This window comes from Lytechinus pictus, chromosome 8, assembly GCF_037042905.1.
Source record: "Lytechinus pictus isolate F3 Inbred chromosome 8, Lp3.0, whole genome shotgun sequence".
NCBI classification, from domain to species: domain Eukaryota; kingdom Metazoa; phylum Echinodermata; class Echinoidea; order Temnopleuroida; family Toxopneustidae; genus Lytechinus; species Lytechinus pictus.
Window position 1 is genome coordinate 29,183,449 of NC_087252.1, and position 72,089 is coordinate 29,255,537.

The 72,089-nt window shown below is 36.6% G+C and overlaps 3 protein-coding genes across 4 annotated transcripts in view; all 3 read left to right on the top strand.

Moving 5' to 3' along the window:
- The first annotated feature begins 31,438 nt into the window (after window positions 1-31,438).
- Window positions 31,439-41,968, top strand: LOC129266149 (pterin-4-alpha-carbinolamine dehydratase-like). The gene is made up of 3 exons (XM_054903992.2): window positions 31,439-31,546; window positions 33,462-33,599; window positions 37,812-41,968. The coding sequence occupies exons 1-3, from the start codon at window positions 31,517-31,519 to the stop codon at window positions 37,992-37,994; spliced, it is 351 nt and encodes a 116-aa protein (XP_054759967.1). The 5' UTR covers window positions 31,439-31,516; the 3' UTR covers window positions 37,995-41,968.
- Window positions 41,969-44,842: 2,874 nt separating this feature from the next.
- LOC129266147 (histone-lysine N-methyltransferase PRDM9-like) lies at window positions 44,843-59,036 on the top strand. Of its 2 annotated transcripts, none has more exons than XM_064103904.1 (5): window positions 44,843-44,910; window positions 50,523-50,808; window positions 52,681-53,336; window positions 54,733-54,979; window positions 55,823-59,036. In XM_064103904.1, the coding sequence occupies exons 2-5, from the start codon at window positions 50,571-50,573 to the stop codon at window positions 57,967-57,969; spliced, it is 3,288 nt and encodes a 1,095-aa protein (XP_063959974.1). In that variant the 5' UTR covers window positions 44,843-44,910; window positions 50,523-50,570; the 3' UTR covers window positions 57,970-59,036. The 2 variants fall into 2 exon arrangements, with proteins under 2 accessions (XP_063959974.1, XP_063959975.1); XM_064103905.1 differs by lacking the exon at window positions 44,843-44,910 and adding an exon at window positions 45,196-45,218 and having other exon boundaries at window positions 55,823-58,052.
- Window positions 59,037-67,638: 8,602 nt separating this feature from the next.
- The window catches only part of LOC129266146 (histone-lysine N-methyltransferase PRDM9-like), a 20,643-nt gene continuing 16,192 nt past the window's right edge, over window positions 67,639-72,089 (top strand). Inside the window, 1 exon segment of the mRNA XM_054903989.2 lies at window positions 67,639-67,777. The gene's annotated coding sequence lies outside the window, so the exon portion shown is untranslated.

Genomic DNA, 72,089 nt, shown 5'->3' on the forward strand with positions numbered 1-72,089 from the left:
ACAAAATACGAAAATATACGTTACCGTCTGAAATAATGTGTGGTATTTTGGTATATGCCTATAGAGAATTGATGAAGAAAAGAGCATGAATATTGGGCCGTTCACTTCGTCGCCATCATTATGATAATTATATTAATGTTGGTTTTTGCATAAATTTGACCCAGTTTTATTTCCGATGTGATTCATTTAGCATGGGTCCCCTTTTTTGTAGTTTTCGATTTTTTTTCATGGCATTTGCTTTGTAGTGGATCCTTCCATTTTCTCAGATCTTTATCATGTTTATGATAATTTTCTTATATATAATTTGTTTTACTTATGGAAAAATACTATATATTGTACCTGTCTCAATTCAAATCAGACTTTGTATCCGTTGGTGATATTAATCGTATTAAAAGAAATGTATGTAGTTATATATCTGTGCATGTATCTCTCTATCTATTCATTACATAGACCTAAACTGTAGTATCATAATGTTGACGCGCCAGTACTTTTATAAATACAGAATGCGTGCCTTGCCCGTACCCTCCAAGGCAAATCATTCAGTGAACGAGATATCATTATTCAGGGAGGCGTAAGGAATGGTATTGGACGCAAATTCATCAGCGATATGCTGAAAGCTTCCATTTGTAAATACAGGCCTCAATTGAGGGGAGTTTACTTTGCTCAATAAAGTTTAAAACGTGCATCTCGCTTTAATAGTAGACAAAAGACAATTCTGTGCAACAAGCGTTATTGATAGCACTAATAATAACGTAAAAGAAGAAGAAGATGATGATGATAATGATGATGGTGAATACAAAGTACTTAACTACGTATTAAGAAACACCGTAAATAGGCCTAACTAAATAAAGAATTACCATATGATATATATATATATACATATTTATATGTAAAAAAAATATATATATATATAACATATGTATATATATATATATATATATATATATATATATATATGTGTGTGTGTGTGTGTGTGTTTGTGTGTGTGTGTGTGAGGGTGTGTGTGTGTGTATATATGTACATATACATATTAATAATAATAATGTATATATATATATATATATGTAATAATGTATTGCATTTATAATACAAGTACATAGTACAATGCTGATAAGCATGTATGGAGGTTGTGCCACGTCACACACGACCACCCCCTTCACTGTGCAAAAATAAAATAACATATTAATACGCTGAAAATTTCTAGGAAAACAACGAAAGCAATTTGATAAATGAATAGGCCTATAATAAAATAGGCTGATATTACTATCTCTCTCTCTGTGTCATGTCTGTATTCTATTGTGTATGGGATGATGGGAGTGTTTTGGAGTGGGTGAATATGTGGTGATGACGTGTGGGGGTGTGTGTGTTTGTCATGGTGTGCGTGCATGTGAGAAAGTGTGTGTGTGTATTAGTGTAGGTGTGTATATCAAGTGCACTCAGTTGTTTGCTGTTGTTTTTTCTATGTAAATATCAACTTTATTCGAGATGATAATGAAAATCACATTTCAACATCTTAATCAATAAATGGAAAATGTAGAGACCTATATACTTATGAGGAGAAAAAAGGAAGAAAGCCCCTTACAAAAAGTCTCTAGGATGTGTGTGTGTGTGTGTGTTGGATGCTGGGTGGGTTTTGCTGTGGGTGTGGGAGTCAATGGTTGAGTGGGTTATGCATGACGCAGTAGCAAACCCAGTCATCTCCATTATTTATGTCATTACTGCTTTCTGTTCTATTATAAATGTGTGCGTATATATAATATATGTATATACATATATATATATATATGTGTAAAGTTATACATGTACAACTCTTTACAATCCATCTCTTTACAATACATATATATATATATATATATATATATGTATTGTAAAGATATGGATTTTACAATTTCTTTACAATTTCTTTTACAATTTCTTTACAATATTTAAATAAAAGAGTTGCCAAAGCTGTTGTACATGTATAACTTTACACATTTATATATATATATGTATATATATGTATACATAGATATATATATACATGTATATGTAAGTGTGACTTTGAAAAAAAGAGAGAGGCTGCAGGACGTAGCAATATTGTCCAACTCTTTTATTAGGCCAAGCTTTTGACCGTGTAAATGGTCTTCCTCAGGGCTTGAAAGGAGGATGGGAAGGGTTTGGTAGGTGTTGTGTAATGTGAAGTGTCTAATGCGTCCAAATATATATATATATATATTTGGACGCATTAGACAATATATAGTTTAGAAAATATATGTATATATATATATTTTCTAAACTACAGGGATTCATGATTTACGATGGGGATCAATCGAATTCCGGATTCAGTTTTAATTCTAAATATTCATTTTTAAATTTCAAAGGACTTAATATCAAAGACGATATTAGAATTCAAAAGTTCGATTGGCCCTAACTACAATCCACTTGGATTTATTTTAAATATTTCTTTCCTCCCACCCCACCTCTTCACCTTTTTTATTATTTTTTTAAAAAACATAATTCTCTCCTATTGTTATACCTCAAAAACAAATTGGCGTCCAATCCCATAAGAGCTACATGATTTAACTTGACCGGCAGACTAACAAGCTTGTTTATGAATGGGACTGATCTCATCGACTCAATAAAGATCTATGCTTAAGGGAAAATAACATGAAACATACATGAAGGTCATGACTCCAATTCCCACCTGAGAAATTGAATCATGCATTAATTCACGAAAAACTCGATTATGGCACCATCTCCATCTTCCGTGTGCCTTCGGGCGATATCGCCTATGCATCTATCAGCTTATATACCTGGTATAGGAGTATAAATATTTTACGTAAAATCTTGCGATTTGTGTAACAACGTGCACAAAGGACAACAAAACATTATTGGGAGAAAAATGTAGATTTTTTTGTAATCGATACACATATGAGCGAACATTGATGATTCGTCTTGCTTTTACCTTTGTTGTGTTTTAGTATTTATAAAGCTCACTTGGCTTCGTCTTCTTGATAAGCCATGTTTTAGAGCAACTTTTCTCAAGCAGGAAACTTTCCTTTTGTAATTTGATATAAAAATTATAGGTATTCGAATAATTGAAAGGAAGATGTTGAGAAAGCTGGAATACTAATGTACAAAATTCAACCCAACTCTGAAAAGGAACAAATCCATGCGACATGCAGGTAACGTTAGTTAAATTTGAAAGATTTTATTTAATGATTTGTTCGTTTTAAACTAATTGGCTACCATTTGACCCATGGTAGAATACCAAACATGTTGTTGTTTTTACATCCGTAATATTAAAAGAAAATCATGTAATGTTACCAATAGAATGCACAGTATATACAAATAAGGTAAAGTTATGGCTGGTAACCCATGCATATTTAACTTCAACATGACGGAACACTTTTTTGATATTCTTTAAAGTGGATAACAAACATATTTTTAATAATCAACATAATGCGGAAACATGATCACTGATTTAGAAAGCACTATTCTGGTTTACGACCAGTGAGCATTATCTGTTCATGCGTCCCCACCTGACTATAAAGACGGGTTGCCGCCTATGTTAAAGCATAACTCCACACCTAAAATTTTGAGCAACATACTGTCCACTGTGTTTGGTAATTTATGTTGGTAAAAAATATATATATATATATATATTCCGGGCAATTATTATCCAATTGAGCAAATTTATTACGCAATCATAAGGTTTTTATTACAAAATTTGGGTTGTGTGAACAGTTTGTTGCCCAGTGTTGGTAAAAAAATGGGCATTTTTTGCCCAACTATTTAAGAGTGTACAATTGCTGATCGGAGTCTTACTGGTGTTTTGTAAAAAAAAACATATAAAACAATTATCTTTGATATATCTATAAGGAATATTTATTGGGAACGAAATAACAACTTTCTTTTGCCATTTCTCTGTTGATTCTAAAATCATTAACGTATCTTTTACATAATAACGACAAACACACTGTATCCCTTTCATTGGCGATGATTATAACTAAAACAAAATAAATTTTAACAAATGGGGACATTATGTTAAGAACAGCGACAAAATCAATACCGTCCCTCAAGACTCTAATAAATCCTATCTGAAATTGAGTCTCCATGTCTGATTTACGGCCCCAGAGGTAATTACCGCGTTCGGTTTCATGGATGGTAAATCATCGAACGTTATGCTCTAAACGTGACTTGGAACAAATGACATGCATTAAAAGGGAGGTCGAAATCCGTTGAATTTAATAAGCTCCTTCTTTTATGTTAGTTTGAATAAATATGCTAGCATCTACATTACTCATTACAGGACTTGGTTGCACGAAGTCATGATTAGATTTTTAAAGGGGATTAGATTTTTAAAGAGCTGACCAACAATTTGTGTGGTCTCTCATTGGCTATGTGTTATAACTTACTAGTCTTAAAATCATGAATTTGGAGATACATGTAATAATGAATAATAATAATAACAATAGTAACATTTATATAGCGCTTCATCCGTTGGTTTCTAAGCGCTTTACACTGTAATTATTATTACCCCGGTCATAGGATCCATCACTGTTCCACACATATAGTGCACCATCTCCACTCCCTGGGGAGTATCCTGCCCAGGCAAGAGTTTATCGGTGCACACGTGCCAATCTAATCACATTGACATTCACATCCTACCGGGTACCCATTTAACACATGGGTGGAGAGTGACAAACGTGGACAAGTGCCTTGCCAAAGGACATTAGCGCCGGGTGGGATTCGAACCATCGACTCGTGGTTTAAGAGTCAAGTAACTCAATTAATACACCGCGACACCTTCATATCAATAATAAAGCGAATGAATTAGTCAATGATATTATTTATACAGTACAGAGAAAGTATAATATTTTTAGAGGAGAGTATACACTGTTAAAAATAATTTAAACAACATTGTTTACTATGTGAACCGTACAGTAGTTATTCAAACATTTTAAACAAGTGTGTAAAATCTTAAACAACAAAGTTTAAATTCAAATATTTATTTTGGCATTGAATTTTCAGACTCTTCTGACTCATCTATGCGTAAAATTTTCATGTCATATTTAGTAATAAAATGAAGAAGAAAAGATGGATTTTACGGTGGTGTTAATGAAGGGAATTCGTTAGGGTATGTTGGAAAATATAACTGCATGGGACTCCCGGGCCGGTTTCCCTTTTTTTTCCTTTCTTTTTTGTTGAACGCGCTGTACTTTACCATAATATAAATAATGATACTTTACACCAACGACTGAACACTTTTTACAGTGCAAAAACTCCGATGTTGATTTAACACCAGCCCGGAATCTATATATGTCCGCACCAGAGAAGTATTTAAACAACACCAGTTTGGAATCAAACCAATGATGTTTTAATACTAATTGGTGTTGTATAAACACCTATCTGGTGTTAGACCAAAACGAAACTGGTGTTGTTTAACACTTCCCTGGTGTGGACATATATAGATTCCGGGCTGGTGTTAAATCAACAACAGAGTTTTGCAGTGTATTACCAATACATTACGAATATATTGATATACTCTCATTACATAATAATGTTTAATTTATTTATTTCAGTTTTATTTACGCAGGGTAGCCTTTACAAAGAGGCCCTGCAAAGAGGCCCTGATATATTAATGCAGTATTGATCAACGAGTATCGCTCTACTATTTTTTTATTTAATAAATCTGTTTTATTCTAATTATGAATATTGAAACAAAGATTATGTATATTTCAACAATCATTTTACCTGCGATTTTATTTATAAATGGAATATTTCTAATGACGTTTATTATGTTTTTTAATCTATATTCATAATGCGATTGGTGTTATGTTCATTGTTTGAAAAATGAAAAAAAATTGAAACTTAATACTGGAAATGAGCTTTATATTTACAAATCACCATTAGGGTGATATATTATATTCTAATTACATTTTGTATTTATTGACGCCAGAATTCATCACTTGTTATTTAATTATAGGAATTTGTTTGTTCATATCATATATATTTTTTCCATAAATAATCAATTTAGCAATAAATACAAATATCAATTTAGGGAAAAGTTCAAAGATCTCCTTAGACCGCAGAGTGCTAATAATAAATGCATGTAAGATTCAATTCACTTAAAATCGTGGTTGCTAATATTTATGAATTTCAATCTAAATTTTTTAACAACATTTACAGTTGGATTTCAGACTTTTCTACATCTGAAAATACTGTTTTACAAGAAGTCCCTGTTCTACAAATAATACATGGTAAATCGATGCATGATTTCAAACAGAATTTACACAAAAACTAGGTAAAAGTGAAGCAATCACAAATTAATTGGATTTTGGATTAGTATCTTTTTTCAAATTGAAATGAGTATGTTTAATTATCCTCTTCAGACTCAAAGGTACGATTAAAATCATTGGTCTATACTCGGTTATTACAATTCCTTCTTGAATCAAGATCTAACATCTTTCGTGACAGGTGACACTTACTTGTAAAGAATCTTTATTTTTTCTAAGGATTAGGCGAGTGAAGTGTCAGTAAATCAATAGACTATGAGCACGTGATCTTAGGAACACGTGGATTATATCATAAGTCTTTAAAGGAGAATGAAACCCTTGAAACCAGCTGAATCCATATCAAAGAGAAAAATCAAAGAAACATATATTGTTGAAAGTTTGAGGAAGATTGAATGAATAATAAGAAAGTTATGAGCATTTGAATATTGAGATCACTAATGCCATGTAGATCCTCCTATTGGCAATGCGACCAAGATCTGTGATGTCACACACGTACAACTCCCTCATTACTTTAGTACTTAATTCACTTATATTCTCACTTTTATATAGTCTATCATAAGGTGAGGTGTTCTCTTTATGAGAGAACAAGTACAGAGGTTTCACAACATTATATCATTGATGAATCGTTTGTCATATGATTAGAATGAGCAAAAAGAGATGTTTTGGGGTATATTTTCAGTGTCCAAAAGGGGAGAGTTGTTCATCTGTGACATCATAGATCTTGGTCGCATTGCCAATGGGAGGATCTCCATAGCATTAGTGATCTCGACATTCAAATGCTCATAACTCTTCTATTGCTAGTCCTATTTTACTCAAACTTTTGTTGATCTTATTCTTTGATTTTCCTGCTTTCACAAAAGCTAACTTGCTCCAAGAGTTTCATTCTCCTTTAACTAGTGGTGGTCAGCAAAGGAACTCCAACATTTGCGCTGAGAATTCCCTTCCAACCCACGATAAAAAGCGATACATATCGAGTTATAAGTCGCTCTTTCTTACTTTTCTTCGAGAAATCATGACGACCTCTCTCCGCTTGTGATTGAAGAGAATAAAGAAAAAAAAAACGTCGTAGCTCGTTATCTATAGATAATGACAACGTCTCAGATCACAGGTTTTCGAAAGATGAGGAGCTCGTGTAAGCTTTTGACTTATAGGGGTGCTCCAGGCTGAAAATCATTTGATTTGAACAGATAAAGGGGGGAAAACAGATAAACAAAACACTGAAAATCTTATCAAAGTCGGACAAGGAATACCATTATGACATTTTGAATTATTTCTGTGAAAGAGTTCTAAGCATGTCTTCATGAATATTCAATGTACAAACTGATGATGTCATATCCCCACTTGTTCTTTTATACTTTATTATATGAAATTATGTTTATTCAATTGTTTCCCACCAAGAACTAAAATGTTGGATAACAATTGATTTAATGCAGCATTAGATATTCATTGCTCCATTGCAACCTGTTTTAACATAACACAGAATGTATGAACAAATGAAAAAAATAATGAGTTCATGTAAGTAACATGAGAAAAAGAAAAATGGGGATGTGACATCATTGGCCCGCATAATGAATATTCATGACGATGTGCATATAACTATTTTCACAAAATGTTGCTAAATTTGAAAATTCAATATCTTTGTTATTTGTTATCAGACTTTGATTGAATTTTCAGCATTTAGCTCAGTGAATTTCACCCAATTTATTAAGATGTAAATACTTTCAGCCTTTAACCCTTGAAATTTTCAGCATTTAGCTCAGTGAATTTTACTACATTTATTTAGATATAAATACTTTCAGCCTGGAGTACCCCGTTATCATGTATATTAGGGAGTTTTCGCATTCCAACGGGGACAGATTCTGCAACGCGGTTAATTCTGAGCTGACACAAATTCCAGGACGAAACTGCTGTTTTAATTCCACAATTTTTGAAAATAAAACTGCTTTGTCATGGAAGGCTTTCCACAATATATTTTCTATGTTGTAGAATCCGACCCCCCTCCCCGTCAGAGGCTTTCATAAGAATGAGAAGTTCGTGCAAGCGTTGGCTTTATAAGGAGCTTTCGCAATTGCAACGGGGACAGATTCTGCAACGTGGTAGATTTGTTGAAAATGCAAGTCAAGTCACAACGGACAGCTTAGAGGTCTTTGTCGAAAACTGGACAGCTGATCCTCATGATATTCGGACCGGACTATAAATTGCAAATATGCCGTTTGTCCAGAGTCTACGACGACACTGTTGTCTTGAGTCACCGATTTTCGAAAAAAAGACTGCTTTGTCAGGGAGGGCTTTAGACAATAGATTTCCTGTGTTGTAGAATCCGTCCCCTTCGCAATTGCGAGCTTTGGCTTATTATTCGGTCACACAAATGGACTGCATTCCAAACCGACCGATGATTTGTAATTAAAAAATAACGTAATAAATTTGATCGGTCTAGAGTCGGGTTGATTGATGCGACCTCCATGTGTAACACTAACGTAGCGTTTAGATCAGGCAACGGAAAGTGTTGTATTATATGAAATAATACGTAAAGTTATGTATAACTGTCCGCCGGTACTCTAACTATGACTTGAATAAATTGTCGAAATATTAGCCCAGCCGGCAGCGATTTCTTGACTTTGTTTTCCGCTTGCAATGTGACGAATTGTGTACTTATGGTTTGCAGTTAAATCTAGCTAAGATTATAAGATCTTTGTTTTTTTCCGGAAAACAGTTCATGCAAATAAACGCATTGATTAATGTAGTTCAAAATTTTTTCATCGTTTTTAATGTCTGTCTAGCTCAGAGGTAAACTACATTGGTGTCTTGTTAAAGTCCAATACAGTGGAGTAATAAGCCAACATTTTTTATAACAATTTAACAATAATGATAACAATAAAAATAATGATAATAATGAAAATAATGATAATAGAAAATTTACCCGGGCTTACCACTTCAGTTCAGAAAACTTTCTCACAGCAGACCATGCTATTATTATTACTCCAGCACAATAAAGGTAGATTTCTTGCTGAAGGAAGATACGCCATGGCTAGGAACTGAACCCACGCTTTTCAGATTGAAAGTCGAGAGTCGTAACTACAGAAAATAGGGTAAAGAGACTGAACACTGCTGACTTTAAGAGGCAAGTAACATGAAGGGGAAATTTTGTGCAAAAGACAAAATACATCTATCATTAATTGCGCATTCAAATTTTCCCTACGGCGGCCGTACGACAAGTCGAAAACAGCCGTGTAATTCATTTTTATTCAAACCACCTATATCTTGCTGATACAAAAAAAAATGTTAAAACGGCTGTTTTCGACTCGCCTTACGGCCGCCGGAGGGGAAATGTGACTGCCCTATTACACTAATAGCAATGAAACTCCGTGATAGATTGCCTTAAATATCATTTAGAAAGACGAGTACATTTTCATCCAGAACATTTGCTGCAAAAGTCGACAATACAAATGAAATGCAGAAGTCCAATTTCATATGAAAAATCTAATTTAGTTACCAATATTTTAACTGCCTTTTTTATTACTTTTTAGAATTATTTTTGCCTTACCTTTTTAATTTTATGCTAGGAAGATAATATGCCTTTTTTATCAACTTAACTTTTTTATTTTATTCCTTCATTTACGATAATGGCATTTAACCGTACAAAGAGTATTACCCGAAAAAAACACGTAACAAAGCTGCCTCAAGAAATCAAGCATGTAATAGCTACTGACACGACGTTTGCTCCTGCGACAGTTGCTCCGAGCTTATTTTTTTCTAAAATGTATCACAGCAAAAACTGTGGTGTTAACTGGTGTACAGAGACGACCACACCAGTTGTTCTACACCGGTGTTAAATTGGTGGTGTTAGTTTTACACCCATAGGTGTTATTGCAACACCTTTGGTTGTTACATTTACACTCTTTGGTGTTATGTTCAATCTCTAGGGTGTAATTTTAACACCTCAGGGTGTGGTCCTCTATTAACACCAACTGGTGTCAGTTTTAACACCACAGTTTTTACAGTGTATAGGGTTGGGGTTAGGGTTAAGGTTTCAATAGGGTTTATTATGTTACGTTTAGGGTCAGGTTTAAGGTAGGGTATAATGTTAAACCCAGGGCTGAAGTTGGTCATAATAATGACGTCACGGAACCGTAATAACCATCACGGCATTCTTTTATGTTTAAACTAATTTTCCATCCCATCCAAGTGCGTTCACTTCCGGTTTGGTTTTCAATATTATTTTCTTTAGATATGACGTTGAGTGGTCTCTTTTCTCATATGATATTTCAGTGAATGAGTGATTTTTTTTTATCTGCTTGATATGGAAATAATTTCAAAAAAGGTGTGGGATCAAACACCAACTCCCCTTCCCTGTTTACCGGAATCGCGCAAGCAGAACAGGGGCGGATTTACGGGGGGGGGGGGGGGCGCATTACGTGGCGGCTCATCGCTATAGGGTCAAACGGTAAATTGACAATTCGTCTACTGCCAACTCGTCCACCCACCACGTGGTCTACTTTCATTTTGTCTAATGCCATTCCGTTCATCAACATTTCGTCTAACAACCATTTGGTCCAATAAACTTTTGGTCCACTCATCACTTCGTCTAACCACCATTTCGTCTCAGTGACTTTTTCGTCTCATAACCAGTTGGGCTAGTGTCCATTTTATTTTCATTCATTTTGCACAATTAACACTTAGTCCAATTAGACCAAATGGTATATGGACTAAATGGCTATTGGACCAACTGGTTATTAGACGAAATGGTGAGTGGACGAATTGTCACTTAGACCATGTGGATAGCGGACGGAACTGATGGTATACCAAATGATAGTAGACGAGTTGGCAATTGGACGAATTGGCATTAGACGAATTGGAAATAAACCCGATCAAAGTAACTTGTCATCCCCCCTTAGCAAAAAGCTCAACCCTCCACTAACCAATGCAAGGAAGCGTTACATAACCTGACGGGCGGAGATCATGGTTTTCACGTATTTTAATTAAAATTGCCAAAGAAATTAATCTGATAAATTTGAAAACGTAAAAGACGCTGTCACCGTGTCAATTTTCGCTTCCATCATGTCCAAACTTTTATCTGCTTTTCATACACACGTTACCTTCCGGCTAGCAGTCATATATCACTTTCTTCATTATCAAGCCCCGCAGGCCGTGACGCAATGAATATTTCATTGTCGAAGACGTTTATTATTCATTTCAAGCGAGGCTGTGAATTACCCATTCCTTAACACAGGAAGCCGCCCGAAGCTCTCTAGCACCGCAGATCAATTTATTGACAACCGTCGTTAAAGGCAAGCCACAGATTTAGAAATAGATTTCCTCAACATGAACTGAAAAAAAAAAAAGATAAATAATCTGACACCAGTCCCAGGTTGTGTAATGAGTCAATATACAATTGAGGGGCCCATTGGGGAAAGAGTTTAAACAAAAGTTGCGAGCGAGCAACAATTTAGACCCTTTAATACGAAAATCTGATTTAAGTAAAAATTAAAAATAAATGTCTTTTAAGTGTAGTGATAGGGGTTTTTATCATATTCTCGCTAATAAAAGACAACTGAGGCTGGATAATAACAAGATAATAACAAGACACTGTTGGCACAGAGCGATAATTCTATATTGGGTTCGTTGCAGAAAGACTTGTGTTCAAAGCGCAACTCAAAACAACCAATCCCAGGTCAACCATGTGTGATTTTGATTGGCTAACCATGAAGTTCCGAATGATTTTAAGAACTGCGTCTAATTGCACCTTTTTCTACAAACGGGTACCACAATAATAATGATTTTGATAATAACAAAATAATCAAAACGATGATAATGATAATAATAACAACAACAATAATGATGATAATGATGAAAATAGTAATAATAATAACAATAATAATAATAACAATAATAATAATAACAATAATAATAATGATAATAGGAGTAGTAATGATAAATAATATACTAGTAATCAATAAAGCGGGGACAGTCGTTAACCATATAGGCAGCACTTCCGGGAAATCAGGTAGCTATATGAATGTGGAAATTTGACAAGATCACCATCATTTTGGAGCGATAACCTTCTCTCTCTAGCTATCTTTTTTTTTTGGGGGGGGGGGGTGGATAGTCTTATTTTTGCTGAACAAAATCACTTTCATTTTGGCGATTAAAACCCAATTTTGGGTTGTTTTTTTAAACCAGAACGCCCACTTCAAATATCGTTCCCAGGACCCTGACATGCATCGTGTTCTTTAAAGAAGTATAACTCTTTATTATGATGTAAAAGGGTAATTAATGTTGATGGAAAAAAACTGTCATTTCAAAAAATTAATGACTACAGGAAATTAATTATTAACCAAATGACAGATGCCTCTTCGATATCATTGAAATATTTAATTGCATACCATGTCATCTTGACTACGTGCAAAGGTTAGCTGTATCAATCTCTTTCTTTCAAGATTCTATCCAGGTTATTTTGTTTGTTTATCATCCTTTACCTTCGGGAATCATTGGCCTGCCCATTTCTTCTGATTTTTTCTTTCTTTCTTTCTTTCTTTCTTCTTTCTTATCAAGTTCTTCTCCTGTTCCTCCTCCTTCTTTTTCTTTCTTTCATTGTTTCTCTTTTTTCTTTACTTCTTTCTTTCTTCTTTCTTCTTTCTTCTTCTTCTTCTTCTCCTCCTTCTTTTTCTTTTTTCTTTCTTTCTTTCTCTTCTTCTTTTACTTCTTCTTCTTCTTCATTTTTTGTTCATTCTCTTCTCCTTCTTCCTATCTCATCATTTCATTCTTATTCTATTTCTTTTTTCCCACTTCTTTCTTTTTTTCTTTCTTTCATTGTTTGTTTCTTTCTTTACTTCTTTCTTTCGTCTTCTTTCTTCTTCTTCTTCTTCTCCTCCTCCTTCTTTTTCTTTTTTCTTTATTTCTTTCTTTCTCTTTTTCTTTTACTTCTTCATCTTCATCTTTTCCTTCTTCTTCTTCTTTTTCTTCTTCTTTATCTTGTCCATTTTCTTCTTCTCCTTCTTCCTTTCTCGTCATTTCATTCTTATTCTACTTCTTTTTCCCCACTTCTTTCTTTTTTTTTCATCTATATTTGTTCACAATCACAGACTTCTTAGTCATGTTAATTTTCTTTTCTCTTTTTCCCCTCCTTCGTCTTTACCCTCTTCCTTCATCACCCTCTACCTCCCACCCCCCCCCCACCAACAGCTTCAAGTTTCAAGTTTATTTTATTGATTTTATTTCATTGATTTCAAATCCAAACATAAAGGATTGAAATCATGCTTCTCATTCTTTCCCTTCCTGTTCCTTTCTTCCTTATTCTTCATCGCCTTGACCGTTATATTCCTTCTCTTTTTTTAGTTATTGATTAATGCAGGGGCGGATCCTGGATTTTCCATAAGGCGGAGGCACATTTTCCGAGAAAAATTTGACAAGCAGAAAAAAAAGAAAAAGGGTTTTAACCAGAAATTTATAAGGATATTGCGTCCCCGAAAGAAAATTAACAAGCAGAAAAAGATCTTCACTTTCAAAAGGGCGGTGGGGCAAACTTCTGTTTTAACGGCATTTTTACATTTACAGATTTTAATTTTGCTTCTCGAGGGGGGGGGGCACGGGCCGGCTGTGCCCCCCCCCCCCCCTGGATTCACCAGTGCATTAATGAGATGGTTCTGCCTTCCTCTGTTCCCGGTAGTTCGCCTAGCAATCACAGTTTGTGAAGCTCATTATTTTACTCTGCTTGTACTATAACTCAAGGCTTTGCAGTTCTCCGAAGAAAGGAGGACATCAACACAGACGAAAAGGAAGATTGCTTCACATGATTGGTTCACCTAAAATAATCACCGCTCCTCTTTCAATTTTTTTTTTTATCTAAGCTTTGGTCTTACTCTGAGTCAAAAATAAAGAAATCCAAAGTAAGAAAGTTGATTACTTTTATATGTTTACTTGATTATTTTTCATTATTTAATGGTTTATGGTTTTGCTGTGAACTTGGCCAGATTATGAAAATACTGTATATACTGTTGATACGTTGATTTAGACAACAGAAATTGGAGGAAATTTAAAGAATCACCCGATTCAGTCAAAGTTTTGAAAAAAGATCAACCACAAATCAATCAATATGAATATACCAATAGCATATCGTTCCGACGTTTTTATTACCTACCATTTTGGATAGACAGATACTCATTGCACACATTGTTGTTATTCAACAATTTCAATTTAATTTTCCTTCTTAGGAATACCTAATGTCTCGAATCTTTGAAGCTTTTTCAGGGGTTTCTGCATTTTATTCATGAATCAATAAAAAAATTTACATGCTCACATAATAACAAGGACATAAATGAATACATTTTAAATGTGACAATTGAAGAGATGAATAATACCGACAAAGACTGATCATTCAATTATACATAAAGCTTGTGATAAAGTAAGTTCAGTAAAATACAGAGGCCAGCAATAAGTAATATAAAAAGAGTTTAATAGTGCTCTAGATGGGTTAAAAAATTCAAAGACATGACGCATGCGTTCTTGAAGATCATTGTTTTCATGCATCATATCACTTTCCCATGCAATCGTTTTGAAAATCGACTTGATAAAGATAGAGATGAAAAAGAGTCACAACTGTCTTCTTATCCCATTTTTTGCTCATTTTCCCACCCTTCCATTCAGACTCATTAACGAACAAAACTTCCATAAAATGGCAGATTATTAAGTTTATCCAGGGGGGTACAGCTGGCACGTGCGCCCCCCCCCCCTTGATAAGCGTATGCGGGGGCATCGTGGTCTCGTGGTTATGACTCTCATCTTTCAATCTGAGGGACATGGGTTCGATTTCCAGCCATGGAGTATTTTCCTTCAGCAAGAAATTTACCGCACTCAACTTAGGTGAGGTGAATCAGTGAATGAGTACCTGGCAGGAACTATTTCTGTCCTTGCTGCGTTTTGTTCTGAATAATTCAAATGTGGCCGTAATTTCGGATTAAAAGGGAGGTGTATAATAATACTCGCATTCTCAAATCATGTACCATGAAGTCATCTAAAAGCTCACTTCTTTACATGTCATAAATTGTGTAAATGACACAAAATATAGCAAGTGAGGGTTGTGTATATATCTGTTTTACGGAACAATATACCACAGGGGAAGCGTCGTGGTGTAGCGGTTCGGATTTTCACCTTACAATCAGAGGGTCATGTGTTCGAATCCCACAGCGGCCTAGCACCCCTTGGCAAGGCGATCGACAATCCACAATTTGTCATGCTCCACCTAGGTGTAAAATGGGTATCCGGTATGCAAAAGCCTATATGTAAAATGCCTAGCAATGCCTAGCAATTGGTGGAATGCTCCACAGGAAGTGGAGAAAGTGCATACATTGTGTGTGGACATGCCAGGATCCGATGACCAGGGTAAAATTACATTGTAAAGCGCTTAGAAACCAACTGTAATAACTATAAGCGCTCTGTTAATATAACTATTATAATTATTATTATCATTATTATTATTATTATCATCATCATCATCATCACTATTATTATCATTATAGGGGAGATATTAATTATAGTAATGAGAGACAACTAAATAATCAAAATGGCGTGAACCAATCAACTTTTCATTACAATATTTCATATGAGATTTTAAGGTTTTACCCATTATCATTTCTATACTCATTGTGTTTTTAATAAAAGGGAATGCAATACTATCAATTGATGCTATATCCAATCATCGTAATTGATATATTATTCCATGCATATCATATAAGGAAATAAAGATAGAATATTTGAAATAGGGATAGGGCGGGCAATTACTTTTCTAAGCTGATTCAGAAACTTTGCGGGGTCGTATTAATCTAAGCAATCGATATTATTTACAATTTTATTCTGTTGTAGGTTTTATAAGGATATCCGATGCCCGCCTTTTATTGAACAACCTTTGTCAATACGCATGGCAACATAGTCTTACCACAGATGCGATAGTGATTTTAGAGAAATTTTTATAATGGATGGTAGTCGCTGAAAATGTGAACGCTAGCAAGATGGTTCGTTATTAATGATTGATTGTTATCTACATTTTACCGATTTGTTTCATCAAAACCTACGGAATTGTAACAGTTATCAATTCTTCCCGATGGTATCATCGAGATAACTCTTTATTTATTAAAGGACAAGTCCACTCCAACTAAAAGTTGATTAGAAAAAACGAGAAAAATCCAACAAGCATAACACTGAAAATTTCATCTTAATCGGATGTAAAATATAAAAAAAAGTTATAACATTTTACAGTTTCGCTTAATTTCAGAAAATTGTTAAACGTAAATCTTGGTCATAATGCAAATGAGGATACTAATGTCGTCATCCACTATTTCTTTTGCATTTCATTTTATGAAATATGAAATATTCTAATTTTTTCCTCATTGTAAAGTGAATCAACGATTAATTTTCCCCTGAACATGATTGTGGGATTAGCATTGCTTAAAGGTTCTGTCAGGTTCATCCTTATTGTCAAATCTGTACAAAAAAGAAATATTGTATAATTAAAACAATAAACAAAATATATATTGAGCGAGGGGCATCATCGACTGTCTCATTTGTATACTACTGATTTATGCATATAACTGTTTTGTGAAAAATGAGCGAAAGTTTAAAATGTCATAACTTTTCTATTTTACATCCGATTTTGATGAAATTTTCAGCGTTATGCTAGTTTGATTTTCTCTATTTGAATCAACATTTTTCTTGGGTGGACTTGACCTTTAAAAGGAAAAAAAAAACTATTCTGGAGGTGTTTCAGATTTTTAGAAAGCTACTTATAAAGTGACGCAAGACTTTACGAACGACTAGAACCTGTTCTTAGGTCCTAACTCAATGACATAAGATATATCATTCCGCACAAGACAGGGTCGCCTGTCATGCATAAAGTCATTCCTAAACATCAATATAAAAAATGAAAATAAAGAATGGTACACTCTTAAGATTTTGGGCAACATACTGACGTCCACACAACAATCGATTAAACAAAATTAATGCATCAAACTCTGGGTACTTCTCAACCAATACTGTGTAGTTTTCACCCAAAGCACACATTATTAGTTTAAAACTACACAGAATTGGATAAAGTTTTAAGCAATTGTTGTGTGGACAGTATGTTGCCCAACATTTTTAAGAGTGTAGAGCAATAACGCGCTCTTTTCTTAAGGCCACTGGAAACACTATAAGAACTCCAAAATATAAATCACTGACAAGGTTTCACCCTTTTTATTTATTATCTTGCATGTGCTTGTTGTTTCTTATGCGTTGGTATGGACCCATATATTTTTAATTGCGTCATGAACTATTTTTCCTAGAGCTTCAAGCTCGTATGTGCGATAACATACAACCAGTATACTCAGTTTTTTTTTCTATCGCTGTTCGTAACCTACAAACAGTTTTCCGAAACACCCACCAGGTATTTGACCACTCATTATCTTTCCAATTAGGACTAAAACAGCGATTGATATATATCATTCAGCACAAGACAGGGTCGCCTGTCATGCATAAAGTCATTCCTAAACATCAATATAAAAAATGAAAATAAAGAATGGTACACTCTTAAGATTTGGGGCAACATACTGACGTCCACACAACAATTGGTTAAACAAAATTAATGCATCAAACTCTGGGTAGTTTTCAACCAATACTGTGTAGTTTTCACCGAAAGCACACATTATTAGTTTAAAACTACACAGAATTGGATAAAGTTTTAAGCAATTGTTGTGTGGACAGTATGTTGCCCAACATTTTTAAGAGTGTAGAGCAATAACGCGCTCTTTTTTAAAGGCCACTGGAAACACTATAAGAACTCCAAAATATAAATCGCTGACAAGGTTTCACCCTTTTTATTTATTATCTTGCGTGTGCTTCTTGTTTCTTACGCGTTGGTATGGACCCATATATTTTTAATTGCGTCATGAACTATTTTTCCTAGAGCTTCAAGCTCGTATGTGCGATAACATACAACCAGTATACTCAGTTTTTTTCTATCGCTGTTCGTAACCTACAAACAGTTTTCCGAAACACCCACCAGGTATTTGACCACTCACTATCTTTCCAATGATATAGGACTAAAACGTGACCATCGTTCTAGTGGACCTGTTTACTGGAAATAAATATATAGTTTTCTCCATGATGACGCAGATTTCTATCAAATCTTTTAAACAGCTATTAATGAGTTTAAGAGTGATCGTCGAAGCTGTTGAGATATACGACCATTAGGGGAATTGCTTTATTGATTGGTAACCCTCGATTTGGAGGGGTTCTTTGAATTAAGAGCTTCACCATAAGAACAATAAAACTTGATTTAGTAGAAAGATATAACCGTGACAACCAGCTAGTAGGTTAGCAACACGTTTCATTAAATCAAGATTCATCTTGATTTTCTGGGCAATTTTATCATTTAATTATCCTTGTATGGTATAGACAGTACATTGTATACCTATAGACGATAAATGGTATTAATGTATTTATGATCTTGTAATAATGTCTTGCACATGATGAGCGAGGAATATACGGTAGCACGATATTAAAAAAAGTGCCGTCAAGGGAGTTTGGGATGGTTAAAAAACAATTACAGGTGTGTCAAAATCTTCATTCATATTGCCTGAACAGTTTGTTGCAAAACTATTGTAGTAATGGCACTAATAATGATAATAATAAAGATAGTAATAATGTTATTTGTAATAATAATAATGATAATGAAAATAATAATAATAGTAAGACACAATAATGATTATAATAAAATGATAAAAATAATATTAGTAGAAATAATAATAATAACAATAACACATATAATGATAAAATATTACGGCCAAATCGACATCAAAATATGTGGCATTACATCTAAAGCCCGATCAAATTGATATCGTAATTACATGTTTTATACGGTTAGTGGTGTGAATCTTTTTATTTGATGAACAATGCTCATCTCAAAACTATGGCTAGTCAATAGGATTAGTCGTTACTATCAATCGGTAGATTTTAGCAAAATATCATTTAATCTTCAGCATCAATATTATAATAAACATAGAATCAAACTCATCGTTATTATTACATTAATTTTAACATAATTCTTAGGGTTGGCACCATTATCATCATCACCGCCATCATCGTCATCATAATCACGATCTTACCTTACCTTTCTCCGGCGTACTGCTACTATTACTACTACTACAACTACTACTACTACTACTTCTACTACTAATAGTGATAATAATAATAATAATAGTAATGATAATAATATTACAAAACTAAGCGTAGGATATATATACATATATAAATAAATAAATATATATATATATATATATATATATGGGCGAAGAAGCTAGAGACGTAGCCTGGATTTCTTCAACTTTTGTTAGTACAAGCTTTCGGCCAGCTTGTACTTATAAAAGTTGAAGAAATCCAGGCTACGTCTCTAGCTTCAATGCTTTTTGAGCTTCTTCGCCAATATATTACCCACTGAAGCACCCACACAATATTTAGGTCCTTGCCCATCACAATTATATATATATATATATATGTGTAATATGTAACCAGGCATCTACTCCTTAACATGACTACTGTGTCTTGCACCAAATACGTTTTTGTTAACACAGAACCCATGAAAAAGGCCTAAGGCCGAAAGCTCGGATGAAATTGTGGTCTATCAGCAACGTCCAATCGTCTTGTCATTTTGTCCGCCTATACATGTATATATATATATATATATATATATATATATATATATATATATATATATATATCTATATATATATATATCTATATATTCATATATATATTGAAATCGATTGCGACTGTAGTCAAAATACATCAAATTATTTGAAGACGGCAATGTACAGCAAGTATACGAGTGAAATATCAGTTACCTGAGTTGCTTCCAACGTTGAAACCAATCTCCTTTCTCCAGTTCACGTTATGCAATAGACAAATCCTTCCAAGAAAACATTAACGTAGCCGAATCCGGTCAAGCTGCAGGCTATCAGAAATGCTGTGCATAAGTAATCTAATTGGGTTCTGCAGGCGTAATTCTTGTCCACGTAACCAAGGTTGAAATGATCGTCTGAAGCGAGCGAGATCGACACTCGACGAGCGATATTAAACACAGCGTGCATGCGCGCGTTGAGCCCGTTGTTAAAAGCGATTGAGTGTTGTTTGTTATATGGCGAGCAGGCGATGCTTCGCTTCTCACTTGGTTCATATCTACCGTAGATTTCAAGTGTCTAATGAGACAGCATCGGCATAGTCTACTAAATCAGACTCCGATTCGATTCGGCTGTCCTCCAAAATACGAGAATAGGGCAATTGAGAGTAGGTCCACGGTCGCAAAAGTGGAGGGGCAGTGGGGTGCGTGATCCCCTTCCTCTCCATCCACCCCCCCTCAATCTAATTCCATCTCTCTTTCGGTTTTTCTCTCGTTTTATTCTCTCTAGTCTTTGTATTCAAGTGTGTGTGGGTGAGTGTGTGTATGTATATATAGGATATATTGGATGATATTTCTAATATTCAGTGTGTGCATGTGTGTGTGTAAGGGTGTGTGTATGTGTGTGTGTGTGTAAGTATGTATGTATGTATATAGGACATATTGGATGATATTTCTAATTAAAAAGTGGTTAATACTCTGCAATGACAGATTATCGACAATTTGGTTCTCGTTGGCAAAAAAAGTGGTCGCCCTTGAGGTAAAGTGGGTCTCAACCACTTAGCTATAATCCTTTTATCACCCTTGATGACCATCTCGGTCGCATTATTCTAAGTAGGCTTAACATCAATATCCGATTTATTTCTTCCTAGAAAATTCTTTTGAAATTGATCAAAACATTCAATTGGGTATCTGAATATAAAACGGCCCAAGTCCAAGCTTTGGCGATATTTAGTATGGGAAATATGGGAAATTGTTCCTCATACAATGACTCGTCTTGTGTATAAAATGATAAATCTGAAATCAACTCAGAAATGCCTTAAATAAAGGAGAAAATTCTGGTACGAGTGTAAGAAAAGCCCTCTCTCATTACTTCTACTACTTACTACAGAAGTCTTTCATGTATATGATTATAAGAATGACGAAAGTCCATATGATTCTAAAAACGACACACCAGACAAAAGGCCCCGCCAACAAGTAACGTGAATATTAATGTTCATAACAAATGTACACTTAAATTTGTTTTATGATGTTCTCTGATGTCTTTTGGCCAAATATACTTTAATTGCCCAAATTTGAAAAAAAAATTATCATTTTTTTCCCGATTTTCTCGAAATGACCTCCTATGGACTTGGGCCTTTTTTAATATTCATATACTCAATTGTAAACGGGTAATTAATTCGTTTCGGCCTTTTTACATCAGTTCATTTAGTGGTTGTTACTTGAAAAGGGTTCCTTCGTTAATAATACCCCCCGCCCTCTAAAAAAAAAAAAAAAAAACATATTAGCCTAGTTGAATGTAAGACATTCTGTGGTATATGCCATCTTTGATGAAGAGAGTAACGTAATGTCAGGTGATTTGTATGCACTCATATCTTTACTAAACGTATTTCTGAATAGTAGAATAAATTTATTATCTATTATTTTTTATGGATTTGTTCGAATATGAGTATAGGCCTACACAGTAAAAACTCTATTTATTATTATTTTTTAAATCCAAATCTGTTTACTATATAAACTATACAGTAATTATTTATACGAGTGTTAAAAATCTTCAACAGAGTTTAATTTTGAAAAGCCTATCTAATTCCCAATAAATTAAGCATAATAATGATAATAATAACGTCATATTTTACTCATGGTAACCACTTCAGTTCTGAAAACTGTTCTCCCAGCAGGCCCTGCTCAACATGATAATGTTAGCGTGGTTATTGAAAATGTTAAACAACTACTCTACGGTTCATATAGTTGTGTATGCCAATAATGAATTGAATTGAATTTATTGGAACGTCACTGGCATTCGCCAACATTTTGTTCAAAACAAGAAGTACAAAATAATGTAAAACAGATGGGGGGGGGGGGGGCTCTTTTGCGCAAGAGCATAACAATATTTTTTTTGCAAATCAAGCACGTCACAATTTCGTCGCAATCTAAAGCTACCTGTTTTATCAAAATAATGACACCGCCAAAATAAAAGCCCATATCACTAGACGTCCAATCCTGAAAATGGAGTCTGATGGTAAAGACTATTAAACACCTGTATAATACATTCCCAAGACTCGTCTTGCGTGAAAGCATTGGTCTGTGAGTGTTATCACCCCGACCTTGTACTGATGACAGCATCCACTCCTTCTCATCCTCCTTCTTCCTACAATAGCCTATCAGATTGGGGCGTTGCAAGAAACTTGCGATCGATTGCAAGTCTATTTTCGGTCCCTAAACCAATCATAAGTTTTGGAAATGATCACAAAGTTGCGATTGACTTTTAATCTGCTTCTTGAAACGAGTAGAGTAATCTGATTTTCCACAGTTAAAATTGTTTTATGAATTGTGAAATTGGAACAGAATATTTGCAATTGATTGCATTTTTTCTTGCATCCCCCCCCCCTCAAGGGAGGAGCGTCCTATGTGTGGTCTCTCATTCATTCACAGTGCGTTTAAAATGGCTAGCCTAAAAACATACGTTTTGAGATATTTGGAGAATAGATTAGCCTATACTGTAATATACTTGTATATAGGAACTAAATTTGTTTTGAGAGGAAATACCTACTTGGTAATATTATTGCGGCGAGAACGTAAAATGAGTAGGGAAAAAGTGTGTAACAATATAGACCCATAGGACTATTACATTGCTCGAAACATTGCATTATGGGTTAGTAATCTGGCCAGATTTGTGTATTAAATAAAGGACTGGTTTGTATATGCTTTCAAGCTTTGTAAGGAGCAGTCAGAAGGGGCGACTATGTTCATAACATCCACTATCATATGTTTGTTCGTTTGTTTAGTGTTTATCAAGTAGAAAAAAAGAGACTGGTCAACGGATTAAAAGAGCCAATTAATTTGTAGCTTTATCAAAATTCAATTTTGGTTTACAAAACTAATAAAAATGTCATGTATATAATGAATAAAAAGAGATACGCATTTTGGCCAAGATATAAATTTTTGTTTGAATGCCAGCCACCAATTTTCCGATATTATAGAGGTTAACTCTCAGATTTATTTCCCGCCTTTCATTTGACGGAGAGTTATAAACAATTTACGACTCTCAAAGCCAGGAGTATGAAATCTGAGCAGCCCAAGCATTTTAAAGTAACAAGTGATTATCATTAAACACGTAAAAGCGATCGTGTTCAGAAATAAATTGTGGCCGCCATGTTAATAGGATATTGATGTACTTAGTATCCATGGCAATGGGTGGCGTTACTGACAGTGTCGAGGTCCATTTCCAGAGAGTGGAGAAGACAAGGGGGAAGGGGAAGGAAGAAGATCTGTCAAGAGAGATGCGTATAGTGTAGCGTATTGTGTAGATCTATGTCATCCTGGTTTCATTTGAGAAACAAAAAAATGATGCAAGCTATATAGTTAATCCCTTTTCCCCATTGGAAAAATATATATCCTGACACTGGCCCTGACAACAGTTGGCCATTAAATGTGGCTATTTTTTGTTGATCACTTATCATATAATCCTTTTTGTTTTAAGTATAAAATTTTACTGAAGAAACAACTCCTTAATATCATAAAATTTGCTCAAACTGACCTAATAACAGTGCAGATGGGGGGGGGGGAGCGGGGGGCTTGGGCGCGCTTGCCTCCCCCCCCCCCCCGACTCTCCCCAAAACAGTCACTTCCAAGAAAAAAGTATATATAATAGGAAATATGGTGAAATATAAAATTATTTTCATATTATTATGATCTGTCACAAGATAGGAATTTTGTAATATAAATGTCGAATATTTTATGCTCGCTAGCAACTTTTTAATATTTTTTTTAATGATATGCCATAACTAGCCCCCTCAAAATATTTGGCTTTTGACGCCACTACCACTTAAAAAGGTGGGACCAAGCGGTTCATCTAAACCAGTGCATCATTCCACCAAACACTATTTGAAATTGAGTTTAGAATTATCATCATGATTCGCAATTTCACAGAATGTGTTGGTATACCAAATAGGCATTCACACAGGATTTGGGGGTGTCAATTTTTTTGGGTACGAAACGGTATCAAATTTTTGGCCTTTTTTATTGTCAACTTTTCATTCAGCACGAACCCCCCCCCCTTTTCAAATATCCTGCGTACGCTAGTGACACAACCTTTTTGCTCACTTATGCCATGGACCTATGAAGAGATGGACGATTAACGCGAGCATTTCTTTGACCCAATGATAGTCACCGTCACCTGGTTATGCGCATCTTAATGAGAACATACAGGTGTTGTAACAATAGCAATTACCATGACTACCAAGGGTATCTGATCACTCAAAGACGGAACAGTTTCCCGGTCTTGACTTTTGTTGGCTGATCCCCTGTTTCAGTATGTGCCTTTCAGTCAATTTGCTTCATATATGGATCAGCAAACTTGAGAAGCAGACGATTTTTATGATATAAAATATGATATTATTCGATCCGCTAACTACCGCTCACACATAAGGACCTCAATAACATTGAAAGATACACGATCTACACATGTTATGTGCCACGTATATCTGGAATATTATGGAGAAACTTGGGAAAATTGAATTTTAAATGGTAAACAATCAATCACAATATTGCCTCTATATCAAAATATGCAGACATTTCCCCAAATAAAACACATGGAACTAAGATTAACAAAGGTAAACAAAAACTGCACATCGATTATCCATTATTTCATTGATTTTCTATCAACTGCGCATATAATTTGTGAAATATAAATGTCCAATAACGAACTAATTCAGTCCCTTCTCACGGTGACGATCATAGGACCAAAGAAGACTAGTATGAAGAAAATGTTATTCAGATGACAATTACCGTCACCTGTTAGTGAATTCATTATCTAAGCGATGAATGTCCATATCTTCATAGGTCCATGCTTATGCACATAATAAAGCGATTATTATTCTAAATTGGCCTGTACTTTCAAATGTGAACTAAACTCCTGGATTTTTTTTTTTTCAAACATCTGTTGTGATTAATATTATATCTTTGGGCAATGAGTTGAATATCAACAATAGGCGTCAACACCCAGAAACCCATCGCAATTCTAAAATGTGTCTTAAACTTAAAAAAAGGGGGGGGGGAAATTATGACAAACCATTGTTTACAGTCTCAGTCGATTTATATTAGCATATAAGTTGAGGTATGATAGCTTGTTTTAACAGTCTGTTTTAATTTACTTTATTTTGTTTGTCTTTTAGTATTTACCTTCGGAAATCACTAGCTTGCACTTTTTCATATCCTTTTTTCTTCTTATTCTTGTTTTTTTTTTGTTTTTTTTTAACAAACAAGTGCACACCTAGTTACCAGTAATGCGTAAAGCATTTCCATTTATTTGAAAGCAGGATTAAAGAGCATATAGGTGCCGTGGCCGGGGATCGAACCCCCGGAATTTCCATGTATAGCCAGGCGCCTTCGACCACTCGGCCACGGCTGTTGGTTGGGTAAGAAATACCCAATATTTTGTAAATTTACGCAATGTTGCGTTGAAATAGCAAAAATACCCAGCAACCATGCATGTTCCCTTTTACCCAATATTGGGTAAAATTTTACTCAGTATTTTTAGAGTGAACGTAATGATCCACCTGCATTAATTCATTAATTCCGACCCCAAAAATAATTATGTCTTTGTAATCGTATGAATCAATGATGCCGTTGGTTCCCCTCCCATTCCTTTTTTGATAGTGCTCGCCGGCTGATCATAATATAACTTATTCTGAAAGAAATCGAACTGTCGCAATTCATTTTTCCGGACCATATCATCGATGCCTAAGTTACGGACGAACAAATCTATAAATAAACTGCTACTTAGCATACAGACTACATGCAAGGATGTGAATGAAGCGATGAGGGTAGATCGAGAACGGCATGTATATGAAGATGATTGCAATCGTCTTGTGATGTCATCGTTTCCCTGGGGCATTATATTCAACCGTTGCTAAGCAATCATCGATACATTAGATGATGCCTCCGTTCACATGTTTGGTATTCCGAATATTGGTCGACATCCTATTAGACATAGTTTAAAAACTGAATGTTAGCATAAGGACAACGAAACTCGAAGTGGTAATAAAAACGACAATGATCGTTGAGACAGTCATGATGTCTTATAATAGTTTGAATGAAAAATTGAATTTCTTTACTATTGATTTATACAAGTTTGCATCATCGCACATTGATTCGGTTCTTTTGAATTAAATCATTTATGCATTATTAATGTGAAAACATTATTTGTTCAATCAGGGTCGGATCCAGGATTTTTCAAAGGGGGGGGGGCACATTTTCCCGAGGAAAATTTTACAAGCCAAAAAAAAAAAAAGTTTCACCAAAAAATAAGGGGGCCCTCGATCAGTTGTGTTTCATCGACATATTCCCATTAAAAATGTTGATTATGGCTCTCAAAAGGGGGGGGGGGGGCACGGGTCGGATGAACCCCCCCCCCCCAATCCTCCACTGTGTTGAATGATGGAAACGAAATATTATAATTCCATTCTAAATGCGAAAATTATACTCAACTCTGACATATGGTTGTTTCTCTTCCTCTCTACTAAAATTGACTTTAGAAAAATATACCTGCGTGTATTTAAAATGAAAGAAAGGATGTAGGTACGACTAAATCTAATAATGGTCACTATATTTTTTACATTTATTTTGAATGAAAATGATCATTCTATCCTTTACCACTTTTGCAAGCCAACAACTTTCGAGCATGATAATGCTAATTTAATCAACAGTATATTTAGTCAACTTAAACCAATTGATCAAAAGTTTAATAAAAGTAGGAGATCGAGGCTGAGAGGTAATAGCAAGAAAAATATTCTTCATACTGATACATGGTGAAACCGGTTACACCTCGTAATTCCGAAGGTTCTTCCGACGATTCGTAATTCCGAAACACGTAAATTGCCTATACCTCGATGTTCGTTAATCCGAAAACGTAAAAGGGTTCGTTAATCCGAACATTTGTGGCGTTATTCCGAAGGTTCGATAATCCGAAAACGAAATAAAGTTCGTTGTTGCGAAGGTTCGTTAATCCGAAAACGAAATAAGGTTCGTTGTTCCGAAGGTTCGTTAGTCCGAAAACGAAATAAGGTTCGTTAATCATTAGTTTTCGGACTAACGAACCTTCGGAATTACGAACCTCATTTCGTTTTCGGATTAACAAACCTTCGGAATTACGAACCTCACTTCGTTTTCGGATTAACAAACCTTCGGAATTACGAACCTTCGGAAATACGAACCTTCGGAATAACGAACCTTCGGAATATCCGAACCTTCGGAATAACGAAGCTTCGGAATTACGAATGTATGCGGGTGAAACGTTTCAACGAGGTGCGATAAAATGATTATTCGATTTCAGATTATAACATTATGATTTAAGTAAACAGGTAATGTTATATTTGAAAAAAAATACGTAATGGAATATTGCATGGCCCTGGAAAGCGGGGTGCTGGGATGCTGGAGCACCCCAAACAATTTCCTTGGGGATGCTGCTTGTATTATTCTCCATAGGCAGCACCTACAGGCATTTTGGAAGTCGTATAAAAATGGAAAAATGAAAACAAAATGACCTTGAACCTTGAAGAAGTACTCTCTCAAAAAGCGTACACGCTGTCCTGGAGAGGGTTGTGCTGTGTCAGGTGCTTCAGGTGATGTGGTGATCCTGTGGTGGTATTCTTGGTGCACTATATACAGTGTGCTAGGTGCAGTGGGTGGGTGGTGCGTGTGTGTCCCTCTTACAGCATCTTAAAGGTCAAGTCCACCCCAGGAAAAATGCTGACTTGAATAAATAGAGAAAAATCAAATTAGCATAGTGCTAAAAATTTCATCAAAACCGGGTGAAAAATAAGAAAGATATAACATTTTAAAGTTTCGCTTATTTTTCACAAAACAGTGATATGCACAGCTAGGTGAGTCAGTCGATGATGTCCCTTACTTACTATTTCTTTTATTTTTTATTGTTTGAATTATACAATATTTCATTTTTTATAGATTTGACAGTAAGGACCAACTTGACTGAACCATATAGTATTAAACAATGCTAACTCCACATTTTAGGGAGGAATTAGTCGTATCACTTGACAATGAGGAGAAAATTAGAATATTTCATATTTCATATAATACAATACAAAAGAAATAGTGAGTGGATGACATTTAGTCTTCTCATTTGCATACCAGCCAGGATGTGCATATAACTGTTTTGTGAAATTAAGCGAAAGTTTAAAGTGTCATCAGGGGCGTCGATCCATTTTTCAGATTGGGGGGGGGGGGGCAAAATCATGAATCAACTTTCCAAAGGCGCTCGATCACACAAAACAAACAGACTCAAACACACACACATATACCTATATGTATATATAGGTAGGTAAGTATATAGTGATATACTGCAATATCTAATAGTGCTCGACTGTGTAGGAGCTGAGTCGCTGATGAGCCTTAGGGTGAAACAGTCTGTAATTTTATATGTATATATATATATATATATATATAGATTATATATATATATATATATATATATATATATATAGATTATATATATATATATATATATATATATATATATATATATATATATATATATATATATATATATACACACACATCTCACCAACAAATTAAATTTTAAAAAATTTGAAAAATAATAGATGCGAGCGCGAAGAGTGAGCTGAAAATTTTGATATTTTGATCTTTAAAAAAAAAGAGTTTAATTGACGTTTTTAATAAAGAACAAGAAATATATCCAACAAAAGATTATTGCAAATCGAAGTGGGAGTTCCTTTTGAGGTATAGAACTGAAAACGGGACATTCTATTCACCTATTCAATCATGAAAAGTATGGGTTTTTGCTACAGAAATGATTCGAGCGCGAAGCGCGAGCTGAAATTTTTTTATATTCTAATCTGAAAACCGGACATTTTGAGCACGATTTTAGATGAAGAACGAGTTGTGTATCTCAATCTCGCTTACTGATTTCTGTGTAACATTACAATCTTATTTTATTTTTTGCACATGCGGAATTATTGGGGGGCAAAACGATATGTTTGCCCCCCAATATTTTCATTGGTGGGGCGGTTGCCCCCCCCCCCTGCCCCCCCCCCCCATGATCGACGCCTCTGAGTGTCATAACTTTCTTATTTTACATCCGATTTTGATTAAATTTTCAGCTAGTGTTATGCTTGTTGGATTTTTCTCTTTTTATTCGAATCAACTTTTTGTTGGAGTGGAGGGGGAGGGGGAGGCAACATTTGCTGAATGATAGGCAATGTTGCTCCCCGGAAGCCAGCTATAGAGGTCGAAGTTACAGCAGCGTTTGGGAGAGTATTCCAAATACGGATGACCCTCATTTTGTAGTGAAACCCTTTTTCTTCGTCTTCTTTTTTTTCCCAAATTTATCGGACCATTTTGACTTTCATTTTGTAGTGAATTTCATTGGACCTGTTTGATTTCCATTTTGTAATTGAAACCTTTTTTTTTTCTTTTCAAATTTACAACAACACCCTACAGTTAAAAAAAATCGTTCCCAAGGCCTTGAAATATGACAATTTTTAGCTTAAATTTTCGAATTAAGGACCATCAAATACAAAGATGAAAAAAAAAGCTAATAGAGCATTTTTTTGCAATCACTTCGGAGACGCTTTCTATAACGCAGAGAATATTTTGTCACTGATATATATATGACAAAGCAGTCTTTGTCGAAAATCGGGGGAATAAAAACTCAACTTTTTACAAACGACATATTTGCATGTTTTGTTTGTCCGGTCCGAAAGACGATGTGCTGTTCCGGTCCACCAACTGAACTTTCGACTATCCTATAATCTGTCCTTTGCGATTTGAAGGGCATTTTTTCCCATTTCAACTTTGCAGAAAGCGTCTGCGAGTGGATTCTAAAATACGTTAATAACGTTCTGTAGAGCGGTAAATGAAATTTAACTGTCTCGTTTGGTAAAGGGTGAAATTTTTTAATGTAACATTGAATCAATTTTCTTACTTTTTAACGTAATAAAAGGACAAGTCCACCACGACAAAAAGTCGATTTGAATAAAAAGAAAATTGGATGCAAAATAAGAAAATTGTGACATTTTTAAGTTTCGCTTAATTTCACAAAACAGTTATATGCACATCCCGGTCGGTATGCAAATGAGGAAACTGATGACTCATTCACTGTATATTTCTTTTGCATTTTATTATATGAAATATGAAATGTTCTAATTTCTCCTCAATTGTCCTGATTTTTTTCTTTCTCCCCGAATATGTGGAATTGCCATTGGTGTAGCAATTTATGGTGTAGTCAAGTTGGTCCTTATTGTCAAATCTGTAAAAAATGAAATAATATAGGGCTTGATTCAAAGAATAAAAAAAAAAGAATAGTGAGTATGGGACATCATCGTTTCTCATTTTCCCTGTAACTAAATTGTACGTAATTATTTTTAAAAAAATAAGCGAACATTTAGAATGTCGTAATTTTCTTATTTTACATCCGATTTTGATGAAATTTTCGGCGCATGTTTGCTTGATTTTTTTCTATTGATTGAAATCAACATTTTTTCTGAGGTGGACTTGACCTTTAATACGATTATTTACTTCAGTAATAGCAAACTCCGTCAGCAAATACTTTGTGAAAGAAATCAAGAATTATTGATGATATTTATTGACTTCTTTCGCTATAAGAGTCTTATATTTGATAAGGTTTGTGGCTACAGTTGTGCTCAAAAGTTGGTGAACCCCAACAGAAAATATACTCCTTCATGCTGAGTGGGTATTAATCCTACAGTGTTTGTCGAGCCCAGAAAAATAAACTTTATTGTATAAGGAAATTTTGAACATTTGTTTTCAATAAACACACAAAGAATATTTGAAGAATTACCTCGATACGTTATAGAATGTAAAAGCTTATCATCTGGCTCCACATTAACGGTAGATCTTGAAACACTATAAATATGTTCATTTTCTGGTGAGATCACTAAATTTTGAGCACCACTAAATTGCCCCAAACAAAATGTCATAATTCACATCACGCAAATGTGTTGACGCCGCGCCCTCTACGTGCGATCGTTGGCTGACTGCCGCCGAAGCTCAACCGTGAGAGATAGGAAATCGAATCTACAGGTGTTTGGAGAACGGTTTCATGCGTTTCATACGAACTTTTGCAAGGATGGTAAATGCGAATCGTTCATTATTGTAATTCTTGTAAGGCTAGGTGTATGGTTTTACGTTCTTTACCCTCGGATGTTGTGAAATAGACCTGAAAAACTTTGTTTGAGTTTTTGTGTTGTCCCACGTATAGCAAATGGTGGGTGCTGTGCCAGACGGGGAAAAATGTTGTTGTAAAACTTGTATTGAGACTGAGAGAGAGAGCGAGGTCGCGTTCGCTGTGATGTGATGGAATGGATGGGTCAATAATAGGAATGGTCTGCTTATGACCAATGAATAAAAAAATAATGAAAGAAAAGTTCCGCCAAATTTCCCCGGGGATTCCAAAATGTAAAAAAAATCCCTTGGCTTGGGCTTAAAGTTAAGTTTGCCATAATATTAATAATCAACACTTTGATTGTGGGCAACAACGGAAAGACAAGACAAGACAAGACAAGTTAATTCAGCTCAGCCAGGCTTTAAAGAAAAACTCAAAATTTTCTCTTAAATTAAAATTAATGCGGAATCTGTGCCATATTTCTGGAGCATGCAGAATCTTAGCTCAGCTGGAAGTGGGGTCACTGAAAAATGAACTGAAAATGAATAAATCTGTGGTTTTGTTGCGAGTTTGTAGTCTTGAGGACTCCCATGATGATGTTTTATCAATCTGACATATACTTCTTATCATGGGAGTCTTGAACAGGGTTTCATATACACGTAAGCGAAGGAAGTACACAAAGATGGATTTCCCCAGGAAATCCATCTTTGTGCACTAGAATCGCACAAAATAGGTTTATTTTATTAATTTCTACACCTTCCCACGCGTAATGCGTAGGAAGGTTTTACAAATGGTCACTTAAAAAGTATAAAAAATAGGGTTTCTTACCAGACTGATGTCGCGAAGACCCCCTCGTTCCACATGTAAACAACGCAAATACAATGGCTACGACCCTTGAACTGCTTATGTATTACGTACTTCCGATGCGCGATGCCGTTTTGAAAAACAATTCATAGATACAAAAAATATTTTATGAATATTAAAACTTATTACGTGATTATAAATAATTAGTAGTAAGATAATAATTATTTATAATCACGTAATAAGTTTTAATATTCATAAAATATTTATTTTTTTCTATGAATTGTTTTTCAAAACGGCATCGTGCATCGAAAGTACGTAATACCTACGTAATACATAAGCAGTTCAAGGGTCGTAGCCATTGTATTTGCGTTGTTTACATGTGGAACGAGGGGGTCTTCGCGACATCAGTCTGGTAAGAAACCCTATTTTTTATACTTTTTAAGTGACCATTTGTAAAACCTTCCTACGCATTACGCGTGGGAAGGTGTAGAAATTAATAAAATAAACCTATTTCGTGCGATTCTAGTGCACAAAGATGGATATCCTGGGGAAATCCATCTTTGTGTACTTCCTTCGCTTACGTGTATATGAAAGTAATGAAACCCTGTTCAAGACTCCCATGATAAGAAGTATATGTCAGATTGATAAAACATCATCATGGGAGTCCTCAAGACTAGCGAGTTTGTCATGTTCTCACAATAGGATCGTACCTTCGGCTTCAAAATGACCAATAAAAAAATGTAATATTGAGGTAGGAGGTGAAAATAACTATTTCAATTGAAAACAGACAAATATATTCAGCAAACATTGATGCAAATTCCATTTTGTGAAAAGATATTTTAAAATATTGCAAAAAAGCTTAACATGTCGAATTCTGGGCTCCACCTGTAGTTCACTCACTTAACTTCAGAAATAATGTAGAAAGGATCCTTTCTACATTATTTCTGAAGTTAAGTGAGTGAAGCTGAGCAGAGATCTGTGAAACTTCACTTCTGTAATGTTCATGCCTTGCTGCATGACTTGTATATGAATTGTTGGGGAACTTTTAATTGTTTTTCTAACTGCATTTATTTCATAGGCATCTGAAGCAAAGCGAGTGAAGCTGAGCGGAGATGATCGGTCTCAGAAGCTCTCTGCCTTGACAGCTGCAGGATGGAAGGAAGTAGAAGGGCGGGATGCCATCCAGAAAGAATTCACTTTTGGGAACTTCAATCAGGTATGGTCTAGGCATTGTGCAACTGTGACAAAACCTACAAGTCACCAGAAGGGAAGGTTCTCTGTAAATCACCAAAATTGTAATTTGGTCTTCAGAAAGCCAAAACAAAACAATTAAAATTAGCTTTATATTTGAAAAGAAATTCTTCGTCTTTATGTGTCAAAATTTCAAGTTGTAAATTTGACTAGAACACAAGAGTTTCTTAGCCACATGTTCTTGCGGATGACTGGAAGTTTCATTGAGATTGTGTGTACATCTCATGCTTGAGTGAACCCTGAACTTCAAACGTTGTTTTCTCATTTTGGGAAGCTCTTGCTTGGTTTCTTCTATTGTCAATCAAGCACTTATGTGGGTTATTCTTGATCAATTTGGACAAGTTATGTACCATTTTAAAGCTTAGGATGTGCTTTTTGAACTCAATAAAAATCTGAAAATTCATTTTGAGCGACGTGTTGGTTTTGGGGTGGCTGGTCATATGGTATAATAATGCTACAGTCACACCAGGGCCCCATCTTACAAAGAGTTACAATTGATCCAATCAATCGTAACTCTATGGAAATCCATCAGTGTCATAATTTTTTCTACAGGAAATTTGCCAAATGTCCTTTCTAAACAGAGAGAAGCACAGGGAATTTTCAAGAAAACAATGAATGCATGAATACAGATGAAAGCTAAAAAATATTTCGAACCAACATGCATAATAGATGTTGACGTTGCTGGCCGTCCATAGTTACGATTGATCAGGTCAATCGCAACTATGGAAAGCCAGCAAATTCAACATATAAAATGCATGTTGTTTGTTCAAAAAAATTTCTATATATGAATGTATATCCATATATTCATTGATTTCTTGACAATTTGGTGTGTCCTCCTTTGTTTACAATTGACATTTTGCAAATTTCTTCGAGAAAAAAATATGGCACCGATGGATTTCCATAGAAATATGATTGATTGGATCAATCATAACTTTGCAAGACGAGGCCATGGAAAGACAGCAACGTCAATATCTAAAGTTCATTTTTGTTCAAAATATTTTCTAAATATTATTCGTGCATTCATATTTTTCTCGAAAATTCAGTGTGCTTCTCTTTATTTACTAAGGACATTGTGCAAATTTCCTGTAGAAAAAATGATGGTATGTGCACATATGGATTTCCATACAGTTGAGATTGATTGGATCAATCGTAACTCTTTGTATTAAGAAGGGGCCCTGGAAAACCGACTCCAGACCGACCAAAATCTTACGTAATTACCAATGACATACCATTGTTCTGTTTGGGGTTGGATTGGTGGGTGTGACAGTAAATTGCCAATTCGTCTACTGCCAACTCGTCCACTCACCACATGGTCTACATTCATTTAGTCTAATGCCATTCCGTCCAGCACCATTTAGTCTAACAACCATTTGGTCCAGTTAGCATATGGTCCAATCATCACTTTGTTTAATCACCAGTTCGTCTATAACCATTTTGTCTCATAACCAGTTGGTCTAATATTCGTTATATTTTCATTCATTTTGCCCAGTTAACACTTAGTCTAATTAGACCAAACGGTATATAGACTAAATGGCTATTGGACCAACTGGTTATGATGAAATGTTGAGTGGACGAAATGGCAGTTAGACCATGTGGATAGTGGACGAACTTATGGTAGACCGAATGATTGTAGACGAGTAGGCATTTGGACGAATTGGCATTGGACCAAACAAAAAAAACTTAGTTACAGCTTGTTCAGTGAATGCATTTAAGAACATTGCCTATGATTTCAAGTGATTTTCGAGTAATTTCAGGGTTATTGATTTTGCTGTCCACGAAACCCCCGCTACCCCTTCCTGCCAAACACAAAAAGTGCTTTAGTTATCTGAAGTAGAGCACCATTAAGCATCTCTGCTTTGATAAAAAAAAAAAACAGACTTAGTCCTACAGTAAAGTAAGTACCATAAGTAAAGTAGTATTAGGAGGGTGCCAGAGATTCATTTGAAATTGAAATTCACCCAGTCATGATAAAAGTAGAAAAATTAATGGAGGCTTGAGGAAAATACATGTACATCAAAGAGTAATAGAGTCACTTATTTTGAAAGTTTCATTTTTATTTTTGTTCAAGTGCCCTTAAACCTTAAAATCCTGCTAAAATTGGTTTTACCTATTATTGTCCATGTATCATAACCTCCAAGATCTACATTTTCTTTAATACAGAAAGTCCTATTACATGTATTATTGGTTTCAATCTCAGACAAGCTTCTGCTGTCTATATTGATTAAATATTGATGTATGCCTGATGCCTCATTAAATTAACCTATCACTCAAAGTCAAAATCATAGGATTTTCTATCTCTCTCTTTCCCTCTCTTTATCCATCTCTCTTCCTCTCAATCATTCTGGCCTGTATTCTGAAGTCAGGTTTAACTTAGACCACGGTCTAACTATGTGCTAAAATTATGGGAGCCAAAAATTCAAAATTTCTGGATTTTGTATGTTTACTATTTTGTTTCCTTTTGCTTTCATAAGGAAGGATAATACTTCAGTTATCATTCCCATACAATTATGAACAATTTGAGTGTCATATGAGTCACTGGCGTAAATCCCGGGGGGATGGGGGGGATATATCCTGTACAAACATCCCCCCCAGTTTTTACGAAAGAAATGAAAAAAAAATCACAAGAGATAATTGTTTTATTGGTGAAAATTCTTCCTAATATACCGCTTAACAAATAAAACAATATTATTGAATCATAAAATGCAAATAAGGAGCCAGTTCACCTTTTCCAAACGAAATACTTATGTCCTTATTATAACATTAAAGAGAAATCCCCGTTTCTTCCAATTCATCAATGTTGGGGTCTTTGGGAAGGGATTAAGATGGAATGTCAAAACATTTTGAATGTGATCTCTAATAAAACCATTAAACCATCATGGGGTAAAAAAGATAATAATATTGGAGGGGTATTTGCCATATGGACATACAGTGGCGTAACTACGGGGGGCATGGGGGGCACATCCTCCCCATCGGCTGACCAAAAAAACAAAAACAAAAACGGGGAAAGGGGGAAAAGGAGAAAAGAGGGAGAAAGGAAGAGAAACGTAGTGGGAAAGAAGAAAATATTATTCATTATAATGTTATATTATAATTATGTTATGTTACATTATACATAAGAAACATTTTTATTATAACTTTGTGAAACATAATTTGCCCAGGGCCTACGTCTTCATTGTTCGTGGTGCTCGCATTGTCTGTTTAACGAGATATATAATCCTGTTGTACTAACACATCCCGTTTTCAAGTCAATATAAACCAAATATATTTCCTAGCACTTGAGTTATTATTGTTTCATGTAGTGACATGCATATGCTTCTTTTTCATGACTCAAAAAGTGATTGCCCCATGTTAAGGTCTTCGTATATATGAAACATTTCCAGTCCGTGATTACGTTTGCATTAGTGGATTTGTGAGATATGTCTGCTCTTCATGAATTGTTAAAATCAGTCCTTAAAATGTCCCTTCTTCTGATCTGAATATCAAAAATTTTCAGCTCGCGCTTCGCGCTCGCATCATTTGGTTAATGAAGTACGTATGGTCCTAGTTAATTCCTACAAAGAAACCTTAGAATGCCCCACTTCAGGTCTGAATTATCTAAGTTTTCAGCTCGCGCTTCGCGCTCGCATTGTTTAGTAAGACAGGTACCTATCATGATTACACAAATTTGATTATAATGTCCCTTTTTAGGTGTGAATATAACAAAATTTCAGCTCGCGCTTTGCGCTCGCATTATTTGATCAGTGAGATATATATCCGTTTAATGACATTGTCCTTAAAATGTCTCTATTAGGTCAGTATAACTGGCAACTGAGCGCGCTTCGCGCGCTCACTAGCGCACTTACTCAGTGATTCAAAAATTTTGCTGGTGCCCCCCCCCCAATGCCGTGACCCATAGTACGCCAGTGTGGACATATCAATGACAATTCCTTGCATATATCTAAAAACATGATTGCAAAAAAATGCCAAATTATTTCAGTCATCCCCCCCCACCCATCAACACGGATTTACGCCAGTGATATGAGTCAATAAATTGGATGTGTACTGTTATGGATTTGTGACCCGATTGGCTATCCATAGTTAAACCACAACTTTAAACCAGGGTTTAATTTAAACCTCAGTTAAGAATACGGGCCATTATGTCTTGTATTACCTTCCCATTCTGTTTTTTTTCTTCCAGGCCTTTGGTTTCATGACCCGGGTGGCGCTCAAGGCAGAGACCATGAACCACCACCCAGAATGGTTCAACGTCTACAACCGTGTGGACATCACGCTCAGCACTCACGACGTCGGTGGGCTGTCCGATAACGACGTCAACATGGCCAATTTCATCGAGAAGGCGGCGACGACGACGTCGGCCTAGTAATCTTTCCTTCTCTTGGATTCCAGGGCCCGGTTACCCAAAGCTTGGCAATCGATTTTATGCTTCATTTCAGTGATTGATTGTGCATTGTAGTCTAGGTCATCAATGGTAAATAATTGTGCTATGATCATTGCTAAGTTTTGTGTTACAGGGCCATCGGTAACAAAATCGTCATCCATCTACCTTCTAAGCAACTGTAGAAAAACCATTATGAAATGTATTATGAAGTCGCATCCATACTGAAACTCAAGAAATGTGTTTATGAAATATGCAAGGATTGTTTGTTAGGTATGAACAATTTTTAGCATCATATCATGATACCAAAGGGGTGTGATACTTGTGTTTCCATTTTGAAAACACGTTTACACTAAAACTGCACACGTGTGTTACATGCATTCAAGTTATGACACAAGTGTTATACTGTGAATACGATTTCACACTATACACAATACATACTGCCGTACTGTGGCAAAAGGAAGCAAGTTACCAAAGTTTAATTTGTTGTAAATGAGCAATGTGTGTTCGTCATTTTAATAGGCATCAATGCAATTTAACAGCATATTTTCTTGAATATCTTTCCATAGAACAATCATTTCTTTCAAAATTTTGCCTGAAACGTGCAACATACAAAGGGTGTTTCAGAAACAATAACTCAAATTTGACTCATGTGTCACTTGCTTCCTTTTGTCAAAGTTGGGTAGCATACAAAAACACAATGGCCCGTATTCTAAAGTCCAATTTAATTTATGTCATGGTCCAACTCTGTGCGAAAGTTATGGAAAGCCAAAAATATCACAAATTTGTGATATTTTGAAACATTTTATGTTTCTTGATGTTCACAAAGGCAAAGAAAACTGATTCCGTTGTTATTACCAGGTTATGTGACTTCCCTAATAGAACAACGCCATCTTCGTCCTGGCTTTCGCTCATCTGGTACTGGTGTCACTCTTCATGTACCCATCACACACTTAAGGGGATATGGAGACCGTGCCTTTTCATTTATTGCTCCAGGTCTTGACTACATGAAATTGACAAAATTGAACTCTTCAAATCGTATCTCAAAACTCACTTATTTCAGCAATAATTGGCTTAATTGGATGAGCCCACGCTTAAGAATTTTTAAAACAGAAATATGGCACAATATAAATGCTGTGGATCATCATCGTCATCATCATTTCCAGTAAGTTATGAAAGACCAGAGTAAGTGATGAGCTTATAATTCGAACATATGCTGTTAAACAATTTGCAATGGGCTTTCCATAGTTTCAATGACAACAAGAGTTTGAATTCAACCCGAGTTTAGAATATTGGTCACCACCATGTTATAATATGAATACGCACTGATATTTCAGAATGTGCGTAAAGTAATGATCATGTGTTGGCACCGTAACACTGATTTTTTTTTTCTTAAACGCATTCTTAACATCTTATATTCTCAACTTGCGTTTCTATCGGAGAGTTAATGATTTCCCTGATGACAGTTTTGTGAAACCAGCACCACCTGACACCGTGTCCATCCTTGCCAATAAGGCTGATATTGAGCTAACGTTTTATAGACAGCTCAGAGTCCCGTCTTACAAAGAGTTGCGATTGATCCGATCAACCACAGCTACGGAAAGCCAGCAATGCCAACATCTAAAATGCATGTTCAAAATACTTTCTAGAAAGGATGTATACTCGTACATCCATTGTGCAAATTTCTTGTAGGAAATATTATGTCATTGTTGGATTTCCATATATTTGTGATTGATCGCATCAATCTTAACTCTTTTTGTAAGATGGGGCCCTGATATTGGTTTCTTGCAGATATGCATTAATAAATGATCAAATCATTATGGTGAATTCATGTACAATATATAGTATGTGGTATTAGAAAATCATGTCTGAAATTCATATATAACATAGTCAATAATTCATGTTCATCAGGCTATTTATTCTGATCTAAAAACTTACCTAGCTTTGCTCAGGGTTAAAACCAATTAATGGAACCTAATTATATACCCGGGATTTCATTAATTTTCCCTTTCATTTCCTTTTTTTTTTGGGGGGGGGGAAGACAAAACAAGTGTTTTTTTTTTAATATACCTTTTAAAACTAGGTTAATAGATTTGTCCTTTGGTGGGTACTATGAATTTAAAATTTACTGATATAATATAACTTTTCCTGGATATAGTATATTCTTTGTTTGTTTGTTTTTAAATATGATAATAGTGGAGACAATCTTTGAATTAATTCATTATGAAATTGAAGAAAAATTGTTATGAAATAACATGATTATGAGGTGATGAACAATACAATACACTATATGCTGCATGCAGGCAATAAAATAACCTTGAACATTAAATGAAATATCAAAGTTGTTTGTAATAGATAGGTTTTGATTTGGTTTCATTGTCAGATCAGGCCATCGGGGGCGTACCTCACTTTGCAGTATTGAGAAATCACTTAGCGAACTTGCATATCGATGTAGGAGCTACATGTAAGTCTAGGAAAATTGTCAACCACGCCCCTCTATTTTTAGATAGTGTATTTGCGTCCCTGTTCTTTCACAAACAGAGCCCGTAACACAAAGCCTAGCAATGATCGTAGAACAAATCTTCACGATTGATTGCATTGACTACAATGTACAATCAATCGTAAAAATCAAGCGTACAATCAATTGTTATGCTTTGTGCTACGGAGCCCTGGATGTGCTTAGTCTGCAGACACAGACCCTTGGTTTTCACAATTCGCATGTTGCATAATGCAGAGTCTGAATTAGTGAGACTAGATTGACTATGTACTGTAGCTGGCTCTACCAAGGACACAGAGCCTTTGGAGTCTAGTCTTCACTCTAGACCTGTTATTGGTTGAAGTGTCAAACATGAGTGTGTGCCTGCAGACTAGATGTGCTGGATTCAGAGTGTGTTTCAGATGTGTTGCTATTGGTTAAAAGTTTGTTTAAGCATTCCTCAGTGTCTATGTATTCATATCTTGTATTGTTATCTACATCAATGTTCATACAATTCTAAGGGAATAAGATGAGTTCAGTATTATGTGTTAACAAGTGAATAATGTCTTGTTATAATAGCAGTTGTAGACTAATATTATAAGTATCCCAAATGTGTCTCCAAAGCCTATGCCCAGATCCTTTTGTAATGTCACAAATTACTGTATACGACTGCAGAGTAAGTTATGTCCAGTGTCTCAACTGTTTTTCACAAATTTTACAATATGCAAGCCCGTAGCCAGGGGGGGGGGGGGGTCAAGCCCCTAAAATGTTCAAAAGCAAGAAAAAGTAGGGGATGAAAAGGAGAAGAGAAGGAAATACAAGGGATCGAACCCTTGAATTGAAAACCCTGGCTGGAGGCCTGATGTGTATTGCTTTGGAATTGAAAGAATCAAAATATATCATTGTTTTGTTTTCAGGTATTTGTAGAGGTTCAATCATGTAAAATGGGAGAAAATCTTTAAATGACTGTCAAAAGCTGAATTTTCTACTGTTGTGTGCTTCTTTTGATGCTATTTTAGAATATTTTATACATTGTATCAGCCAACCTGTGTGTATGCATGTATTCAGGAGGAGGGGGGGTCAGAGGTAGTCTGCTGTGCAGACCCTTCACTCGACGATTGGGGTCGGCATGCAAAGCCTTGTTTACTGAAGGCCCTTTGAAAGAGCAAGTTTTAAAAGTGCTAGTCTTTTATGAAGACCCACTTGTAGATCAAAGTTTCAATCAGAGTCCGTGCCTGCAGACTACAGCAAAGCCCCCCCCCCCCTTTCTCAAGCAAGGTTCTCCCTATTAACCTTTTTTATTTAAAAGTTTGTTCCCTTCTTCCATGGTAAATCCTGGATTTACCCATGTGTGTCATATATTTGTTTCATTCTTCCAGAAATCTTTTTTTTTGTATGTGTATTTTGGTATCCCATGTAATGGTGTGCATAATGATAATAGAAAGAGTATTCAATAACAAAAATGATAAATCTACAAAGGATTGACTTGTGTGTTATTGTGTTACATATAATTTCCGGAAGTAGTCAGAATATCACCCATACTATTAACAAAACGGCATTGAAACCCCATTGGTCTGTAGATTGATAGTCGGGGTCACACTTTTTGCCTTTTTGTGTGTGAACTTATCTCTTCCCGATGATATCTTTGAGAATATAACGTCGAAAAAATGTAAAATTAGAGATCGGGGAGTGTTTCATATAAAGGTGATTAGTTATAGTGACTTTTCCTGACTTCAGCTACAAAGATCTCTGGATCAAATTTTCAGTGATTAATGACATTAAACAAGATGCTTCATTCATGAATTTCTCCCTGAATTAAAGAAATAGAAATGGAATTATTTCAATACTATGTAAAGTAAAAGGTGGTATTTCCATGAGCTACATCAGGACAGAGGCCAACAATATTGATTCAGTTCATACTCATTTGGAATGATGTCGATTTCAAAAGCAATATTTCAGGCTAGGGGTGTTTTATCCAGCAAAGTGTGTTTTATCCGAAGGAAATGTACTCGTCCATTCAAAATAGGAAAGTAGTCAGATCTGACAACTTGTTAGATGAAACACTCTTCTGATTATTGATTTTGATTGGATTTATTGTTATCTTTTGCATTCATAACATTTGTATACTTGTATAATATATGTTTCATTACATACTAACAAACATAATATATTGGTAATTCATTTTTGGCATGAATCATAAAGAAAAAAAATTACTAAATAAAGTCATTCTAAACAAATATGATCAACTACCAAACAAAATCATAACATTTACAGTTTGCAGGAGAAGGATTGTCATAAGCTGATTGCTTGAAAAAATGACAACCCGGAATGAAACTCATTGAATTAATACATACATTTATAAAGCAGATTGGAAAAATTATTTTGTTCATAATTTTATAATGATGAAGATGGAGATGATAAAGAATGAGGATGATGGTGATGATGATGAAAATGATGAAGATTATGCAAAGCATACGTGTTGCATGTTTACATCTTCCGTCAATTTTTTTCCGCCAAGACAAAGCTTACACATTTGGGGGATGCATGTATGATATATTTGAATATGGAAGGGGATAGGGTGAAAACAACATTCCATATGAGTATGAATACTGAATCAATATTGTTGGCCTCTGTCCTGCCGTAACTCATGGAAATACCACCTTTTATTTTACATACTATTGAAATCATTTAAATCCATTTCTTTTTCTTTCATTCAGGGAGAATTTCATGACTGAAGCATCTTGTTAAATGTCATTAATCACTTAAAATTTGATCCAAGCCAATCGGTGCAGAGATCTTGGTAGCTTTTTAACAGGAGTTGGGGAAAGTCACTATAACTAATCACTTTATGAATTACTCTCCGATCTCTACTTTTACATTTTTTGTACATTATATTCTCGAGGGCATGTCTTTATGAATATCCCTTAGGTGGGCTGATGATGTCATCATATCCCCACTTGTTCTTTTGTATTTTATTATATGGAATTAGGTTTATTCGACATTTTTCTACCAAGAACTAAACCAATTGGATTGCATGGTAACTGATTGAGTGCATGTTAGTTATTTATTGCCGCAACTTATTTCATCATAATGGGGACACATCATGTACACATGTATGAAAACATTTATGATTAGCATTAGAAAAAGGAAAGTGGGGATGTGGCCTCATCAACCCACCTGTGAATATTTATGACAATTTGCATATAAATGTTTTCCCAAAACATTGATAAACTTTAAAATTCAATAACTTCGTTATTTTTTCATCTGATTTTGATGACATTTTCAGCGTTTTGCTCTGTGAATTTTACTCTTATTTATTTAGATATATGTTTTCAGCCCGGACCACCGATCCCTTTAATATACTAGGGTCAAATGTGGCATAATTGCAATGGGCCTAATATTAAATGTGTATTCCCAGCACCGTACCGTACTATCGCACGGAACAAAACCGAGTGTTGACTGCATGTCAGACAGCAGCTAAAGCCTGTAAAACATATAGGCCCTAATCATTTGGCACCATGCAAAAATCAAATTTAAAGCATTTCAAATACAGAACTTTAGTCTTTGCAGTTTTCTGTTATAGGGGTATCAAATCAAAGAACACTCGAGATGTTTATAGGTAGGCTCTATTTTTCTTTCTTTCTTTTTTAAATTCAGATACATTCCAAAATGGCATTTGGTATCTTTTCTTCAAATTGAATAACTCATTCATGCGTGAATATGATTTGGACAGATAACAAAAAATCAGACAAACAAAACATTGAAAATTTGATCAAAATCGGTCAAGGAGTAACAAAGCTATACCACTAAGATTTGCATTATTCCAGTGAAACAGTCTAGGCATGTCTTCATGATATAAGCAAACCGATGATGCCCGGGATGATGCCATGATATATCCCCACTTGAGGTACGTATTTTATTATTAGGTTTATTCAATTTTCACTAACTTAAAACTAGTGGACAAGAATTTAGTGCATTATTGCTGCAGCTTATTTTATTATGGGAGACATACTATTCACAGATGCATGAAAATACGATTTCATGTAATAACATAAGAAAAGGGACTTCATCAGCCCACCTAATTAGTACGCATGACTTATTAATTTATTTTTCACAATATTGCTCAAATTCAATAACTTTGTTTTATTTGTTATACGATCAGATTTTTATGAAAATTTCAGCACTTTGCTTTGTGAATTTTTTTCTTTTTATTAGATATAAATATTTTCAGTCCGGAGTACCCATATAATTTATGATAAATCATAATTATCAGTTTGTTTGAATTGTTTTGTTTTTTCTGGACGCACTTACTGTACTGCAATATTTTAAAGATAATTCTCCAGAAATTGTTGACGCCCTCTTCGTTCAGGCGTTATTTTATTGCAGCTTTTTCAACTTTTGGGGTGTCTTTTCGTGATGGAAATTGTAAGTTAAAACATAAAAAAACATTATTATTGTCTACATCTAGACCCATTAGCAAAATATTGGCTTCGCGAGATCATGAACTTATTTTGAGGGATGTTGAGTTTCAGGAAAGCGTTTATTACCCTGGGTTAAGTAACCGGACCGTGTCTATTTTGCCGCTCATGCTACGGCACTCTTTGCCAAACAATCATACCGGCGCGTGCGATTTCTTATGCACGCGATTTGAATGGGGTGTGTCACGTTGTCGTGATGAATGTATTCGTGTCGTGCCTTGGCTTGGCTAAATCTGGGGCCAGAGCATACTGATTGTTAGTTCAAGAATACGCTAGATCATCTATCAGTGCCTAGCCAGGAGGCTTCTAACTGTTAACTTCGATAGAATTTAAAGTCATTCTACTGACCACGACCACGTCCACGACCCAGGCCACGTGCACTGCCACTGGTGCAGCCATGCATGATCTGATGCATGCCATGCCCAGGCCATGGCATGGACTACCTTAGACCAAAAGCTTCGGTCTCTGTTATGTTGGTTGTTCAGCTGAACTCCGTTGGCTTCACTCACCAAATACAGAGACCGAAGTTCTAGCGCGATCTGTACAGGGGACTCAATGGCCATATGTTTATGTACTTAAGATCGGATAAAACGGGGAAGTGAATTTGCGCGACAGCCGAGGTAAGTCACTGTTTTTGTTCCTTTTAACTTGATTTTTCTCCGTTTTTGGGCAATTAATGCCAAGAGGGAATATTAATTTGCATTTTGGTCGCGTTAATTTTCAAAATTTTTATTAATTAAAGACAAAAATTGAAGAGCCCCGACGGGGGGATTTTGCATTGCAAGTCCCCTAATGGCACTCCTAGTACCAATGAGGTCCAAACATTAACATGTATGGACCTCATAGGCGACATTACCCAAATTATGGGTTGGACAATGCTGTTCTGATTTCCAACCCAAGACTTTGGTAAATGTACGCATTAATGCAAGTTGCAGTGTTAAGATATAACTTTTATTTGGTCGCATTTAATGGAGTAAGCATGGTAAGTTCTAAAAATAGTTGAAATTAAAATGGATTATTGTTAAACTTACATTTCAGGCCCTTTTTGTTGATTTTCGGTGAGCATTCCACACACCTGCGACGAGTGATCAACTCCGAAGTGATACGCGTACTGGTCAGCTGATCGGTCAGGTGATCGGTTGGTTATCTTTTTGTCAGACGTTCATAATTTATGTTAAGCGTATCAATCTTCAGTATCTTGATTTCAAAGCATTAGTATTGCAGAGAAAAGTCATTATTGATTGGAATCAGTGGCGGGGAGGGGGGGGGGGGTTGGGGTGAGCATTTCTGCCCGTTCCCCCTTTTGAGATTTATAGTAAACATTTTGGAATTAAATATGTTGTTAATACTAGTTATGTGCCCCCCCCCTCATGAGAATCACGTACAGCATTATTTGTAATGGGGATATTTCGTTCATATTCTTTTCTCTTTTTGTCCTTTTTTTTTTATTGCCAAATTCAAAATTTTACTGGGAACAAATTAACAATATGACTTTCTATACATCACTTTTAGGGACAAACTTTTTTATGGGGGTGGGGGTTGGGGGCTTGCCAAATATAATCAATGGTGGAAAAAATGACCTTTTTTTTTTTTTTTTTTTTTTGGGGGGGGGGTTGCCAAATATCACGTGGACAAAATGACTTTCCCTTTTCTTATTTTTGTGGGGGGGGGGGGGGGGCTTGCCGAATATTACGCAGACAAAATGACTTTCATTTTGAGTGACCCCCATTTTTTTTTAACTTGTCAAACTTTACGCGAGACAATATAATGACCGGTTTTTTTTTTTAGTAAGAACCTTTTTTGGGAGTTGTCAAATTTTACTTGAGAAAATTCACCCCGCCCCCCCTACTTAATTTGGAAAATCTTGGATGCGCCTCTATATAGTTTGAATCATAATGAAGATTAAGATCATGCGTATATATAGCTTACATCCACGACAGAGGCGTAAACCGCCGGGGGCATGCAGGCTGGCCATTGATCCCCGGTCCAGTGGATTTCACCAAAAAAAAACGGGATAAGAGAAAAGGAATGAAGGAAGGAAAAGAAAGAAAGAAAGAAAGAGAAAGGGAAGAGAAATAAAAGGCCATAAAAAAGCAAAAGGAAAGAAAAATGCATGCGAGAATAATTCCGAATGTTATGTCAAAATCTATTGCAAAATTGATATTTGTAATAAAAGTGACAAAGGTTTTGCTCGCTCGCCTCTTCATCTGGTAGGCGCGTAGCTAGGGGCGGTGCCCCCCGAAAAGGTCCCTCCCCCCAAAAAAAAATAAGGAGGGAATAGAGAAAATAAAAAGCGAAATGAGAAAAGGGGGATGTATATAACTTAGTTTATAATTGTTTTTCCTTTTTTGGGGGGGAAGGGGTCAAAACATTAACGTTATTTTTTTCTATAAATAGGTCTAATTGCTAAATATCCAGAGTTATCGAGACCCACCTGCTGATATTGCACTGGGGGTACACGATGGAAGGGTTAGGCCCAGGGGCCCCCGAAAGTTCTACAACCAAGATAAAAAAGAAATGAAGGGAATTAATGAAAAGAAAAGGAAAAGTGTAAGTTAAGATATCTATCTCAAATTTAGATTTGCACGAAAAGTTTTTTTCTCGCTTGCTTCACTCGCTTGGAACATATAAAGCAACTTTATTCCCACGCGCCATGTATGTCTACATTGGCCCTCTTTCTTTCTTTTATTTTATTTTTTTTTACTCATCACGCTACCGTACTGCCACACACGGGTTTGCCCTAATGATCGTGGACAATCATAAAAAATATCATTTTCATACCATGTGACTGGGAAATTTTTGGCTCCACCCCCCCCCCTCTCGATCCCTGTATCGATTTTGACTTGATAGGGGCCTATACCTGATGGAATTTGCTTCATTCAATATAAAATCATAACGGATAGAACGCCTTGAATACAGTCCAAACAGCCTAACGACATTGCCGTGTCACGTGACAACCAGTATTAAACGAGAATGTGCACAACCCTATGGCGACAAAATTTGCCGCAAAAGTTGAGCAAGTTCTGGACAAAAAGGCTTCAATACCCCAAGAAAAGACCAGGCGAGTACTATTTATACATTTTTTCCATTTATTAATATCTAGAGTCTAATTTAAGAATAGATTTCGTCATCCATGGTAAGATCTAGTAATTTAAGCCCAACATTTAATTCGCGTGCACTCACTTTTTTAACACAGGAATTAATAGCCTTGGTGCCTAGAGTGCCCTAATGGTGGCTGCACGCTAGCGAGCCGTCTGTGTACGAGGAGAATAAAAAAATTAAAAAATGTTAAAAAACTCCTCGAAACAGACGGCTGCCAGCTGTCTAGGACTACCTCAGCCTCAGGCGATGTTCGTGCAGGCTCCACTCCACTTCACTACCGCTACACTACGCTCCACCTACCTGAACATCGGGACAGTGAACTAAATCGGATATTCCGAGTCATAAAAGGTGGGATGGCAATCATGGTTATCGTAAAAATTAAAGAAAAAAAATATAAAGAGGGATATGAATGACTTAATATCTTACTTTACACCCGTATTTCACTCCGTGTCCATCCTCCGGTTATCCTCAAAATTTGTGATTTTGGGCCAGTATCTTTTTCCTCACACGTATTATTCACGGCCGATTTCAAAACATCGCATGCGATCGGTCGCTGATCGATCGCGATCGCATGCGATGTTTTGAAATCGGCCGTGAATAATACGTGTGAGGAAAAAGATACTGGCCCAAAATCACAAATTTTGAGGATAACCGGAGGATGGACACGGAGTGAAATACGGGTGTAAAGTAAGATATTAAGTCATTCATATCCCTCTTTATATTTTTTTTCTTTAATTTTTACGATAACCATGATTGCCATCCCACCTTTTATGACTCGGAATATCCGATCTAGTTCACTGTCCCGATGTTCGGGTAGGTGGAGCGTAGTGTAGCGGTAGTGAAGTAGAGTGGAGCCTGCACGAACATCGCCTGAGGTAGCCATGGACTAACCCAGGGAGCTCGCAGCCCAGGGGCTTCCCGTGTATTTGACCATACTCACGGGACTAGGGTGATTTATGGTCTAAATATTTCTCCAAATGAATTGTGAAAACAGAAAGTATACAATTACCACGATTATATGGATGAAGGTCTAACGAGTGGCAGTTTCCTGACATCTGGGCACAGACTGGAACCTCAAAAAAACGAAATGTTCTCTCCTTCTACCCCTGTCTCGATCGGCCATTTTTGTTAAAAATCGTAACAAAATGGCCGATCGAGACTGGGGTAGAAGGAGAGAACTTTTCCCTGGGTTAGCCATGGACTTAAGTTGGAGCCAGGATAGGGACAGCGTGCCATTTTTTAATATTTTAGTACGCGCATGCACCGCCATTTTTCCCCACAATTAAAGTTCCTCAATTAAACACATTTTCTTAAGGGTTTTGAGCCCAAAAGGCCAAACCCAAACTTATGTTAATGGTAAATATGCTACTGACAGTAGAGGCGCACGGCCAATATGGGAGACTCCAATAGGGGAGACAATCATGTTATGCTGCAGTCGGAGGTCACATGGTAAGGTCAAAGGTCATTTTCAGGTCAACGTTAAAGTTTACACCCTAGACTCTCTTATGACACCTAACTCCGCAACCGTAAGTCACTTTTCGACCAAACTTGGTTAGTAGATGGACTTGGGGGACCTGCATGTTATGCTGCAGTCGGAGGTCACATGGTTAGGTCAAAGGTCATTTTCAGGTCAACGTTAAATATTACATGCAAGACTCTTATGACACCTAACTCCGCAACCGTAAGTCACTTTTCAACCAAACTTGGTTAGTAGATGGACTTGGGGGACCTGCATGTTATGCTGCAGTCGGAGGTCACATGGTAAGGTCAAAGGTCATTTTCAGGTCAACGTTAAAGTTTACACGCTAGACTCTCTTATGACACCTAACTCCGCAACCGTAAGTCACTTTTCGACCAAACTTGGTTGGTAGATGGACTTGGGGGACCTGCATGTTATGCTGCAGTCGGAGGTCACATGGTAAGGTCAAAGGTCATTTTCAGGTCAACGTTAAAGTTTACATGCAAGACTCTCTTATGACACCAAACTCAGCAACCGTAAGTCACTTTTCAACCAAACTTGGTTGGTAGATGGACTTGGGGGACCTGCATGTTATGCTGCAGTCGGAGGTCACATGGTAAGGTCAAAGGTCATTTTCAGGTCAACATTAAAGTTTACGTGCAAGGCTCTTATGACAAGTGTTATTCCATCCCAGTCATTTCACAATGAAGTTTCGATACAATTCTGTTGCGTGCCCTCGCAAATCACAATATTTCTGGTTATTTTCATAATTAGGCGAGACACAAAATCGCTTTTGCCTTGTTATTCAAATCAACTTTTTGTTCGGGTGGACTTGTCCTTTAAAGTCCAGTGTAATCTGTTGTCGAAGATTGCTGACTGGGTCTGTAGTGCTATAGATGGATCTGGATTTTCACCTTTGTTTCGTGTCTATGCTTTATCAGAATAGTGATTATTAAAGTACCAAGTAGTTGATGAATAATTTTTCTACATTTTACAAGGTTCCATGAAGTGACCTTTTTGCTCTCAATGGTCAGCTTGTTTACATCATGGAACTACCAAAAGGTCATCCCAGCCATGAGAGGCTATCGATATCCCAAGACTACCGTTATCCTCCCCCGTCCACGCATCACTTCTCACCCGGGCCCTCTCCGTCCTTTCACCACGCCTACACGGCCAGTTTGATTGCAGCAGGTCACCCTGAACAGCACCAGCTGTCCCAACCGCCCATGCTCCAGCAGCGAGATGTGGTAACCAGGCTTCCACCTAGGATAGATGACAGGAGTGGTAAGTTCTTATTTTTAAACTTTGTGTACAGTCTATGGGAGATGAAATTCATAAAATGGTGATTATTTTTCATTGTAATTGGTCTGCTTAATTAATTTAGGGTTTAATTTAGTTTGTAAATGGTCTGTAATAATTTTCAGTGAAAAAACAAAGAAATACATAAGAAATTAAAAAAACAGAGAAATACATAAGGAAAAAAAAATCACTTTTGCAATTTTTCTTTGTGGAAACCTTTAAATTAGATTTTAAAAATGACATCTGGTAAAAAAAATTGAAGTGAAATTGGGTGTTAAATATGCAAATAATGTTTTTTACGAATAAATTTGCATATTTTATTCGTAATAAATAAAAAATAATTGTTTTCAGAATTTTCTTTTTGTACTGGCTTGTAGTTTACGTGGAAAAGGATGTGTGCGCCAAATTCAGCGCGATCGCGTGAACGGCGCCCCCCCCCCCCCAGTCCTCAATTCATCTCAAATACTTTATAAATAGCCCAGTCCTTTTAGGGTTAACCCAGGGTAGGCGCTCTCAGCTGTAAGATGTTCTTCCAGCGGGCCCTGCATATAATAACCTTTTCCATTGTCATACGTTGAGCGCTTGACAAGAAGGCAGAAGGTCCCATCTTCCAATTATTAAATCATTTGCTATGACACAGCCAGGGATCAAAGCCATGACCTCCCGTTCATGAGGCAGGCGCTCTACCACTGAGCCCCCATGTCTTGGGCAGTTCATAAAGCTGTTCGTAAGTTAAGAGCGACTTTAAGAAAGACTGGTGATCCTTGTGGCAAATGATGTTCACCATATGTTCATTGGTGATTATTTAGCGCCTAAGAAAGGTTCACCAGTCGCTCTTAACTTACGAACAGCTTTATGAAACGGTCCCCCTTGGTTTAAAGGTCAAGTCCACCCCAGAAAAATGTTGATTTGTATATAAACAGAGAAAAATCAAACAAGCATTATGCTGAAAATTTCATCAAAATTGGATGTAAAATAAGAAAGTTATGACATTTTAAAGGATCGCTAATTTTTCACAAAACAGTGATATGCACAACTCAGTGACATGCAAATGAGACAGTCGATGATGTCCCTCACTCACTATTTCTTTTGTTTTTTATTGTTTGAATTATACAATATTTCATTTTTTACAGATTTGACAACAAGGACCAACTTGATTGAACCATATGGTATTAAACAATGCTAATTGCACATGTTCAGGGAGGAATTAATCGTTGTTTCACATGACAACAGGAAGAAAGTTGGAAATTTGGAATATTTCATATTTCACATAATAAAATACAAAAGAAATAGTGAGTGAGTGATGTCATCAGTCTCCTCATTTGCATACGGACAAGGATGTGAATATAACTGTTTTGTGAAATTTAGCGAAACTTTAAAATGTCATAACTTTCTTATTTTACATCCGATTTTTATGAAATTTTCAGTGTAATGCTTGTTTGATTTTTCTCTTTTTATTCAAATCAACTTTTTGTTGGGTGGACTTGTCCTTTAATAATGTGTAAGAGTCTTGGTGTAGAGGTTATGAATCCCATATTGTAATCAGAGGGCTGTGTGTTTGATCCCATCGATGCCAATCAACAGCATCTTTTGGCAAGGCATTATCCACACTTTGCCTCTCTCCGCCCAGGTGTTTAATGGGCACCCGGTAGGATGTGAAAGTCATTGTAGTTTGCCCAGCATTGTGTGCGCCTCATTATTGAGTTTGCCAGTGTTTTTGTGACTGCCTTGATGTTATTTTATGTTCAGTTAAATTATTATTTTGATTATTCAGGGGATTTTTTAGTCCTCCAATATGATAATTCATTGGTTCATCTGTTTTTAATGAGAGTCATCATTGTCCATCCTCTTTCCCAGGTTACCAGCAACCGGACTCTCTGGCAGTCATTCCCGGAAACGTTGACCCAATGGATCAGCAGCGTCCAGATGCCTTCAAGAAGCAAACCCTCACGACCAACCCTTACTTCTACCACCCCAACTTTGCGGTGATGTCCTCTGTGGCTGCAGAGAACAACCACCTGCCCCCAGCACCGCCCAAAGAGTGTCCACCGAACCTGGTCATAGGGTCTGCAGTCGCAATGGACGCTGCACCACGGGAGAACAGCCTTGCGGTCAGCAACATGGACATGGCATCATCGACATCCTCACCAAGTACTTGTACTTCGCTGCAGCCTCCGAACAACCCTGAGGCTGCCGTCGAGAGGACGACCGCTACGGATCCAGCGGCACCGAAGGATGCTGTCATTGCTGGATCCGTTACCAAGGAGCTTACTGAAGAAGAAAAGTCTCTGATGTTGCGCAAGAAGTATGCCCCCAAACCCAATTCCTTAATCCAGACCTTGCTGAAGAAAGGAGGCCCTCCCCCAGACGAACTCAGCTATGATCAGTTCACCGATGATGCCAACGATGTCCGGGTCATTGCCGTGAAGCCCATCGAGCCAGGACAGGTCTATGGACCTTTGAAAGGGAGTGTGAAGACTTTGGACTGTCTTCATAATGTACAGGCATGGGAGGTAGGTGCATGAGAGATAAAAACCTGTCTTTTAAGTTTGGTAAATCACCCAAAGTGTAAGTCACAATTCCAATTCATTACAAGATCACGTAAATGTGTGTGCGTTAAAGGGGAATCCAACCCAAATAAAAAATTGTTTTTATAAGAAAAATAAAAATCAGAAAATTGGACAAACAACAAGAAAGTTATGAATTTTTAAAAGTTGTAAATATTGGTAATCACTGTATTCATGGAGACTTCAAATTGGCCGTATATGGGATGTCATAGTGATGTAAGGCAAGGACTACTCTTCCATGTACTCCAATACATATTATGGCTAAAATGTCATTTTTCCCAAAAGTTGTATTTCAAATTATATTTTTCTTTCATGAGGACATAAAGCAATATACTACCTGGGTTATATTTAGATTACTGCCCCAGGGGAATGGGTACTTAGGAGAAAACCACAAATCCCTGATAATAAAGTACATGGCCTATGGGAAAGTTGTCCTTGCCTCTTGTCATAATTTACTTACCCAGTTGCCAATTTGAAATCTACATACAATTGGTGATCTGATTTTAAAGCAGCTATAACTTTCTTATTGCATGTCTGATTTCTTTCAAACTTTCACCATTCTGTTTAAATTATTTTTTCCCTTCCCAACACAACATTTTATGGCCAAGGTTGGAATCCCCTTTAAAATGGTTATGACGTGAAGGTTGTAAAATAAAAAGGGGTTTTATTTCTTGAATTTTTTATCTAAAATATTTGTGTAATTTGTCTTTCTCAAAAAGAGAAATGGCTGGAATTTCAGGATTTTCAGTAGATTTCCAATATCCAATATTCCAATTCATATGTAAAGTAAGTGCTCATGAATGATAAATGGGATTTTAAAAACGTTACCAAGGGGGGTGCTAAATTCCAAATCTTAATTAATATAGCGTAGATTAGCTAATTGCCTTTTTCAAAGGTGCACTATAAATTAGCTCCAGCTGCTGTTTCTAGCACATTTACCACATGATTAATAATTGTTGCCAATTTGAACAGTAAAAGTGGATTAATTTTTTACTCTCGAGATTTAATTTTGAACTCGTGAGAGCTCTATATATATTTCTAAGCCAGAAGATTTTTAACTTTGATTTTTTTATTTCAACAATAGCTCGGCCCCCATGAAAAAATGGATCAGATGACCACTACGGTTTTAGAGTTGCAAATTGGCAACTGTTTTCAGTTAATTCATTTCATCAATTTACACTTGTGTTATATCCATATTTTATTTCTTCAAAGTATGAAAATGAAAAAAAAAATCAAAATGAAAGTTGCCAATTTGAGTAACGAAAGAAGATTATTATTGAACACAGGATAGCTGTGTACCTCTAAGCCAGACGATTTCTTATTTCCTTTCCTCTACCATCAGCTCTGCCTGGATGGAATGGTAGCTGCTTACATGGCCCCTGCCCCGCGGAAGGAATGGATGGGCTTCGTCCGCAACGCTCGCTACCCCGAGGAATGCAACCTCGATGCTGGTCAGGTCTATGGACGGATCTACTTCACCGTGATCAAGAGGGTTGAACCGGGTACTGAACTGAGGGTCTTCTATAGTGATACCTACAGAGAGAACTGTGGATTCATGTACGACCTTTCTGCTCTCAATTATAATAAAGGTACAGTATTAATGGTCTTTCTTTCAATTACAAAGTCGAGTCTGTTTAAGCGGGCTTTTGTCTGTAGGGAAAACCTGTCTTTAATGGCCAACAAAATTGTCTCCCATTTGAATGGAATATTTCGTCGGCTTCCCGCAAGTAGGGACTTATCAACATTTTCTTTTTTCTTTTTTGGTTGAAATGGTAAAAGCATGTCATGAACTTTCTTCTGGTACCATTCTCAAACCTAAATGTGATGTCATTATGACGTAATAAGCAAAAACTTCCAATGTGCCTTACGCACATAGATGGGTCCTTTTTCTGGGAACTGGATCGCGCATTTGGTTCCCGGAAAAAAGACAGTCCTTTGGTTTTTTTAAATTTACTTTTTGAACACCAAATTTTTTAATGTTGCTATTTGCAGAGAACCTCCCCTGCGATCTATATTTGATTTTGGAGTTGAAGGTCACATTTGTTTCTTTGAAAGAAAAAAATATAGAGAATTCTACTGTTTATAGACCCCATCTGAAATGAAAAGTGAAATTGACAATTGAAGATCACATTTGTGATTGAAAGGAAAAAAAACATATAGAGAAGTCTACTGGAGCCGGTTGTTCAGTTTGATAACCCCATCTGAAATGAGAAGTGAAATTGACAATATTAAGTAGGTCACGTGAGGTCACCAAAATTGAGCATATACTTGACATTTAGAACCTGTTTATTCTAAAGTTGTAGATTTAGGAATTTTTTAACAAAAGATGACCTCATTTTGAAAGAAAGTTGAAGTGTTCTGAAATTTTACATGCCCAAGTTCCTGAAAATGCATTAACTTCTGCCCATCTTTTCTTGATTTGTTTCCGTTAGACACTGACAGCTTCTCCTGTACCATGTGTAATGTGAAGACTGTCAACTCCAAGAGCATGGTGAGACACTACAAGGTCACCCACCCTGATGATGGCCTACAGGAAGAGAAGTCGGTGCCTTTGAAGGTTGCCGAGAGGCTGAAGCTGCTCAATGCTCAGTGCAAGCTACCCCCACAATACGACGAGGAAGACGATGAGGAAGAAGAGGAAGAAACCAAGGAGGACGATGCCAAAGTGGCGGAAAAGAATTCCGAAGGAGAAGCACCAAAGACGTCGGTTCAGGGGGTGGCATCGATGACAAATGTACAGAGACATAAGAGTAATCATAATGGAAAGAGAAAAATGCAGGATGATGGTGATTCCCAGAGGTTCATATGTCCCACCTGCGGTAAGAACTTCCCCACCCACGGCCGCTTGGTGGTGCATGAGTCTTTCCATACTAACAATGACGTTAAGGACAATGATACAGAGAATGAGACAGATGACGATGACGACAGTGTGACTGAGTACATCGACCATGGCAATGGTATTCAGTGTCCAATCTGCGGTTTTACTTTCAAAGATATTGATAAGTTCAAGGTCCACAAAAAGAAACACAAGACTCACCGGTACATGTGCGACCAGTGTGGGAACCTGTACACAAGGAAGACGTATATGTACCGCCATCAGCGGGAGAACCACGGAGCAGTACATGTACGAGCTAGACGTACTGTCAATGTTTTTATGCAAGGCGAGAACACATCAGCCAGAGCGCCCCAAGGAAGGGCGGGTTTACTAAGCAGCGGTGATGAGTCAACTAAGAACATGCCCAACCGTTGCAAGATCTGCCACTATGTAACCATTTCGAACCATATGCTTAGAGAGCACTTGATGCAGCATCAAAACAGGCCGTATGGATGTGAAAAATGTGGCCGAGTGTACATGAGTAGGGGCAAACTGTACGATCATTTACGACGAAAGCATGGAGCCACAAAGATCCATTATCTGACCCCTCAGAGGAGACAGAGGATTATGAAATACCTTAAAGAAATGACTGTCCAGGTTCTCCGTTGCGGAGAATGTGGATTTTCCTGCCGCGATCGGAAATCCCTGGAAGTGCACAAACAGTCTCACAAGCTTGTACGGAAGGTTGTTAGAAAGGTCAGTACCCCAGTTGATTTGACCGACGCAGAGACTTGTGAAATATGTGGTTTTAAGACAAGGGATGAAGAGTTCTTCACAGAACACATCAACAAGCACGTCGCTTTCCCGTTTGGGTGCAAGAAGTGTGGAAACACTTATACGACTAAAAAGTCGCTCCTCAGGCATCATCATGAGAAACACGAGGAGCAAGATCTTGATAATAGGGATTTGGACCAGAGTCTAGGTTTGAAGGCAAGACTGGTCCATTCCAAGCACAAGGATGCCTGTCCGGAATGTGCCTTCTACACACCTCATAAGTCGGTTCTCAATAAGCACATAGCCAGGCACAAGGAATTCCCCTATGGGTGCATCGAGTGCGGCAATGTATACACACGCAACAGCACCTTACGTCGACACCAAAGATCCAAACATATCCATCTCTTCACAGGGGGTTTCGAGGGACCGGAAAAGAAGGAAATCGGCGGGCTGCTGCGGAAGATGACTTCTCCCGAGGAACTCCAAATCCAGGGTGACGCCTGTCCGCACTGTGGGTTCCGGACACCCGACAAGAACTTCCTGACTGACCACGTCATCCTGCACCTGACCCATCCCTGCGGGTGTAGGATCTGTGGCAACGTCTACACCCAGAAGAAGTTTGTGATGAGACACATGCAAGAGAAGCACCCCGAGGCGTACAGAGAGGACGTTGACGTTGCGCTTACGAAAGGCGACCAGGACAGCGCCTCGGACAGTGGAGGGGAGAGGGATGGGAGCCTGGATGATGATCTCAGTTCTGAATCGGGGAAGCATGATGGGTGGGAACTCGAGGGAGGGGTAAATGATGATTATGGTAGGGATGATGAGATGGATGGGGAAGGTGGAATAGATGAGGATGAGAATGAAGAAAAGATGGAGGATGAAGAGGAGGATGAAGAAATGGAAGGAGAGGATTATTCTGATGAAAGTGATGCTAGTGACTTTGATGATGATGAGGAGGCGAGTATTGGAAATGAAGGTGATCCCTGATAGACTGATTTCTTTATTACATATAACATGTATATAATGGTACTTGCACCCATGATATGCTGTAATTTTTTTTTATAATGGATCATATCTTTGTTTCAATACTCACGATGTACTCCATCACAAAGACTTTCAGTTTATTCCTAGATCTGTGATTTCCAATCTATACAATTCACTTCAATTTCAAATTTTTTATATCCTGCTTTTATTGACGAATTTCGATTTAGATTCAGAGGCCCCTATTCTGAAGTCGGGTTTAACTTAAACCCAGGTTTAAAGTTGTGGTTTAAGTATGGACAGCCAATTGTTACATAAATCACTAACAGTAGAGATAAGATATTTCAGCTCATTTTGGCTCTCAAATCATTCGTAATTGTCTAGGAACTATAAATAGATGATTGCCTTCACCATCAGTGAAAGAGTACAGTAAACATAGGAAACATGCAACTTAATAAAACATTTTGACACTTTTGGCTTCCCATAATTTTAGCACAGAGTTAGACCATGGTCTAAGTAAAACCTGACTTCAGAATACGAGCCAGAGTGTTTGGTGTTATCATGAGAAAGGATATTCAAACTATTATTTAACAAAACTAAAAAAGTTTAAACCTTTTGTTTGCACATTCAAATGCAATTTTAAATTTTTTAGTTCTTTATCTAGTTTGGAACACGTTTTCACCTTTTGTTAAAGGACAAGTCCACCCCAACAAAAAGTTGATTTGAAAAAAAAGGAGAAAAATCCAACAAGCAAAACACTGAAAACTTCATCAAAATCGGATGTAAAATAAGAAAGTTATGACATTTCAAAGTTTCGCTTAATTTCACAAAACAGTTAAATGCACATCCTGGTCAGTATGCAAATTGGCAGACTGATGACGTCACCCACTCACTATTTCTTTTGTATTTTATTATATGAAATATGAAATATTCTTATTTTCTCCTCCTTGTCAATTGAAAAAAAGTTGCATTTCTCCCTGAACATGTAGAATTACCATTATTTTAACAGTTTATGGTTAAGTAAAGTTGGTCCTTATTGTCAAGTCTGTTAAAATTGAAATATTGTATAATTCAAACAATAAAAAACAAAAGAAATAGTGAGTGATGGACATCATCGACTCTCTCATTTGCATATTGCTGAGTTGTGCATTTAACTGTTTTGTGAAATATAAGCGAAACTTAAAAATGTCATAACTTTCTTATTTTACATCCGATTTCGATGAAATTTTCAGCATTATGTTTGTTTGATTTTACTTTATCGATTCAAATCAACAATTTTCTGGGGTGGACTTGACCTTTAATAGAAGGGAAAGAAAACTTTCATTCCCCTTTTGCAGATTGGAAATTGAAGGTTTGTGTCATATTGACATATCTGCACTTTATGTTTACCAACATAAATATGTATGTAGTATTTTTGGCATCTTACAATGGCAACAAGAATGTATTGCTTATATTATCTGCAGTATTGTATATCATTTTCTGTTGAAGAAAGAGTTTCATTCAAATACAATTTAAGGTCCTAATTCACAAAGGTGGTTTTGAAAACCTTTGGTTGAGTCCATGGTTTATGCACATTTCCTGTATAAATACATGTAATGCTTTTACTGCTTATATTGTAAACAATGTCCAATGTTGATCAGTTTATCACACTCATTTCTTCATGAGTCTATTCTTCATAACAGTAGACTCATTAATAAAATACCATACTTAACCATGGCAACAGGCATCATTAAAGCAAAACATAAAACCTAACCTAGATGTATAGTGGGTTGGATCTTCATATTTTATGAAATCCATCTGCTTATATGGGGAGTGTTTAGTGAAACAAAGATTTTCACTGGCAAATTTGCTCTGAGCCAATTAGGTGAGAGTACTCCAGTAGCTTGTAACAATAGCCAGTGAAAAACACTTTGTTTCCATGAAATGCCCCCTCCCCAAGGGCCTGTGAGTAGCACTTGTGCTGTATCCTCCAAATAGCTTCTTGCCTTTTAATACACATTCCCTTTTCCTTTTTTTTTATAAATCTCTTGGATTAAGCAAACATGTATGTATTTCTGGCTTGTATATAATAGGTAGTTTTCACTTTTACTACGGGGAAAACTCCACAACGCATCGATTCCTTTTGAAAAAGCAATTAAAATCACAATGGAGAACGGAGGGGCTTTTGTCGGAAGTTGGTGGACTGGGACAGCAGATCATCCGAAGATTTGCACCGGACGAACAATTGCAAATATGTCGTCGTCCAGAGTCGAGAGATTCCAATGCTGACCCGGTCCACCAACTGTCGACAAAAGCCTCTCAGCTCTCCATTGTGATATCACTTGCAGTTTCAAAGGGATTGGTGCGTTGTAGAGAGAGTTTCCCCGTAGAAAATGCGAATAGTCCGGAATGTCATATTGTGTTGCGGATTTGGATATGGAGCATTGTCAATCCTGATAAAAAACATGACTGCGTGTATATATGTATAGTATGTGTAGGTATATTTTACAACTCGCCCATCTAAATCATGCCATTTTTGTAATTCACTTTGCATCTCATCAGTTTGCATATATAATATGGTGCTAGCTGTTCAATTTTTTTGTGTGTGTTATTTGAGGAGAATGAAACTCTTGGATCATACATGTAGCTTGTATGAAAACAGAAAAAATCTCAGAATAAGATCAATGAAAGTTTGAGGAAAACTGAATGAAAAATAAGAAGGTTATGAGCATTTCAATATTTAAATCACTAATGCTAAGTACACTGCAGATCCTAACATTGATAATGCGACCAAAATTTGTGACGTCACATGCGAATAACTTCCCCATTTCTCTTACATCTTCTCCCTTATATATTCCATTGCAAGAGTTCTGTTTTATGAGATGACATAGAGTAGAGGTTTTACAACATATGGATGAATTGATTGTGATGTAATTAGAATGAGCAAAAAAAAGAGACGTGTGGGGTACATGTATATTTTCACTGTCCAAAGGTGGGAGTTATACAATATGTGACATTACAGATCTTGTTCGCATTGCCAATGGGTGATTTCAAGTCCGGTGTTGGCGTTGGTGTTGGTGTTAGTGTTGGAATTTCGATTGCTTCTCCTAGCTCAAAAACCTATTCTGAGTTTGTAAAACTGATCCAGATCACATTATTGACATCTCAACAACCAGTGAGTGACTTTTCAGGACCATCTTCATTTTATGTTTGGTGTTATTCTCATGTAAAAATTGACCTAACACCAACACCAAAAGGTCAACACTGAACTTGAAATCACCCATTGGGAGGATCTCCATCATTGATAGCATTAGTAATTCTTGACTTTCAAATGCTCATAACTTTTGTTTTTCCAATTTTACTTGTCCTTAAAAAAAAAAATCTTATTCTTTGATTTCTTTTCTGTTTTCACACAAGCAAACTTTCTTCAATTGTTTCATTCTCTATTAATCTTATGTACATTGTTGAAAATGTATGGCCAAGTGCTTGATGCATCGTCAGAAAAATTATTTTGTTGTATTGCTGAATACCTTTTTAATATGTATTGCCTGTACATCATGCTTTCAATGTGTTGTAGAATGGTATATCTTAGCATAAAGGGTCTTTGCACAATTCAAGATAGGCCTGCGATATGGTTTAAAAAAAATGTTAGTGAACATTGAATGTGGAATAGACATGAACGTTCAGACAAGTTGAAACCCATGGCCATGACTATCGTTATTGAAATGTTTATAGTGATATTCCTATTATCCCCTCCCCTTCCTCAACTTGAAGTTAATGAATTAATCAATTTATTATGAATGAATGGTTGGATATTTAATTGAATTGTTTTTCACTCAGAAAATATTAAAACTTCCTGTATTCACAAACCAAGGCCCCGTCTTACAAAGAGTTATGTTTGATCCAATCAATCTCAACTGTATGGAAATCCATCTAGGCCATATTTTTGTCTACAAGAAATTTGCACAATCTCCTAAGTAAACATATAGAGAATCACACTGAATCTTCAAGAGAGTGGTGATTGTATGAATGAACATATCTAGAAAATATTTTGAACAAATTTGAATTCTAGATGTTGACGTTGCTGGCCGTCCATAGTTGGGATTGATCGGATCAATTGCAACTCTTTGTAAGACGGGGCCCTGGTGGGTGTTTCATGAAAGGTGTCAGCTCTGACTACGTTGTCAGTGCTGAGAATTCTAGTGAATTTTGTGGTTTAGATTGGGTCAAGAGGCACTGGCCTCTGACTGTTATTAATAATAATAATAGCCAATTTTTATAAAGCGCTTTTCCCAGAATGGCTCAAAGCACGTTACAGCATATTATTACCCCGGTCATTGGATTCATTTCAATCCCGCACGAAAAGTGCACAATTTCCACTCCCTGGGGAGCATAACTACAGTTAATGTATTAATTGTCAGAGAAAGACAGGCTGCCAGTGCTGACAAATTTCATGAACGGTCCCCTGATCGTAGACCTATTGTATGACATTGACATGTATTTGCCATTTTACCCGGTACATTAAGTGCAAATTATGGATGGATATGACTCAGATGTACATATATTACTGAAGGGAAAAGGTGGTTTAAAGACCCTATAAAAACTGTTGATTTTTTTTTTGTATTTGATTAGTGTAAGGATGCAGTATGGAATAAAGACGACAAAGTACATGTGATTTAATAAACTAATGCATTTGATAAAATTTGGATATGAAGGCTGAATGGAATTTGGATAGAAATACTCTAAACTCTACATAAATCAACCTTCCACAAGAATCATGGTTTTAAACATCTTGTAAGTTCGGGGTAGTGGCTTGTATTCTGAACTTGGATTTATTATTAAAACTCTGGTCTACAGTTTTGATTTAAGTATAGATAGCCAAATTTGACGGGTATGATCTCGAACAGTACATGTTCGATTCATCAACTCATTTTGACCCTGAAATCAGTCATTACTGACTCGGAACACTTACTGAAATAGCTCTCTTCATCATTAAAACATTGTTAGGATAGGAGCCATGTAATTTACAGTAAAGATAGTAAACTCATGTCAATGCCATTCTGACTTTTTTACTTCCCATAAATGTAACACATACCGTGGCTGAAGTTAAACTGGAAATATGGGCCAATGTCAAATAGCCATTTAGTCTGGTCTATTCTTGGATTAGACCAAGTACCGTCATATGTATGTTATTTTACAATTGAAAGAACAGGATAGTTAAAAAAAAATATTTTTACTAATAATTAAACAATTTTTATGTAGTTTTAGTGCAAACTTGCAGATAACCTATACCTGTATGTACATGTAGGATCTTGCCATAATAGTAGGCAGGTTCAGACCCTGATTGATACTTTGATCAACAAGTGGGTCTTCACACAAGACTAGCACATGAAATGTTTAGATTTTTCAACTTCTCTACACGAATCATTTTAGGAGGCACATTCAGCCCATGTTACTGGAGTGAAGGATTTGCATAGCAAACTCATTTTAGTCAGGTTGGGCCCCGTTGTATAAAAGTTACTATTAAAGAAAGTCTGCCAGCCAATGGTATACAGTAGTTAATAGAATCCTTGATTCTGATTGGCTGTTCAGCATTGCTGCCATAGTAACCATTGGATGGCGAAGTTACCATGATACAGAATTTTATGGTAACTTTTATGCAATGGGTTCCTGGTGTTATTTTATGGTTCTTTTAAAAAAAAATGATATTAATTACTGGCGGCCGTTTCATAAAGCTGTTCGTAAGTTAAGAGCGACTTTAAGAACGACTGGTGATCCTTTCTTACGCGCTAAACCATCGCCTATGGTGTATACCATTTACCAAAAGAAAGGATCACCAGTCGTTCTTAAAGTCGTTCTTATCTTACGAACAGCTTTATGAAACACCCACCTGGTATATCTTTTTTTTTACTACATGACTTTCTAATGCTTGAACCTTTGTACCATACCTCCCTTTCCTGCTTTATACCTTTCATTATGGTCTGATCTCCCTAAATATGCGGAATTTCCCTAAATATGACGCGAAACAAAGCTGCATAAATTACATCGTGTGCTATAGTATTCATGTGACAAGTGATATTCCAAAAATAAGAATGATATTACATGTATGTTGTTTAATGAATTGTGTTGGAATCATGTCACAATTGATTTTTCTTGATTGCATATTTCAATAATTGCACATGTATATTGGTGATGACTCTGGACTGTTGTTCCCACATTGTATATTTCAAGCATTCTTCAATTATTCCATCAGTCAAAGACAGATGCCAGTTGCAATATTTTCAAAATGAGTTCGTACAGAATCCAATAAAATGACCATCCAAGTTTTCTGTATGTATGAAAAAAAATAGATATGTGCCAACGGATCGTGGAAGATATCGAGCTTGTACAGAATCCAATAAAATGACCACCCAAAGTATGATTGAAAAAAAAAACCTAAAAATCTGTGCCAATGGATTGTGAAAGATATTAGATTTATACAGAATCCAATAAAATGACCACCCAGTTTCTGTATGTATGATAAAAAAAAATCTGTGGCAAAGGATTCTGGAAGATATTGTGTAATTTCCGAGATACATGTACTAGCAAAATAAGTATGGAATCTCATCAAATTGTGGGTTTTTCAAAACAATACACTGTCCCAAATATGTGCTTATCTTATAATTCATGAATTCAATATGTCCTTTTGTATGTGTTCCATGTATTAGAACATATTAAAACAACTTTTGCTTAAACCTCAGTCACATTTCCCCTACCGCTGTATGGCGAGACAGAAACAGACATTTTAAATTTTTTTGTACCAGCTACATATATGGTAGGTGCATGGTTTGAATGAAAATGAATAAAACGGCTGTTTTTGACTCGCTGCATGGCTGCTGTAGGGGAAATGTGACTGAGGTATATGTCAGATGTATCTATGAACTGGTGATATGGATCCTCATCAAATGATTGGCTGAAAGCTATCATTTGACAAGTCCTTTTTTTTTTGCTAAGACAGGACAGTATACTAATGACGAGCTCTATTGACCAGTCTTGGTTTTGAGAAGATGGTTTACCGTACAACAATTAGAAACTCATCACTATGTTCACTGGTGTGAGAGTTCAGATTTTTAGCTGATTTCAGATTTTTTTTTCCAGCTTATTTTTGGCTTCCCTCTGTACAAAAAGTATGGGAGCTCTTTCTATTTCAGGCTTTTTCAATACTCTTCAGCTTTTTTCAGATCTTTTTATTTGTGACCACTCACACCCCTGTATGTTATAAAGTATTTTGCTCTGACATTAGAAAAATTATGTGCACTTGTTACCTTGAAACAGTCTAGTCGCCTTCAGTGTTGCCTCTGGCGTGTTAGAACCCGTAAGGGGGGAGGGGGTGTACTCACACATATTAGCAGTATGGGTATGTGTGCCCCTGAAGACCTCCTTTTCTCTTGCCAACTGTTCCCAAGCATATCATTTTTCACCCCTTTTCATTGATCCCCCATTCTTCCCCATTCCTATACCCCCTTATTTCAGGCGTCATGAGCTTCCAAGACTCCTATAATTTCAGGTTAAATCAGGTTAAATTCCATTTCCATCTAACTTGCAAGTTCTTATAGCCCATCAATTCACGAGCACCCCTACTCTTTCCAAATCCGAGTGCCCCCTACCCCCCCTCAGAACTGTCACAGAGGTACCTTGTGCATGTATAGTTGTTGCTAATTCAATCTTTTTTTATCTGCTCGCCCCCCCCCCCCCATTTTGTTATATTTTTATTTATAAGACCTTAACTCTAACTTATTAATGTGTTAACAATGAAGTTCTAACCTATTTAGCTGACCTTCTCTTTGCATACACATCCAAATACAACACTCGCTCGGCCACTAGTAATACTCTTGTTGTGCCTCGTACTGCTAAACAAATGGGTGTAAGGGCCTTTTCTACCGTTGCCCCCAAAACATGAAACTCCTAGCCGCCTTCGCTAAAGACTTCCCCAACACTTTCCTCATTTAAGAAATGTCTAAAAACTTACTAATTCTAATTTTTTGTACGGTTTCCATATAGTGTTCATAATTTTGTAGTTATTCTTATGTTTCATCCTCCTATTTGTGTTTCTATTAGTCTTTTTATTGCGCTTTCAAAAAATCTGATTAAAAGGCGCTATATAAATGAAGTGTATTATTATTATTATCATTATTTGACTCTGACTTCAAGATCGAATTCCCAACATAACCAATATTCTGATGAATTTGAGATTCTGGAAGTGCCAAACCCGCCCCACCCTCTCAGATGTTGAACAACTCAGACAACTCTGTACTATGGAAAACATCTCAGTATGGTATCAAAAAATTAATTCTCTATGAACAATTTAAAACAATTTTCTATGCTGTAGTATTAGATTTAGGCCCTTATAGGGTGTAATTACAAGCATCATTATACTGCATAAACATTCTATTGTCTGCACATATAATGTTCAAAATAAAACATTACCATGTAACGTCTTATGCATTCCTTTGTCTTTTTGTTTTTCTCTCAATTTGCTGATAATCACAGTGGCCATTTACAAAGGACTATGTGGTCTTTTCCAAATAAAGGTACTCGAGCCGCTCGACTTTACATATACAGTGATTTTGGTCAATTCCTGTAAGGGTCCTGGAATTTAGATTGGCTGTTGAGTCTTTTAACATAAATGGCAAAATTACCTTTACCTTTACCCGAGATTCTGGAAGAGTGCTGTGGATCCCAGCAGTCAGGTTTCCAGTTCTGTGCCATTTTCATCCGTCTCAATGATTGGTGTGGTGTCTGCTCAGTGTCGTTTTGGCTCAGATCTCTACCTTCTATAAGATGTTTGCTACTCATATGGTGAGCAGAACCGCTGGTCTGCCCACACTTTGTCCAGTCTGAGCTGTAACTACTTCTTCAGGGAGTGAGTTCCAGTCATTTATAACCCGCTGGCTAAATGAATCTTGCCTCAGTTTGGTCAAGCATCTGGGTTTAGAAAGCTTCAGACTGTGACCTCTTGTATTGCCTGCTGAAAGTTCAAAGAAGGCATCACTTGGGATGCGTTCAAATCCATGAACAATTTTGTACACTTGGATCATGTCTCCACGACGTCTGCGGTACTGAAGGGATGGGAGGTTGAGTGCCTTCAGTCTCTCTGTGTATGAGTGATTCCTAATAGCAGATCATTATTGTTTTATGTACCATTATTGTTTTGATTCTTTTAGTATGAAAGTATGAACACTACAGATCGTCCCAGAAAAAAAGTCTGTTTACCCGAGCTATTTTTTCCAACATAAAAAAGTGAATTATTTTATATCATAATTCCTATACACCATCAATTAAGTTTTCCCTCTTTATTTTGTTAAGATAATTCATGGACAGATATGGATCCAGATTTGCTGAGGAAACAAAGGGATAACTGATTATTTTTCTTTCTTTTTTATTCATGTTTAGTTTTTTTCTCTTAATGTCTTTGAATTCTCTTAAAAAGTTTTGCTAAAATCATTTCAGGCTTTCCTCAGCATTTACTTGTTTGCATTTTCTGCATGATACATAAAATATTCACCAAATCATTAATTGGTCACTTTCAAATTCATCATCTCTCCTCCCCTTTCTTCTTCTCCTCATACTCCCCCCCCCCCCCCCCCCCCCCCCCCTCTCGCGCGCGCGCTCGATCGGCGACTTTGCTCTCGATCGCGATCCGGAAGGAATAAAATTGGAGCTCGAGATGACCTTTGGCTGCGATAACTGCAGATGCGGCGGCCCCCGTTTTACATTTTTTAGTGTAATTTCTCATCTTAAAAGCAAGGTTGCCGTGGTTTACATTTTCTTCCGTCGATGCCCATGAAATTTAAAGGTAAGTTCATCCCTTTGAGGGCTATTCTTATTTTTAAACTAAACTTATGAAGAGATGCGGTCATGCAACGCAAACCTCCGCCTGCTGACTCTACTCTGGCCTCACTGCATTTGCTTCTGACCCGAGGCCGAGCTGATGCATGCCGACAGCTCGGGCTGGCTGGGCGCGGCGTTGGCGTTAATTTAGCCCCCTAAATTCTAAAAATTTAGCTGAAATAAATCTGGAGGAGCATTTTCTTTTCTGGTTTTGGCATGCGTGTCGCACTGAATGCAAGAGACCTAACTAACTGTGCAAGTAGTAGACTGATAGATTATACGATCCTAAGTTCCTAACCTTTTTTAGTGATAAATCTTCTGTTTAAAGAGAAATTCCAGTATTTGCAGCAAACACTGATTTCATGAGAAAGTCTGTAAAACAAGGCTTAATTGTCAGTATATCATCGAGGATCTAGATCTGGTACAGTTACATAAACTGAACTTTGTGAAATCTTGAAATCTACGCTGAAAAATGTTCACACTGAAGTCTGAAGATCACCAACACAGATAGGCACACGTGGGACAGTGTATTATTATTGCTAAAATAAAGACCCGACGGAAGTGACCGAATCCGCGCTTATTTTGCTTATTTCTCAGCAATTACACAATTTCTTCCAGAATCCTTTGGCACATATTTTTTATTCATACAAACAGACACTTAGGTGGTCATTATATTAGATTCTGTAATTGGTGTAAAAAGTCATTTTTAGATCGTTACCAAAACTGGAATTTATCTTTAATTTAAAATTTATGCAGAGACTCGAGAGAGGAGTTTTTCAACATTTGTTGGCAAGGGTTTCATATGTATCCCCCACTAAAATTGAAAATAAAAACAAGGAGAAGGTTCAGAATAATGTATCTAGCCATAATATAGAACATAAATGATGGGGGAGTGGAAATACATAGGCCCTACCAAAATTAGGCCCGTTTTGAAAGTCCATTTTTGATGCACGTGTACACGGCGTGTTTTTCGGTCGTGTACACGTGTACACGTTGTAAACACTCTGAGAGCGAGTTGTTTTCATGTCGACACGGACCTGCATCAACATGTCATTAAAAAGGGGGTCTATATAGCCTAAGTCACGGTTTTAAAGCTTACCAGAGAAGTTTGAAGTATCAATCCACAAAAATTGGTGCAAATTAAAAGTTTACTCAGCTTAGCAGCGCATTAAATTAATAAAGAATGCAAAAGAAAATCAGTGCAGGGCCCTGCTAGCGCCGACGCTCGTTGGATGCGCATTTTGTATACTGTACCGTACGTGCATGCACAGATCGCTGCAGAATTAAGTGTAACTGAAGTTATCGATTGATTTTCATTATTTTGTTGCCAATTTGAGGAGCGTTTGTTTGTAGGCTTGTAGCACATGTGTACGAGCGTATAACACGTAAGTTGTAGCAATGATCGCTGTTGCAATTGGTGATTCTCAAATTGGCTATGAGTGTGATTGAGCAACACTTTCGAGACCGGAGGCGGAGCAGACCCATTTCGTGGTACAAAAACTTGAGTCTCCAGAATGTATGTGGATTAAATCGGCGATTTTGGAAGTGAACTCACTCTAGATTAATTGAAATATATTGACATATTAGTAATTAGAATATGTGCAGTGTCTGAGAACTATGATTTAATGTGAGGCTGTGAGCTTGTTCACTGATTTTGTAGTCCCATGCAAGCTTTATGCAGATGCTACCGTGTACACGGTGATGGAATTTAGTACACCTGCACTGACTTGACCGTGCGTGTACACGTGTACCCGAAACGGGCCTAACCAAAATATGGCTTTATTCTGCCAAATTTCGACTTTATTCGAGCAGGATCTAGTGCGTGTAATTGTCCATAGAATAGACACCGGTTTATTTACTATTTAGTCAGTAAAGGGTCTCTAGTCATCTAGACTAGTCGAATTATCGGCTGATAATCGTTAAAATACCCCTACCGGTATCTATCAGCGCTTCTCGCTAGCATAGCCATGATAGCGGGAAGAGGTCTTGACTGCAGATAAAACGAGGTGAGTTCGAGTCCCAACTAAGGTATAAACTATAAAGCAACAGTACAAAAAATGATAGAAAAATCTGAGAGTGAGATGAACGAACCGGAACTTCAGAAGTCTCAACAATTTTTAGTTATTTTTGGTGGGGGGTGCATATGGAACTCTTTTCCATTTTTGAAATATCTTTTCGCCCTTTAAAGGTCAAGTCCACCTCAGGCAAAGACTTATGTCCCCTCCACTAATTAAAAAAAAATACTTCTCCAAAACCCCCTTCTTTCGTTCTTTTTTTTTTTTTTTTTTTCTTGTTACTTCCGGTTGGAACTTGGATTTGAACCTCTCGCTGCAGAACGATGCATCTCCAGTCTATCGCCTTACTCACTGAGCTAGCAGGAATTATTGAAAGCCATGGATTTCGTAACAGTTATCAACCGATATTACGACTAGTCTACTCTCCAAGAGTATTGGGTATTTATTTTTCTGACTAAATAAACCGATGCCTTGGGAACTACACACACTCAAAATTTTGACGGAATAAAGCAGAGCTTCCAAGTCTCCCGGATCCTGCGGGAGAATACTGGATTGCGATCCAATCTCCCGTTCTTCCGACCCCATGCCAAAATCTCCCGGATAATCAGGATTTTTAGCTGTTAAATTGTAAAATTCATACAAACGACTGTTTTACGAGTCTAGCATGTTCAACTCCCTAACACCCACGTGGAACCTCCTTATCACATTTTCATTTTACCCAGTAACTTTTACCAGTTTTAATCGTACGTTGATTTCCAATGTAAAAAATGAAGATAATTTTACTGAACGACTGGTGAATTAGTCTAACAAGCCATTTTATTTCCGGGTTCTGCAATGTGTGTGAGGGAAACACTTCAGCGGCACTCCATGCACATGCCCCCCGGCGATGCCCTGCCTGGTCTCCGGCCGGCCGCGCTGCGCCAGGGGGCTACGAGAAGGGAAGTCCACGAGCACTGCGAGGCATTTTTCGTAAGCTCGTGTGCGCTTTATTCGAGCTGAAACTGGATCAACGATGGGATTAACAAGTGGATTACTATTACACCCCGACTTTCAGGAGTAATTTTATTGACAATCCTGAAGAACAGAAGCAAAGTGGAGATTTTTTTGCCTACGGTACTTTCACTTGGGTTGATCGGATTCAAACATTTTCTCTTTCGTGAGTGAGCTAGTCTGGCCTAGCCTGGCGCTGGCTGACTGAGCTGTGCGAAGCACGCCCCGTCGGCCGTCCCGATAAATTTATCCACACTACAATCTCATTGTCAGTGACCATGGAGATCATGGAGATGGAGTCATCCAAGACCAAGACGACAAAATATTTTTTCGAAGTATAAAGATAATTTTCAAGCGGAATGGGACTGTGTGACAATTTTCACAGGAATCCCTCAGAGACTTTAAACAGGCCATTATATTTATAATTATAAGTCTTTACAGGGCCAGGCAAGCTCATTTACCACGTTTACCACTACTGCAGCCCCTTCCCCCTCTGGATAAACTAAAGGTATTTCCATGTTGAATGCATTCTTTTATGAATTATTTGAAAAAAATACTGTATTGCCTGAAGTATATATTTAGTCAATGACAATTCATGAAATCTCTCTAATGTGCATTTATCTATCTGCAAAAAGTTTTGATGGTTTAGACAGCTGTCAGTTACTATCAAATGTTGTTTCTTAATGTGTTTTGCTACCCAAAACTCCCATCCGTGGGTTCCGCCGCTCCCTCACAAAATCATACCTCCGCGAAATCTACTGGATTCTATCTTCTCAATGTTGGCAGCTCTGAATAAAGCCATATTTTGGTATGTATCCAACTTTTCCTTCTTAAATCTCTTAGATATGTGTTAGATAATTCTTGATAAACCTCCATATTTTTTTTTTCAATTTTAGTGGAGGGAACATATGGAAGTCTTGCCCACTTATGAAAAATTTTGATTTTAATCAATAGATAAAAATCAGACAAGATAATTATGAAAATTTAATCAAAATCGGATATAAAATAAAGTTATGACATTTAAAAGTTTCGCTTTAATAGTAATGTGCACAATCATGACAATTAAGTCACGCAAATGAGAGACTCGATGATGTGATGTCCTATTTATTTTGTGTTTTATTGTTTGAATTAGACAATATTTCAATATTTACAGATTTGACAATAGGCCTAAGGACCAACTTGACTGAACCATAATGTTAAACAATGGTAATTCCACATGTTTAGGCTAATTATTAAAATAAAACCTTGTTTCACATGACAATGAGGAGAAAA

Bases quoted from the DNA above. Each gene is read 5' to 3' on its own strand.
- LOC129266149 (XM_054903992.2), top strand. From the start codon at position 31,517: ATGCGTTTCATACGAACTTTTGCAAGGATG. The intron at 31,547-33,461 runs GTAAATGCGAAT...TTTATTTCATAG, and splicing joins TACGAACTTTTGCAAGGATG to GCATCTGAAGCAAAGCGAGT. The intron at 33,600-37,811 runs GTATGGTCTAGG...TTTTTCTTCCAG, and splicing joins CTTTTGGGAACTTCAATCAG to GCCTTTGGTTTCATGACCCG.
- LOC129266147 (XM_064103904.1), top strand. From the start codon at position 50,571: ATGGAACTACCAAAAGGTCATCCCAGCCATGAGAGGCTATCGATATCC. The intron at 50,809-52,680 runs GTAAGTTCTTAT...CCTCTTTCCCAG, and splicing joins TAGGATAGATGACAGGAGTG to GTTACCAGCAACCGGACTCT. The intron at 54,980-55,822 runs GTACAGTATTAA...TGTTTCCGTTAG, and splicing joins TGCTCTCAATTATAATAAAG to ACACTGACAGCTTCTCCTGT.